We start from the raw sequence: 72,089 nt of genomic DNA, 5'->3' as shown, positions 1-72,089 counted from the left end.
GCTCACAGCTGAGGGAAGGTAAGGTTTGTTTAATGCACCATATTAACCAGTGACACTCCTGATTTGCATGTCATGCAGAAAAAACAGTTAATGTAATCCCCACATGTTTTCTGACATAAGTTAGGTTGCATGCCAGATATTGGTTAAATTGACTGACTGAATGCACACAGGAAGTGAACACATTTCACCACACCCTCAGTGATTCGTAAAGAGTGTGAAACACACCTTAAATAAACACTGAACAAACTGAAAAGAAGAACAGGGTTCTTTGCAGATGACATCACTCAGCAGTAGAGAACTTGGATGGGGGTGGTGGAAGTGAATTATCCATAGAAAACACCACCAAAAAAGCCATGTTTTGAGCTGTTAATGACCATGCCAAGAATTCGAGTGCGAAAATCAAAACATTGTAATTCTTAAGCTACTTCGGTGTCCACAAAGAAGTGGAATATTCAGGCAAAAAAAAAAAAAAAAAAAAGGTAAAAAAGAAACTTAGAATAAATCCTCAAATAGAGACCGGGATTCAATCTGCAGCTGGACCCCTTTAATGACTGGGGTTGTGCGCATCATGGACATATAAAGACCAGTATTTGTAGCCACATGCTAAAATATTTAGCACAATCACATTAGCGTCTGTGTGACTACTATGTAGTAAATAATAGACCTTCTCACTTGTGGTGCAAAAATTGTTTGAGTATATACCGTATTTTGATCTGATACATATGAAAAAAGAAAATTAAAGTTAAGTGTACAGAAATTATTGCTGTATTTGATGTAAAAACAGCCTTTTAAACTGTAAACTGCTGCTCCCCTAAGCATGCTGGGAATGGTCCGCCCACCTAGCATCAACATGACTAGGGGGATTTAAGCTTCTGGAAAAGATTGGCTTATTTGAATCAATTTGTCAGACTTTTAACTTAACATACTGTTTAAAGGAAAATTTTATTGTTAACTAGACTTAAAAACTTTAATTTCTAATTTTGCATGAGTCTTAGACTCATTTTAAAGGGAATGTTCTGCCTTTTTTTTATCTCTTAACTGTTGTCTAGACAGATAAATAAGTTAAGAATTAAACATTTCTAGAGAAAACATGCAAAAAATGCCAGAACTTAAATAATCTTATACAGGGGCCCTAATACTTATTAATAAAGTGGAAACAAAAGTGGTTTGATTTGTAAGAACAACATATTGGTTACCAACATATAAAATCTTTAACAGGCCAAAGAGTAATGGTTAAAATACACAGCCTGGCCAAAAAAAAAAGTCGCCACCTGGATTTAACTAGGGGGTTGCTGCAGTTGGTCAGGTCTAGGTTCAGCAACATTATGTGCCCAAAGAATGAGGTCAGTTGACTACCTGAATATACTGAATGACCAGGTTATTCCATCAATGGATTTTTTTCTTCCCTAATGGCACGTGCATATTCCAAGATGACAATGCCAGGATTTATTGGTCTCAAATTGTGAAAGATTGGTTCAGGGAGCATGAGACATCATTTTCACACCACAGAGTCCAGACCTTAACCCCATTGACAATCTTTGGGATGTGCTGGAGAAGGCTTTGTGCAGTGGTCAGACTCTCCCATCATCAATACAAGATCTTGGTGAAAAATTAATGCAACACTGGATGGAAATAAATCTTGTGACATTGCAGAGGCTTATCGAAACAATGCCACAGCAAATGCGTGCTGTAATCAAAGCTAAAGGTGGTCCAACGAAATATTAGAGTGTGTGACCTTTTTCTGGTGGTGACTTTTTTTGGTCAGGTAGTGTATATTTATTTGTCCAGCTGCTGAAGTTTCATTATCAGTGTTATGCTATTTGCTGTGGATGAAAATATGAGCTGTTAACACGGTTCAGATAGATAGTTTTAAAAATAAAGGGCCTGGCTCTAAATAAAGAGCCTCCTTCTTACACTGTAAAGGCCTGGTGCCCTCATCAATTTTGTAAATAAAGGCCTCAGTCTTTATTTTAGGATTTACGGTATGAAGAAAGGGCAGCAGGCAGGAATTACAAGAGGCTCCATTCAAAGCCTGAACAAGCAATGTCACACAACACATGGATGGATCCAAATCTCTAACAGGTGGTCCAGTTTGGTTAAGTACATTTTGTCACAATTAAGCACAACAAATCCTGATCCTGCTCGTGTTTCCTTAGCTAATATCTTGCCTGTTTTAACATCAAACCTGTCTCTTTTAAGAGATCCAGATCATTTGGCTCAGCTCAGAATTGCTGAATATTCATTTGGTACCAGTTTGGCTTTTTATATGTGGATTCATGGCTTGACGTCTGCACCCGTCAACTCACCAAATGTGGGTAGATTTCAGCCATGGCAGGTAACAGAGTGATCTCAACTAGTCACTATGGCCGGTGGGCTTTATCAGCACCTTATGTTTCTCTCTAACCATGCTTATCTGTGAACGCCAGGGTTTATGATTTAGATTCTTAGTAGCTCTGAACATACACGGGTCAGAGTTTCCCCAAAATAATTGAAAAATGGCTCAGTATTTTGGACTGTTCACAGCAGCAATGGCTTTAGAGCTGCATAACATTGACACACAAACATGACCCTCACACTCACTGTGCATACAACTACACACCCAAAAGCTCGCTGGCGAACTGACAGTGAAGACTGGAGGCTTCTGTCTGTTGAGCAGCAGTTTCAGAATACTGGATGATAAACACAGACCTGGACTTTCTCCTGCATTAAAGTTCCTCTCTGTCCATGGAGGATCAGCACATCAGCGCTGTTTGTGTGTGTGTGTGTGTACGCGTGCTCCAGCTGTGTCTCTGTTGCCCACACAAGCAAAGAGTGTGTGCCAATGTTAAAATTTAATTTATATGTTTAAGGAGGGACAAATAAATGTTAAAACCTTTGCATATGTGCACATTAATAAAGTGTTATTGAAATGTCTGACATGCATATATTTTCAGGAAATATTATAGATTTCCAGCACACATGCGCATCCTTTGACCTCTTCCAGCACAATCAGGAAGTGCTTTTTTCCAAGTATTTCTCCTTCAAGAGAAATTTATTAATGAAAAGAAAACGTTTCTGTTAAGTTTGCTGTTAAGTAAACATGCCTTATGTAAAGCTGTTTTTATTGAGTCCTCATTTCAGAACAAGAAGTAAACAGTGGAGCTGGGCAGTGCTGGTCTGTACTCAACATATGGTTATTGTATTGGTTGAGAGCCCCCTGGTGGTGAAATTTTACATACTGTGCGTTGAAGGACGCTACATCTTAGATGTGCTTGGGCCTGGAGAAGTCAGTGGTATCTTCAGATGTTGATGTATGGCTTTTGCTTTTTATGGTAGAGCCTTAACTTAAACCTGTAGGTGCAGTGGCATACTGTGTTAAATTACAGCTGTTTTTCTGAATTGTTCCCAAGCCCATGTTTAGCATCTATCACAGAATGATGTTGGATTTTAATGCTGTGCCTCCTACTGGATCAAAAGTCCCATTCATTTAATGTTTGTTTTTGGCCTTGCCCCACTACAGAGATTTCTCTAGACTCTGAATATTTTAATATCATGGACTGTAGATGGTAAAAACTCTGAATTCCTTGCAATAGCAAATGAAAGTATTTTATTCATTAACTGTTTGATTATTGCCCAATATATTTTGGACATTAAATATCTTGTCATTGCACTGTACTGAAAAATGCTCAACAAGGGATTATGTTCTTAGTCATATTTTACGCAACGTCCCAACTTTTGTGGAGTTGGGGTTTGTGTGGTTTGGGTTTTTTTCCCAGGCAGCCAAAACAATACAAGCAAAGCATTACACCTGCAGTCACAGAAGACCGACATTAAAAGATTCCAAGAGGGTCTGGCTGCAGCCCTTGAGCAAACCTCTACGCTGGGGCGTTTGGCTGGAGACCTCTACCTTGGGGCGAAACCTCTTCGCTGGGGTGTCATTGCCCAAGCCTATGCTTGGGCGTGCAGTGTGTTGGCTGTTGTTAGCATGACCTAGCTGTTGTTAGCATGACTACAACACTGTGCTTATGACACATTAGCATAGCCCCAGTGTGCAGCAACACACCCCGACCCCTACGCTGGACCGTGCAGTAGCAATCGCTGACCCATATGCTGGGGCTACGCTATTAAACCCTGACTGGTTCGGTTTAGGCGTTTAAATCCGACTGGTTAGGTTTAGGCTTTAAAATCTGACTGGTTAGGTTTAGGCATTAAAATCCGACTGGTTAGATTTAGGGTCAGCCTGTCGGCAAGCGGATAGAGCTGAAATTTCGTCGTGGGTAGTATAACGTCACGCCCCAGCGGAGAGGTCCGCCGGCTAGGGCAATATACGTCATGCCCCAGCGTAGAGGTTTCGCCCCAGCGTAGAGGTCTCCAACTGAACGCCCCAGCATAGAGGTTTGCCCGAGGGCTGCAGCCAGATGCCTCTCAAAGATTCGGTAATAAGCACAAACCTGAAGGGGTCAGTGTCAAGTGTTGGCAGAGTAGCTGATGATTGCAGGACTCTGTGTTTGGTCAAAGCAACAGTATGGAAAAAAATAGTTTGGTGCCCTTTAGTGCCCATCAAAGTTCCTTGTGTGCAACAACACTGTCATAAAACACAATAGTTGATGCCTGTCCATCACTGACCATGTGTAGTTAATAAAAAGGAGGCAGCAAAGCAGGCAAAGCATGTTGCGACAAGCGAAAGAACCAGATTTTGTGCAAATATGACTCTGCTAGCATCTGCAGCCTATAGTTCAAGCTTGCCATGGCTCTATGGCTACGCTGGAGATCAGTTTGTATGGTTCCAAACTCATTAACTTTTTCTTCAATAATGAAAGATTTAGCAACTTCAGTGACAGACACATTCTAAAGTTACTGATAACAGGGTCATTGTCAGCTTTTTTGAGGGTTGGTGTCACTTGTTGTGATGACTCTTTTCTTCAGCTGGATGTGTCAAAAACACATGATTAAGGCATTAAAGACATTATTACTGATTTAAGAAAGTCTCCCCCAGGATTAACCTTGCGAAGCTCGTTTCTGTGTTTCTCACTGGCGAATCCATCTTGCAAAGCCCCATCTAAACAGATTGGGCCCTGTAAGAGAGTGACAGGACCAATCAGCATCGTTTGAGAAGTAAGAGGCAGTACTTTCAGCAGAGTCGTGGCTTAGAAGAACTTGATGACATTTCTTCATTAAAAGAAGAACAAAGAACAGCATTGAGTTATTTTCTTTGCAAAGACGACTACAGTGGTGTCCTGACATGTCTGCAGTCGCCATGGTTCGCGTTATGCAGTTCTCCATGGAGGTTACTTTTTTATTTGAAACAACTCAATTGCAAATAATCAGACGTCGTTGCCCATAATCAGAGCAATGATGTCACATCAAATGACAGACAGAACGGTCATCCTGTCACCAACTGAGTTTTTCTCAATGGGTCTGCCCTTTCCCAAACGCCGTCTATGGAAGGTTTACCAGATGGATGTGAAACAAATCCGTCTGGCGTGTCAGGTTGGGGTACAAACAGTTGAAATAAGATTCCTCATGAAGGTGCCTGTGCTCAGCCTTAGAGATAGGGGGTGAGCTTGGACATCTAGAGGGATCTCAAAGTAGAGCCACTGCTCCCTCACATTGGAAGGAGCCAGGTAAGGTGGTTTGGTGATCTGATCAGGATGCCTCCTGGTTGCCTCCCTGTGAAGGTCTTCCAGGCACGCCCAAATGGGAGAAGACTCGGTGTGGCATTCCTGGTATCTGAACATGTGGACAAAAGTCTGAGTGTTTCGGTCCTTGGTCCTTACGGTCTTACTATACCCTTGTGAGGCCTGGAGGTTGATGATGGCCAGAGGCCCCAACTTAACTCCTCTGTGACAACTTCTCTTCGGCACTTTATTGGGTATCGTTTGCAAGCCCATGTAACTACCGCTGCTGATGTGCTCAGGAGAGCAGGGATGGGATGATTCAACTGCCTGATATGGGACCGGCAGATGTGCTTTTACAGGCACCTGGCCCACTTTCCCGGGACTGATCCAACTCACTGCATACTGTGTGCCCAGGACCTGATGGGCTGGTCCAGATGCAAGGGGCGACAGTATGAGTCGCGGAGGGTGCAACTGGGAGGATACCTGGAGGGATGGGGCATGGGCCTGGATTGGGCCTAGAGGATGGTGATCCATCAGGAGGCCAGAACATACAGGACCAAGGTTGATATGGGTTAATGCACAACCAATGTTTTCATACCTGACCTGAACAGACTCAACAATATCGTATTGCACTGGGTGTTGGAAAACAGTCTAAACGTTAACAGTATTACGCACAGCTGATGGCCTGTGATCTAAAGACTGTGTAAAGGGAAAATAAATCTGTATTTAGGTTTGGTATATGATAGGCCACGGTGTTATGAACCCCCAGGTCAAATTTAAGTCAAATAAAACAGCTCTAAGTTTATAAAATTAAGCTTCAAAATCATCAAACGTGAGGCAGTAAAATCTGCTCTAGGATGGTGTGTGTGTGTCTGTTAAATAAGCTGAAGCCACGCCCACTCAGGAGAAATACAATCCTCTCAAATACAAAAAAAATTCTACAGACTGAATGGAGAAAGCATTCATGCCATTAGTCTGTCCCTTGTCCTTATATTGACGTTATGATCAGAGAAGAGACAAGTCAGTTTTCTGGCTCAGAAATCTGTTATAATACTTTCAATGATCCATAGACCACTGTTGCTGATAGATTTACCTCATAATGAACAAAAACAGCATCTAACTGACTGTTGACTTTCAATAAAGGCAGTGACATCAGCTAACAACTGACATGACTTAGATGAACTGTTCTGTGATTTTATATTTCAGTGTTAGAGGGGTGGGGTCATTCTCCACTGTGGGCTGGTGACATCACAAGCCTCCATATTGGCCCCACCCAAATTAAACCAAGCCAGGAAAGAGGTGAAAAACTTCCCAGAATTCAGTCAAATGAACAGTAAATCTTGGAGTTTTCTCGTGTTTACATCAACCATATTCCAACATATCTAGTGTATAAGACAAAAATTTTGGATTTCACTTTACAGGGTCTTTAAGGAAAAGGTCTTAGTGCTGTACCATCATTAGAAATGATGAAAAAATAGTAAATTGTGTGCTATCACAGCACCATGTGCTGTGAAAAGTGGAAGTATTTGATGCAGCTTGGGACAGACCTATACCCTAGACTTTGACTTGCATTTTTTTCAACTGCTGGTGTTTTTGAAAGCCCAAGTTCAAAACAAGAGCAAAAGTCATATTAATTTCTGCACACATGTAGAAGTGTTTCTATCAGAATGTGAAAATAAAAATTGCAGCACTTTGCACATTTTAGCAGCACAGAACTATGAGCACAGTCTTTTGGTTGCTGGAAGGAGTAAACCTCTTGGGGCCGTTTATAAGAGGTAGATTTTTTTTAATCAGAATGGTGCTTCATTTTTAACCCTCCAAATTTCTGAATATGTGTTTTTAATGAATGGACAAAACATGAAAGGATTTGGCAATGACAGTAATGTTATGTAAGATTTATTATTGTTAAACTTGACATGAATAGGGTGCTGTTCTGGCATAGATGATGGAGTACAAAGCTACAGTCCTTGCCACAATGGTCACAGTTTCGACTCCTGATCTTGACGCTATTTAGTCCAAGTCATGCCTGACTCTGATCCCCCATCTTTTCTGTCCCTCTTTGGCTTTTTCTGCTTACAAAAAGGTTAAAAAGTCATCCCACCTGATAAGGAACAGCACCCATCAAGAGGTCATGATATTCTCTGACAAAAAAGCTCTCTGGGTTCGTGCAGGGAGTACCAAGAAAGAAGGTAAGAAGGTAAGCCTAAGAGAGATGGAGATGGGAAACAAGTAAAAAGTAAACTAAAGTTTTCTGAGTCATGCAGCTGGCTCCCTTTTAACCTGGCTAGATCCCAACCCCAAAATCATAACCAGGTGGGGATCAGGTTAGGCTCAGAGTTTTGGCTTAATATTGGGTTTAAAAGTCATCATTTTAAACATTACATGACATGTTCTCTGAGGGTATACCAGCCGAAGGAATCTGTTTATGGAAACCTCTGGAAATGTATGTTGTGTTTGTAATGTAACAAAACAAGCTGTGCAAGAACACACTGTACAGGTGTGGGGTTCTCAGAGGGCCTGGGCCCACCTACTTGTCCTTTTGGCCAACCCTTAAAGTTTTGGAGATGATAGATTTTCATTGCTTACACTTTTGTATTTTATAACAATTTGAATGCTCTTTAAAAGCTAGAGCACAGTTTTGCTTTGAAAACATGCAAACCCATAATTATGCAGCAATCAGGTGTGAAGTCAAAGCCAATCATATCAGGTCATCAGGTCATGCTGATGCTTGTGTGTGCACACATCACTCAGATGAGCAGCAGGTGATCCACCAGTTACAGAGAGCGAGATACATACGGGGGGTGGGGGTGGGGGACTCAAGTCTCAACATGTAAAAGTCAGAAAACTTCTCAGGGTTTATTAACAACTTTCCCTTATTGACCTCAGCCAGAGTGACTAATACTACAGCGGATGAGAGTCACATGTGACTTCACTGTTGGGTTAGGGCTTCTGTACGACATGTTAAAAACTGACGAAACAATAAAGGGAAGACACTAGACACTTGTCTTTAAATTGTATTAAGAGCAAAAAAACAACTTCTGACAAAATCTCAAACTAACAGCATCCTGTGCCATTTGTTTCCCATCTCTATCTCTCTTTATCTCTCCTCTCTTGCCCTCTCTTTCTGCAAACAATAAACAAAAATAGTTCATCTAAATATTCAAAGAGAGAGAGAACTTTACTATGTAAGTTAAAGAACAGTCTTCATTGATTTATTGGTCTTTAGCATAGTAGAAAATGACCGCAATTATAATTTTACATTTGGCAATAAGAACTTTATGTTTTACTAGTGCCAATTAATAAATTCCAATGACTTGTTAGTTGTAATGTAAACAAAAGACTGCCTCAATCCTTAGCTGAATGTTTAAAACATCTCCAGCATGTCATTTTAAAAAAGTATAGTTGTTCCCAACAATTTTTCCTTGGACCCCCCCTTTCTTATAGACACAGAGTGGTATATTTAAGTATCAACATAACAATTCAAATTATTTTAAATTGATAAAACCCTGTGAAAAAAACTGCAGGTCCACACTTGTTTAATTATCAAAAGACTTTGTTTGAAGTATTCAACAAGTGTTTTTATGATTGGTGTTAATATATTCCAATTTTGATAACCTCAGAGCAGACAAAGTCTTGCACCCCCTGAGATCTTGTGGGGGCCCAGTCTCCAGGTTGGGAACAAATGGATGCGAAGAAGGGTAACAGTTTAAACTTTTGATATTTATAGGCCCAGCCTAAATTACATGGACCTATCCAAAGTTGTAATCCTGGTGCCATGCCTGCTGTTCACGTCAACATAACAAGGTCAGATCCAAGCAGCAACCTCCGATCCGGAAAAATGAAGCCAATACGGAATTGCAAAAAGTTGCAATACAGCGAGTGTCCACTTGAGGCTGGCTGTCGGAACACCGGAAGTCCCATCTGAACACCTGTTAAAGATGTTTTTTAAACCAGAAATAACCTGTTTTACAGCCTGGTTAAAAAAACCAAACGTGTCTCATTAGCTAATGTCCTCATGTGCTCTCACTGTGGGGGGGGGGGGTTTGTACCATGATCGTTTCAATTATATTGAGGAAAAACCTCACTGCTGACCTTCAGGTCCTGGGCACCCAGTATGCGATGAGCTGGATCAGGCCTGGGAAAGCAGGCCAGGTGCCTGTAAAAGCACAGCTGCCAGTCCAACATCAGACAGTTGACCCTTCCTATCCCTGCTCACATCAACAGTGATGCACAGAGAGAGAGTAATTCCTCTCTCTGTGCAGCATTAGTGGTGTTTTTAATCATGTGTAGGCTTATTTTTCATCACCTCTCAAAACCTCAATCTGACTGAAGTGGATAGCCAGTGACAGCCAGTTCCTGTTCATGCAGAGGAAGAGCTAAATGATGCCATAAGCACCCCGTTTCATCTTCATGAGCAAACAGCTTGAAGCGGAAAGCCTGAGTTAACAGATAAAGTTTATAACTAGTGTGGCAAACATAATCTCTAAGTACAGCTTAAAAATTATCTCATCCAGCCTTCTCAAAGGAGGACTGGGTATGTTTAACTTACTTGTTGTAAGCCTCCCTGGTCTCGTTAGCCAACAAAAGCTAATGTTTGCAAATCCATCTTTGCAATGCTTGTTTAGAAAACAGACAGAAACCTGTGTTTAAAATGAAGTAGAGCCTTGTAACTAAATCTAACAGAAACAGGTTTCAAGTAGAGGGCAGGTTGTGGGTGGAGTACATGAGTGTATGCAGGCATACCTGTTTTGAGTGTGTTTTCAATGGTTTGTGTATGGCTTTTTATGTTATGGATACTATAGAATCCACAGCAGCCCTGATGTAATGAGGCATGTCCAGCTTGACAAGCGGAGAGTAGCCTAGGTGGGAGCAGAAAATGGCTTCCAGATTTCCACCAGAGAAAATGCGGTATATATGGTCCCCCAAACTTTCAAGCTAATAGTCATCACATAGGAGGAAGTCTGTCTTTGATGAATGGTTTGCAGAGCTGCCCTTTTAGATCACTGCAGAGTAGAGCAAAGAGCAAATGCAAATATTCTTCTGCTTTTTGACAACAATGATACTTCAGCCTTGCTAAAGGTCACTGCTATTTTCACCACTGATCATGTGTTAGCATCTTGGACAGACACACACTGCTGGGAAAGAGCTAGACAGGATGAGTGGTGTTACTGGAGTTTGTCGGTGTGTACAGAGTGTGCCATCAGATGTACTGGTGCTTCATCTATGTTTTGATTCCAGATAGGACGCTCTCTGCTCCAGTTAGAACACGTCTGTTATGACCAGCATCTATAGAGTAGGACCGATGCTTGTGAGGACAGGAACTAGGTTTTTCAGTAGATGCAAATAGTATGAGGTATGTACCATCTCTGCATCAAATGTCAAACTACACTGCCCTTAAGGTGGAACACCAAAGAGACAAAATGTTGACAAGATTTATGACATAACTGCTTAAATGAAGTGGTGAAATGTTCCAGTTTTGATCTCACAATGCCTGTCAGGTTATTTCTTTATGTCAGGCAGAAGCAGCCGTATCTCTGTCAATCGTGAATGCACAAAACCAGCTGGCTGACTATGCCATGCCACGAGAGAGAGAGAGAGAGAGAGAGATGGAGAGAGAGCTTTTTAGTATTTTTCCATGACGTCTCTGCTGAGTGTAGTATATTTCCTCTGTTACATCAGAGGACTTAAGTTCTTAAAAGGCTTTTCAATAAGAATGAAAAAGGAACTTGCATTTTTACTTTCAGTTAGAGGATTAAAAACCATTTAAAAAACACTTGTACAAAAATAGTTTCGAGTAGTTGTTTTGTACTTTCAATTTTAGTAATGCTTTTAAAGAAGTTTAATGCAAGAAAGACAGAAACAGGGAAACTTTAAAAGCACTGAAAAATCCAGTGCATACGACACACTTCTATGACCTATTTTTGCCATCTCAAACATTAGCTGCGACCTACAAGGCATGGCTAATAAATAGTGAGATTGCTCTTATGAGAATAAACCATGTGGTTCACAGTCACACCGAGTCTTATATATTAAAGGGATAGTTCAACATTTTGGCAAATTCACCCATTGCCATAATTCCTATAGTCTTAGTAATAGGTCCGTTTCCTATAGTTGTCCGTGCAAGCTGTTTCTAGATCTGGGGGGACCGTTACACCAGCTGCACCGCGAACGCTATTTTAGCAGACGGAATTTTTGCTTTCCCTCATCAAACTCATCAAATACACAATCCAGCAACTCCAAAACACTCTCGTGGACAAGTTGTGACCTGCACATTCACTACACTATGAAATAATCATGGAACATTACAAGCCGGAGATGTTTTAAAGTTAATGCAAAGGCTGCTGCACTGTGTCACTCTGCCAGTGGTTCACTCAAGAAATAGTTCAGAGTATTTGCTTCATGTGTCGTAATGTTACATAATTATAGGTTATTATTTCATAGCGTAGTGAATGTGCAAGTCACAACTTGTCCACGAGAGCGTTTTGGAGTTGTTGGATTGTGTATTTGATGAGTTTGATGAGGGAAAGCAAGAATTCCGTCTGCTAAAATAGCGTTCGCAGTGCAGCTGGTTGAACGGTCCCCCCAGCTTTAGAAACAGCTTGCACAGACAACTAAAGAAAACTGACCTATTACTAAGACTATAGGAATTATGGCAATGGGCGAATTTGCCAAAATGTTGAAGTATCCCTTTAAAGGTTGGATATTCATGCACAACTGCTGTAAGTTTTCAATAATAATAATTTTTGCTTTTTGGCATCTGGAAATGATTAGTTTAAAAGTTAAGCAAAGCAATAACTTTAAATTTTGGTGAAATGAAACAAAACAGCAGCTTCTTTTTATACATTAACTGAAATGTGTGGCATGTAAGATGGAGGTCTGTTTGAATGGGAACAAAAGATTTTATGAAGGCAGAAAGGATGTCCAAGACAATGAACATTCTGGACACTCATGCACATCAAAAACTTCTGAAAACATTCAACAAATTGAACAAATTGTTCGAAATTGTGATTCACTGTGAGAATGGCAAAGATCTGGGGGAAGGCCACAATTTTTTTTCTGCAGCTCTGAAGGTTCCCAAAAGCACAGTGGCCTCCGTGATTCTCAAATGGAAGAAATTTGGCATGACCAGGATTCTTCCAGGACCTGGTCGCCGAGAACTGAGCAATTGGGGGAGAAGGGCCCAAGTAATAACCTTGCAAAGCAGATGGATTCGCCCATTTTCTTGTTTCTTACTGGTGAATCCATCTTGCAAAGCTCCTGTCTGAACCATTTGGGCTCGGTTAGAAAGGGACAGGACCAATCAGTGTCGAGTGGCAGTACTTTCAGGCGCGGCAGAGTCATGATGTAAGCAAGCAATGACCAGAGGCTGGTTTGAATGATGGCTTGGATACTGCTAAAGCCCCAGCTTTATCAAAACTTGACGACATTTCTTCGTTAAAAGAGGAACAAAGAACAGCATGGAGTTGTTTTCTTTTCAAAAATGACAAAAGTCGTGTACTGACATGTCCACAGTCGCCATGACTGAAAATGAAAGAGTCCGTATTAAAGCACTTCATGATGCTGGATGGTCTCTGAGACAAATATGACAGGTGGTCTGTACACACACACACACACACACACATATATATATATATATATATATATATATACAGTGCTTGACGAATTTATTATACCATCTGTCATATTTGTCTCAGAGATCATCTGGCATCATGAAGTGCTTTAATGGGGACTCTTTCATTTTCAGTGAGCTCCTGACATTTTACCATTTTGAAGAAATAATAATGTGCGTTACTATTTTTTTAGTTCTTTTGTAAATCAGTAAATTTGAAAATTCATGGATAACAATAATAATTATATTTTAGCATTAAAAGTGTCATTTGGGTTAAAGAGCTTCTACATATTAGTGTATTAACCATTGCAGAAACATAAAAAATGATTTTGTTAATTACCAGTGCTGTTAATTTAGGGCAGCTGTGGCATAAACCTTACTTTGGGTGGTGGTCTAATAAATTTGTTAAGCACTGTATATATATATATATATATATGTGTGTGTGTGTATATATATATATATATATATATATATATATATATATATATATATATATATATATATACACATACATACATACATACAGTGGCGTGCATAGACTTTTCAAGGGCAGGGGCGAAAAGAAAAAAAAAGGGCACATACAGCGCATTCTCGCCACTGAAGAGGGCACTAAGTTTTGCGTGTGTTTTCGAGGGCACTTTAGAAATATGTTATACAAATGGCACATTATATATCCTTAAAACAGACTAACTAGACAGACTATTCAAGTAAGTTTGTAGTTAGGAGTAGCATCCACAAGAACTGTGTAGATTCAACGTTGGACTGTGAAGAACACAGAAACGAATCAATAAATCCCTAGGGGGTATGGGGGTCTTACCCCAGAACATTTTCAATTAAGTAGATGCCATTTCCTGTACTCTAGTGCATTTTAACACCACATTAGCACCAGATAATCCAAACTGGTTCTGTGAGATATAGTTCTGGCACAATATAGATCAAGAAAGGGCCCAACATAAAAGTCACTGCAACAATAATATTTCATAGTTTTTCTTGGTCCTAATGGTCTTCTGGAGTTTAGAGTGTTTGCCAACCAGGAGGGCACTTTAGCACACGTTTTGGCCCCAAAGGGAGCACTTTAGTGTGTATTTTGGCTCTAAAGAGGGCACTTTAGCACACGTTTTGACTCTCAAGGGCACTTTAGCACACGTTTTGGCTCTAGAGGGCACTTTAGCACATGTTTTGCCTCCCGAGAGGGCACTTTAGCGTGTGTTTTTCAACAATTGGGCCACGAAGGGGCACAACCGCCCCCCCCGCCCCCCCTTGTGCACACCACTTTATATATATATATATATATATATATATATATACATGGCTGTCATCACAAAAAAATTGAATGGACTATATTTTTGCTGATGTTTTTGGGCTTCTCCTGGGCCCCACACAGCTTTCCCTTTTTCCATGACAGTCTGGTAGATCTTGGTAGACAATTACTGTGAGATGCTGCATTTGTCTGAATGGAAACACACACTAACACTTTCAAAATAAAATTGGATTAAACATTTGGTTAGGGTTAAAGTAAGGGTTAGATACCAAAAGTTGAAACTCAAAAACCTGACATGCAAAACCGAATTACAAAATGTTTAATAAAGCTGACTAAAAAGTCTGCTGACAGGAATAAAGCTTTTTCTCTATGAAAACATTAACCCAGCTAACATAGCTTAGGCTAAAGCTACATTAGAAATAGAGCTACATTAGCTATTTTACCAATGTAGCTATGTTAGCTTTAGCTATGTTTGCTAAAGCTCATGTTGCTAAAGCTAGGTAATCTTGAGACTGTAGGCAGGCCTGTTGAACTTTACAGTTAGGACAGTGTCAGTCAAATGTTAGCTAGGTCTCTAGCGCTGATGCTACTGATCCAGTGAACATTCACTGATATTACTGAATGATGTTCAGGAAGGACATATTTGTCCTTTCAGGGTCCCAGCTACTTGAGAGGGCCGGCCTGGTTGGCCTTTCATAAGGGCAGAAGAGTCTTGTGTTATTCAAATTTTAATATGAGTAATCTAAAAATAAAAGTAACTTTAGCATGCCACATTAGTTTGTGCAATATAAGAAATTACAAAATGTTCTTTATTGCATAGAAATCAACAGCAGACCTTAAGACAAAAGTACGTGTGATGCAAGTCTGTCTGCTGTGACAGTGTGGTGTTGAGGTTTACCAAAAACTTCCTCTAATGCATATTCTTGTGAAAATAGCGGTTCAAAAGAGGAAAGAGTTTTATCAAATGGCATGCAAAGCATCTGTTCAAATGCACAATGTGGCAAAACCTTTCGCAAGTGATGCCAAGTCACTATGTTATGCAAAGGATTTCAGTTTTTTGTAAAAGCCAAAATAAAGCTGAATCAACTTAGAAAAAACAAACTGAAGATCTTTCAAATCTGCTGCAGAAATGCCTCATTACAAGAACAAATTCAGTGTACATCTCAGGTGCATTTAGTCATGGCATGCCCTTTTCAGTGCCTCCATTCAAATTAATTAGTAAGAAGAAGAGCTGTCATCCAACTGAAATGTGGTTTTACATAGCGAAAGCCACTCTCTTACACAACTTGTGTGATTCATTTTTTACACTGTCACTCCTCCTGAAACAAAACTCCACATCGAGTACAGGAACACCATGTACACTTCACTTTCAGACCTGTTTAACAAGAATGACTGTGGGAAGTGATGAATTTGGCGACCTCTTTGAACACAGATGTGCATCTTCAGCCTTGCTTGTGCTGTCATGTGCTTAACTGCCCATTCCTCAAAGAGGCTAGTATTCTGTATTTCCCCACTGGAGGTGAGAATGCTAACATTGGGTCTTTGCCTTAGTACAACCTGACAACAGCAGTGTTAGCTTTTATGAATAGGTGATAGGTAATGGCATCTTTGAACCATTTCGCCTCAATCACCAACATTTTCTCAAGTTTTTTTCTTAACTTTTATAAACTGTCAAAATGGACTTTTGACAGCAGTAAAAACACTCCAAATGTCATTGTTTTACTCTCAATTCGATGCACCTTTCCTAAAGTGACCCAAAACATACAGAATATTTCTGAAAATGGTATCCTCTCAGACAGATGCCACAATTTTTTGTACATTGAGACTTTGTGATCAAATTTCACAATTGTCAAATCAGGGAAAAGTGCCCTGCAAAATAAAAAATAAAAAAAATTCAAGCAGCTTCATGCATCAAATTTCTTATTAAAAAAAGTTTGTCTTATCATGAGCTTTATTCATGTGAAACCTCTTATTTTCTTATTCAAGATTTAAAAAAAAAGCCCAAAACGTAATGGAAAAAAAAAAAAAAAACCTGCCAGCTGAGACACAAATTTACTTAATTTCATGTGATATTAACTAGAAATTTACTTTTTAATTCATTGCAGTAAGAACCTTTAAAATAATCTGTGTATATTTTTCATGGAAGTGTTTTTTCAATGACATAAAGAGGCAACAGTATCAGTATTAGGGGTTATGTGTTTCAAAGTTATCAGTTTTTCTTTTTTCATAATCTGTTACCGGAAAAAAATACTGCTCTATTTTCTCTTTTTTAGGGGCAAAAAAAAAAAAAAAACTAAAAGAAGATCCCAGAGGCAGCTGCACCTAATCTGTTTCTCTCCTTCCTGTTAGCCCCACCTGGTGATCTGTCAACGAAATCTCTGCAACAATCTGTGTAGTTGGAGTTTGCCAAAAGGCATGTGGGAGACTCCATGGTCAAGTGGAAGAAAGTTCTTTGGTCTGATGAGACCAACATGGTGCTTATTGGCCATCAGAAAGGCACTTTGTTTTGCAGGCACCAAACACTGCACATTACCACAATCACACCATCCTTGAAGCACAGTGGTGGCAGCATCATACTGTGGGGATGCTTCTTGGCAGCTGGCTCTGGAAGGCTTGTAAAGGTAGAGGGGTAAAATAAATGTGGAAAAGTATAGAAAAATACAGGAGGAAAATCTTATTGTGTCTGCGAGTGAACTTCAACTTAGGAGGTTTATTTCTTCCAGCAAGACAATGAACCAGAAATGGTTTAAAAACAACAAAGGGAATGTTCTGGAGTGGCAGAGTCAAAACCCAAAGAATTGGACTTGACAAGGGCTGTTCATGACCCATCCCACGCAAACTGACAGCGCTTGAACAGTTCTGCAAAGAAGAATGAAATAAAATTGCAGTATCCAGCTGTGCAAGCCTGACTGAGACCCATCCACACAGACTCAGTACTGTGATTGCAGCAAAAGGGGCATCTACTAAATACAGAACTGAAGGGGTGAATGTTTATGCAGTCACTCATTTAACATTAATTTAATTAAAACATAGCATAATTTTGTTTGACATCCCTTTGTAAAAAACTATTTTCACTTTGTCATGAATTTTCTAATTGTTATTTTCTTGGGTCAGTAATGCCAAATTATACTGACCATAACAGATTTTTTTAAATCAATGAAAGGGAAAAAAATACAAAGAGGTGAATACATTTTATAGGCACCATATCAGTGCCAAATGTCCACTGTGTCTTTAAGAAAAATGATTCTGTGTTGAGTCCAAATATCTCTAATTTAAGCAGCTATTAGTTGTTTTTTTCCTCTTATTCTTGTCCGTTCCTCATTGAGCAAATAGCAGTATTTCAGAAAGTTTTGTCACTCAGCCTGGCAGAGCCATCATCAGTGAATACTAACTATATTCAGCAACAGAGCTTAATATTAACTTTTTTTTTGCTCACCAGACACTGTGGCTAGTAGTTTTCCAAAGTTACTAGCCACTCTGGATTTTCACTAACAATTTTCATTTTGGAAATATCTTTATATATGATTTAGATTGTCTATGGCATGCTAAAATTTATTTGAATGCGATCAGAAATTCTTTAAAATGTAAATGAACAACATAGTTTAACCCTTTAAAGCCGATTTTACCATATTTGACACACAGTTTATGAGACCTCTGTCTAATCAACATGATCCATAATTTACTTAAAAACCTTTTGCATACAATCTGATAAATAAAAACAGATGCCCTCCAGTAGAATATTAAAGAGAAAATAGAATAGAAAATTGCCAGTGAAGTTTTATGGCAAGTTTTCCTTTTTTTTCAGTGCTCTTTATTTTAGCCTGTCCTGTTCATTGACTTGTATGACAAAGATTAGTAATATGAACATCCTATACAGCAAGTTCATCACATTAACAATGTGTGTTCCTAGAAAAAGAATCAACTGATGGAGGAACAAAACTGAAATGAGACACTACCAATTAAATAATTCAAGGTGAAGGGTGGGCTGTGGTCCAGCATGGGATAGAGATTAAGAGAACTCATTAAACTTGTCATGAACTGGGCAGCTTAGATATGACAGTTGGGAGTAAAATGCGGACACCGGTACAGGGGAGATAGTTAAAAGGCAGTTTACGAGGACAAGGTCTTTCAGCAGCTGTCAACAGGCACGATGGTTTGAACAGGCCAATGCACACAGAGCCTAGGACAGGCAGAATGTTGGCATCGTCTGTTATGGAGCCAGAGTTCGGGACGAGAATAAAGACGCACTGACTGGAGCAGAGTGAGGGGTGGGGTGATGATTGGTGCCGGGCCCTCGGCTAGGTAAAGACTGAAGATCAGATACAGAAGATCAAGAACACGAACATGTTCAAACAGTAATCAGATTCTACTGTTACAGAGAGGCAGGTATGGCCTTTGGCTAATCCAGAATGACTTTAAATTTTTTAGGAATACTTCAGGAACAGGAAAACAAAGTTAACTTTTGGCATGTAAGAGAGAGTAAGAACTGGGCCAGACAAAGATATGGCCAAACATGTTTACATTCAGAGGAAGAAGAAAAAAGGGTCTGACAGATGACAGGAAAGATCTGCTGGATATCTGAGGAATGTTGAAGTTAAACAATTCACTGCAAGATAGTATCAAAGCTAAGAAGAGGGCTTGGCAGACAAGAGAGGAAATGAGCTGGTATAGAAAATAAAACTGGTCAACAAGTCAGTTCGCAAGTCAGAGGTTTTGAGTGAGGTTAGTGTGTACCTTTTTCAAGAGTGTGAGGACATACTCCAATCAAAGACAAGTAAGAGAACATGAAGCATGTAGGTAAGATAATAACGCTCAAGAAGACAACAGGGGTCGCAGTCAGTGGAGTAGTGCAGTGTATATGCAAGTATACAGAGTATACCCACTTATTTTTCAGTCTTCATAGAGCAGTGGTGGGCAACTGCCAGCCCTGGAGCCACATGTGGCCCTTCTCCTCACTCAGAGTGGCCCCCAAATCAATTTCAGATATCAAGAAGTTGTCAGCATAGAAAACATGATGGAATCTGCCATGACAGCACTGAAAATAACAGTTCTATAACCATCTTTGATTACTCCCACATGTTCGATTCTATGCAAGAAATTAAAGATACCATCGGCTGTCATTGTTGCTGAAATTTTTTTATAGCCTTTCATACCTTTAAATGCATTTGTATAAAAAACAAGATTTTTTTTTTACTGGATACTTTGCACTTTTTCCAGTCTTAAGTTAAACATAATGTTACACCCTGGCATGACCAGCTAGTGCACAGGTGTAGGGTGTTGTGAGTAACAAGTCACTGCAGTAGTCATTCACCCCCAAATTCCACATACTCCACTTGCAGCACTTTGCACCAACTAACGATGCACACCATTGCTCATTGGAAGAGCTCTTGGAGTGCAGAGCAAATGGCACAGTTCTGGGCAGCCGGAGACTAGAGATCACAACATTCACGTGTTTCTGGCTGTTTGGATCGATCTGCTGTACATGGACTGACCCATTTTGGCAGCACCTTGCGCTGAAAATAGACTTGGCGAGATCTTGAGTGGAGCAGAGTGACACTTCTGTGATGCACCAGACACAGACTGGGGGATGTGTTGTGAAACTGGGAAGACTGACCACAAAGAGAGCAATTTGCTAGTTTTGGTGAATTAGATGCTTTCTGTGATGGGAGTTGTTTATGTAGAAAGGGGCCATTTTTTCAAATGACTGCGTTGTAGCTGCATGCATTTAATGGATGAATTCAGCAATGATGCACAGAAATACTGATACAAGCTATTTGGTCTGAAGCTCTGTAAGCTGTATATTTGACCATTTGAATGTTTTGTGAATTAGATGATGCCTTTTTTTGCTCAGTTAAGCCATGCTGATTTTGTGAATCAGACCATGAGAGTGCAAAATTTTAATGATTTGAATGCACTGGTGTAAATTAATTTCTGATTAAGAATTTTGTGACCTGACATGCCAGATGGATTTGTTTCACATATCCATCTGGGAAAGCTTCAATAGGAAACGTTTGAGAAAAGGCAGAGGATTTGAAAAAAACTTGGATTATGATTGGTTAAACGTTCCATCTGTCACATCTCTACAGGCCAATCAGAGCAAAAAAAACTCGTGAAGTAGCAGCCTATCAAGCTGCGCGTGCGCACGACTCTGCTGTGCCTTAAAGTACTGCCCCTCATTGCTGATTGTTTCCTGTCACTTTCTAACCGGGCCAAAACGGTTCAGATGGGAGCTTTGCAAGATAGATTCGCCAGTGAGAAACAAGGAAACTGGCGTATCCATATTTGCAAGGTTAGAATTTTGAAGATTGCTTGTTCTCTAAAATCAACAGTGTTTCTTTGACCATAAGATGTACAAAAGGTCGTATGAAGATTCTCATATTAAACCTTGTGTGAGGAATATTTGGTTTATGGCCTGTGGACAAAGATGTTTATTCCATTTACTGGACAGACAAGTCTTTTACATGTCATAGCTATGTTTTCTGACAAAAATCTCAGCAAGCTTCCTTCGAACTGTCAACCAGGAGAATCTTTGACATAATAAATGTAAACAAAGGCTGTGTTGTAAATCAGCTTCTCTGAGAGCTAGCCAGGGGCAGTGCTAATAGGCTTTAAAAATAACGACTTAGCCATAAACAATCCTGTCCCTGGTGGTCTTATTCCCTTTGGTAGGTTATATAGAGGCATTAATATTAATTTCAGTCTGTTACATAACAAGCTAAAAACTCCTCACAGGAGTGTTAACTTGATACTACATTCAAGAGTGTCATACTTTTATATTATTACTGACATGTACTTTTTCAATTTGCAGGTCAACACATGCTTGCAGTCCTTCAGTGCATTGATAAGTGGAACATTTTTACTTTGTTATTTTTTTTGGATATTTTATCTTTTTAGGGCTAACTATACAGACCAATGTTAAGGACTGTTTAGATTACAAACTCTGGTAACACATTAAAATAACATTTTTAGCATTAAAAACGGTAAATATTTCAAGGTACAATTTGTACAAGTTTTTTCAATTTTTGGCTCAGTTGTCCATGATTATTACCAAATGAATATTCCTACATTATATACATTTTTGGTTTAGTTATTACTTCCCCTCTAATATTCCAACAGTTTCCAAAGTCAGAGAAATTCTTGCTTTATAAAGTTGTACTGGAACATGTCTATTTACTGCTGTCATGAGGGAATCACTGTGACATACACCATTGGTTCCCAACCTGGGGTCTGGGACCTCCTTGGGAATGGGGGTTGGGGGTGGGGGGCAGAGATTTCAGTAGGGGTGGTGCGAGGCTCTGTCTGCTTTGAGGTTGCCAAAATCAGATTCACTTGTACTAACTAAAATCATGATACAACTCTTATGAATAGTTCATGCACAGGTCCCTTGATAAGAAAGCCTTTGTATTGGGCTGTTTTATAAAGACTTGAACGATGTAAACTTTTAAATCTGATGTTAGTTTTAGACATCCATGTATCCTCAGCTCCTCTACGATACAAGGGGGACTCATAGGAAAAAAGGCTGGGAACCAATGACATACATGGCTTGTTTATTATTGACATGGAAATGCTGGATGGTAAATGGAAGCGTGCTAGAAATCATGAATTGCTACTCGATGGTGCTGTTCTGGTGCATCTCATTCATGTTTCTTGCTGCTTACTTAGGATGGACCATGGTTGTTCTCTACCATTGGTTGAGAGTTAATTTGTCCAAGCTCACTCCAGTAACTTAAAACTCATCTCTGCAGCTTATCTGTTAATTGAAAACTGCACTACATAAGATGTACATCAGGAAATTAAATTTGCTTTTTTCTCGATTTTTGTTTGATGCAGCTTGATACTGCAATAGTTTAAATTCACTTTTCTCTCATTAATCTACACTCAGTGCCCCATCATGAAACAGCAAAAACAGAATTTTAGACATTTTTGCAAGTTTATTAAAAACATAAAACTGAAATATCACATTATTACAAGTACAAGTTTTGCAAGTATTTAGACCCTTAGTAATACAGCCTTGACTGGGGGAGTCAATAGTTCTGGATTTTTCATCAGTTTTTATTTTTATTTCTTGTTCAATTTCTGTGTTCAATATCAGTTTAGTTTTAATTGTTTTTACTGCTGGTTTGTTAGTTAAGTTTTTATTAGATTAAGTGTTAGTTTTAGTTTTTTCTGATACATGTCGGGGCTGAGTGAGCGTCATACATTTTTAAAAACATATTGCAACAGGCCACTCTTCACTTATTATTTTATTTACTTAAAGGTAATGTTTTAATACAATTCCAGACATAAAACTACCACCGTGTGAAGTCTTAACCAATCAATTCAGGCAATTTTACATGCCTCAGACTTGGGTGTAGGTGCCCGTCAGTATGGTTGTGTCAAAGACTAAAACTAACGATATTTTGTCTCTATTTTTATTTTAGTTAGTTTTTTAAGTGCATAATACAGTTTTAGTTAGTTTTTGTTTTTTTGGTAAAGCTTAGTTTATATTTAGTTTCAGTTAACTTAAAAAATTTTGAGTTTTAGTATTAGTTAATCAGTTATTTTTAGTTAACTATAATAACCTTGACTTTGACCCATCCCTCATAGTTAGGCCAGTCTGTCAGCCATAGTCTGACATGGTGCTGTCGTGAATGACCAAAAAATTGTGTAGCCTGAGTTGCTTTTTATTCATCTCTTACCCAGAAAGTGGCAGATCACATGTTGAAGTGTCTTTGGGCAAGACACTGAAACCCACAGGCTTCCACCGCTGCGCCAGTGGTGTGCAAAATGCTGCAGTGTAAGATTGTGCATGATTGTGATTAGCTTAAACTGACCGACACTTTGCATCACAGTCTTCTCCGTCTGACTGGGTAAGAGTGACCAGCAGCATAGAAGTGCCTTAAGGAGTCAGATTATGCAATACCCTTACATATCCATTCCCTCACAAATACCAGGCAAGCAATTGTTTGGCACATGGACAGGCACTGGAGGTTAAACTGCCATAACCCAAATGTATTTTAGGCTTGTTTTGTTTAATGCAGACTTGACTGACAGACTATGGGATAAACTGCCTTTTTAACTTTGTCTATGACATAACTCTAACTAGGTCTAAGGTTGTTTATGAGCAAGGCAACACTGGATCCTGTTTTAACCTTTTCCTGAAATTTGAAACAGCTGTCTTATTGGCTTAAAATACAGCACCCCCCTCTGTGAAAGGTAAGATACCAAACACTTGAGAAGTATTTCTGTTTTTGAACCGAGGGGTTCAGCTCAAGTAACTGGGTATGTGTCGGGATCTTCGCGACAGCAGTCACGTCACGAAGAAACATGTAGGTCAGGAAGTCTTGTCTAAATTTATGACGCAAGTCTGCAAAGTCTCCCTGTTGACCCACATCTTAACTATGTCGGCCTTTAAGGCCCCATGCAACACTATTCCTCAGTGATTGAAGTGCATGGTGAAAACCCCATGCTAACAAAAAGTCATCTCCAAATGTCACTAAGGAACAAGCTCTTTTCAGTTTAAAAGCAATCAGCTTATTCAGATACGTCAGCAATGCATTTCTGAAGCTGTAAGCCCTGCTGTTCAAAATCATGATCTACAAACAGGGTTGTTTTTGCTGATAGACTCCACCATGTTTAAACTCTGTGAGCTAACAGTGCCTCAAGGCCAGCTGCTTAAAATGATCTGCCCTTCAAAGCTTCTGTTACACTTATGTGGGTAGGGGGGCAAATTTAGCTCACTGGCATTACTTGATAGGAAAATACAAATTATTACATAACTACTAGAAGAGTGTTGGCATATATACTGGAGTATAAAGTTTATAATTTAAATGAAACAGTGAAACAGCTTCTCAGTTTATGTATTGTATGAGATGTTTTTACAGTGCAAATCATGACAACACGCAGTGTATTAGAAAGACAGAGGTCAGAACACTGAGCTTACGAGGGGGATTTGGGGGTATGCTACCCCTGAGATCGTTTTACTCTCTGGACTTTTTGCCTTTTTAATCCAAACACATCAAATGTATTCCAAATGCAGAAAACATGATGTGTACTTACTGGTTAAAGACATGTTTGTAGGTTTTACTTCAGCATCGTGTGTGCTATGTGTGTGTGCTGGGGTGGGGGGCGGGGGGTTCTCCCCCAGTAAATCTGAGCCTCAGAAGTTTCTCCATCTTTAGTTTTATTTCCAACATTCAAGTCTATTTCTGTGGCTGTTTCCACTGCAAACAAAGTTAACTGGGCATTTTTGGGGCAAATTTCCAGGTAACAGTTTGTCCATTATTAGAGTGAATAAAGTCAAATTTAGTAACCCTAGTAACGTGTTATTTTTCTGAAAAAGTTCTCAGATGAAATAAAAAAATCCAGTGAGACTTCTATTATAAGCTTTACAAGTAAAGAATTTAAGCAGGAAGTGTTTAATAATTCATTGGCATTATAAGCAACTCCAGCCTATAGTCTGCCAGTCTACTCATACTTCAGCATAACTATATGGGAATGAGTCTACCAGGCTAAAACATACATACTGTATATGTCCAAGGTCCTGTTTTCAGATGAAAGTATATTTTGAATTTCATTTGGAATTAGGGTCCCGGAGTCTGGAGGAGGAGGGGAGAGAAAAAGAACCCAAGGTGCTTGAAGTTTTCAGTTTCCACAGGCAGTGATGGTTTGAGGTGTCATGTCATCTGCTGCTGTTGGTCCACTGTGCTTTGTCAAGTCCAGAGTCAACACTGTCAGTCATCTAACAGGAGATTTTAGTGACCTTCATGCTGCTATCTGCTGAGAAACTTTATAGATTCCTTTTGCTGCAGGACTTGTCACCTGCCCCCAGTGAAGCCAAAACTACCAGAGACTAGTCTGCTGACCACGGTATTATTGTGTTTGATTTTGATTTGACTGGCCTGACCTGAACACCAATACTCTTAAATTCAGCAACTTTATAAATCCCTCAAGGGGAAACTGGTTCAGAGCAGCTTGTGCATAAAACACAGTGACAAACACAGCAACTAAAGCTACTCTCACACTGCACACCTTAATGCTCCACTCTGATCTTTTCTAAGATCTGATTTTTTTTTGTTTGCCTGTTCACACCTGCAGTCAACTTTCAAAAGATCGGATACATATCTGATTTAGAACCACATATGAAAGTGGCCTGAATCTGATTCGAAATGGTCAGATTCAATGTGACTTGTGCTGTTCACACTGTCAGAAAAAAAATCTGATACGAGTCACATGTGAGCAAAAAATCTGATTCAGGTCACTTTTAACTGCAGTGTGAACGTTGCCAATACATGTAAGCTAAAATACACAAGACCCCAAAAATGAATGCTGGTATAAATTAGGCTGACAAAACAGTAAATATGAGATGAAGATGGCCTGGCAACTCTCTCCTATGCTGTTAGGCTGTCAGGGGCCAAATGAGTCTGTTGGGGGGGGGGGGGCCTCTGTGATCGAGAAAGAAAGAGTAAGAAAAAGGCAGAGAGAGAGAGGGAGGCTGAGTCAAGCCTGGAAGAGAGAGATGCAGGGAAATGGAAGATCTGGTAACATTTTGGGGCTTCATTCCAAATGTTTCTTTCTCGTGCCAGTGCCTCTGGATGGTGTGGCGCCCCTTTCATTTGCCTACACTGCCGATGCCTAGGGCTCTGAAAACAGTTATGACTCCGTCTCTAACATTGGTTGTAAAGGGACTCCATTTACGTTCTCGTCACACTCAGCGTCACTTCCAGCATCTTCTTTAGGGCTCTGTGTTAAAGTATCTGCTGGTGTTACGGCATCATAACATTTTACTTTAAAAATGTCCCAGCGCTCAGGTAACAGGCTGCGGTTGAACATGAAAGAAACCAACCATGAAAAAAACAAGATGCTTACAAATGTGCAGAGCATAGCAACTGTCCTGACTGGGGATTTTTGGACGTAAACACCATCTTCCAGAGTGCATCCAGGAAGACAAAGAACAACAGGAAGTCCTACTGTGTTCTCTCCCAACAAAATCCTTATCATAAGTCCTATGATGTAACCTGCCATGGCCCCGTACCCGTTTGTCACCTCAAAGAAGAGAACAGAGACAAGATGAGGGAACATCTGGGTGTAGGATACGTCTGCTCCCAGAATCCAGAGAAGCAACGTGCTGTTTGTGTAGAAGGTAATGGAAGTCCCAACAAGGCCCACCACCACCACTGTGACCCGAATCACCCACTTTATTTCCAAGTCTGATGCCTAGAGACATGAAAAAGGAGATCATTCATCAGTTAACCTTAGCCGAATTGGACTTGTGTTTATTGTGTGTTTAGGCAACTACTGTAAGAGAGCAGGGCATCCTAACTGTTAAGAATGTTATTGCCATTGAGCTGACACCATCTCCGTTTGTTTCCCCTTACCTGTTTGCGCAGGATGTTCTTGTAGATGTTTGAGGAGAAAACAGAAGTTGCAGACAACAGGCCAGAGTCTGTAGATGACATGACAGCAGCAGCCACTGCTCCAATTCCAATGATTGAGATGTAAGATGGAGTGAGGTACTGCAGGGTGAGAGGCAGGACCAAAGTGTGTTCCCCCCTTACATATGGAGGTGGAAGGCCATATAGTGTTTGGTTCCAATCTGGATGAGAGAAAAAAAACACATATTTGATCAATACTCAGACCATACATTAATCGTGTGGTATTTTCACATATGCCCTAAACCTTGATAGTTCTCTGGTAAAATTCCCATGTTGACTGGGTCAAGTGTCTATGTGCCTACCAGTATGTTCATTTTTACTCATTTGTTGATGCCGTTGATTCTTCTTATTACATGTAGCACTGACAAGAAAACCTCATGTTGTGATGAACATGTGCAAATAATCAACTCAGGGGAAAAACTCAAGGGCATGTTGCCTTGAAATGTTTTGGAATTTTAGGAGTTCATGTGAGTAAACAACTATATAGTAGGGATACAGTAGTCATACCGTATACCACGGTATCACTGGAACTACTGTCATGAAGACGGTGTTGAGTGATGAGTGCATGTTTAAAATGAAAAACTGGTGCCAGTGCCGAACGAGTGATGACAGGACTCCTGTAAAAAGTCTTAATTTGTCAAAATGACTATTAAGAAGTATGCACACTCACCATGGGTAGCCTACCCACAAATAATGTGACAGCCTCTTCTCAGTAGGGATGATTGGAAAGAAAAGATGGGCAGTATATTGGATTTATTACAAGGGAGAACCTCGACAAGGCTGTTTGTAAGATTTGAACGAAAAAGGTGCAAGAGATGGAAATACTTCAAATACCACCCACTAGCCGTAGCAAAGATGAACTTGTTGAGTTCACAGGCCGCTAGTGCTGCCCTAAGTGCAGCCCAATCAGCCAGACCCATGGCCTTTATTGCACATGCATTTGGGGGAGCAACTACATACAAAAGGGACAGTGTGAACTGGAAAAGCTGCACCGATGTTGTGATTACATACAGTCCCCTTGAAGCATGAAAAAATCTGTGTTTGGCACAAAAAATTAATATGAGACAAGAGATCAACATTTCAGCTTTTATTTCCAGGTATTTACATCTGGATCTGAACAACAACTTAGAAGACACCTTTATTTGTAACGGAACACCAAGTATTTGGTGATCAAAAGTATTGGAACAGATAGAATTAAAGTAGATTAAAGTGAATAAGACTTAATATTTACTTGACAATCCTTTTCTTGCAGTAACTGCATCAAGCCTGTGACCCACTGACATCATCAAACTTTTGCATTCTTCTTTTGTGATGCTTTTCAAGACTTTCACTGCAGCCTCTTTCAGTTGTTGTTTGTTTTGGGGGGTTACTTCCTTCAGTCTCCTCTTTAGCAGCTAAAATGCTCTATAGGGTTCAAGTCTGGATATTGACTTTGCCAGTCTAAAACCTTCCACTTATTGCCCCTGATGAACTCCTTTGTTGTTTTGTCAGTGTGTTTCGGGCCATTATCTTGCTGCATAATGAAGGATCTCCCAATCAGTTTGGTTGCATCTTTCCTTAAATTGGCAGACAAAATGTTTCTGTAGACTTCTGAGATCATTTTGCTGCTGCCATCATCAAAGATTAATGAGCCTGTCCCAGAAGAAGCCATGCCGCATAGCCATGACATTGCCCCCACTGTGTTTCATAGATGAGCTTGTTTGTTTGAAATCATGAGCAGATCCATTCTTTCTCCAAACTTTAGCCTTTACATCATTTCGGCAATTTGTCTCTGTACTTTTATGGCAAATTCCTACCTGGCCTTCCTGTTCTTCTTGCCAATGAGTGGTTTGCATCTTCTGGTGTAGCCTCTGTTCTTTTGTACATGATGTCCTCTATGAACAGTAGATGGTGATACCTTCACTCCTGCCCTCTGGAGGTTGTTGCTGTTGTCACTAACAGTTGTTTTAGGCTCTTTCTTTACAGCTCTCACTATGTTTCAGTCATCAACTGCTGCTGTTTTCCTTGGCCTACCTGTTCCACATCTGTTACTGAGTACACCAGTGGATTCTTCCTTCATCTTGACATTCCAAATGGTTGTCCTGGCTATGTCCAATGTTTGTGCTGGGGCTCGGATTGATTTTTCATCTCCTCTCAGCTTCACAGTTGCTTGTTTTTCCACACATAGACAGCTCTCTGGTTTTCATGTTGGTTACACCTCCAAGTATAAATGCAGTCTGCACAGGCAAAACCCAAATCTGAAACTGAGCGTAGACATTCAGCACTATTTATTGTGTGAATAATCAATGTAATAGGACACACCTGGGCAACAAAACACACCTGTCAGTCACATGTTCCAGAACTTTTGGATGAGTGTTTCTCCTGTAAGTAGACTGTTGGCTTAGCTTTATTAAATGTTTTGTAATCAGGTTTTTGCAGGTCAGATTTTTACATTTTAACCTTAGGTGCTCCGACGTTACCTTAATCCTCACCCTGGACCCTAAACGGAAGTTTAATCCAATTTTATTTTGAAAGTTTTAGTGTGCATTTCTGTTGAGATATGTGGCGTCTCAGTTGAATGGTTGCAGGAGACAAATGGTCTGCAGCCAGACCCCTCTCAACAAACTCAGATGTACATGCCAGTCCATCTGTTACATTATCAAAATTAGTCAAACAACCACCAATAGTAATTTACTTGAAATGCACAACCCTACACAGAAGTCTACCCAGAACATCCACACCACAAGTGTTTTGTTTTACTTAATATATAGAACATTTAAGGGTTTGGTCTGATGTAAATAAAACTCTATGTAACGTTGACTTTTCAGTCGCAGGTGGGGGTGGCCGGGCACAAAATTATCACTTCACTGATATGTACAACAACAGCATTTTGTCATGATGTGATATTAAGAAAAACCGCTCAAAAAAGTTGTCAGACTGATAAGTTTATAGGAGAAAATGTTTAATTTTCTGCTCTAAGGAACTAAGGTCAAACTAAAAAAGGTCCAAGATCACTGAATTTTCCTAATGTCATTAATTAAATGTTTTAGGTCAATCAAATAAAATATTCTTCTGAACTAAAAACATTTGAGCCTAATGCGAAAGAAATGAATCCTTCAAACGTGACTATTAAAGAAGCAAACAAGACTGAATGTGTTTGGAAAAAAGATTTTAACTTAGAGCGGTCATATTGTAGTAAAAGTTGCTGTCTGGAGCAGCTTTGTTTATCACAGAGCAGACTCTCTGCAGCTGTTAGGAGGTGAGCAATGGGTATTTCAAACAAAACCCACAAACAAAGATCTCACAGTTAACTAAAAAAATGTCTGGTATCTGAAGGGTTTGTTACTTTAGTCTGGTTGGGTTTCCAGTAGTACTGCATATCTACGCTCTGTGATGTCTATTTGTACTGTGTAAGAGCCCCATGAAGGAAAATATGCCACCTCCTATACATTACTGTAAGATATACTTCCTCACATTAACCCTTTGTAACATGCAACAGCCTCATGTAGGCTTGGGAAGGCATCTGGGAGGCACCATTTTTGTTTGTTATATTACACAATAACTAGTAATCAATACAAAGATCAGGCAAAAACTTGCCACATTCTCAGTGTATGGATTATGGGTCCAAAATTCTGACCGACTGCCCACCTGTAGAAGCAGCAACAGCTCCTACCAAGACTGGGGGGATTCCCAGTATGGCAATAACAAGCGCCGCAGCATAACATGTCATCTGGGCTGTGAGTGATGAGGAGGCAGACAGCGTCCTCTGGTGGAAGCTCTGGAACGAGACACTGCCAAGGCCCTCAATAAAAGAACAGAGGGGAGAACAAGACAAATGGCTGACAATAAGGCAGACAGCAGAAGAAAGAAATGTTATTCTGTACTCAGATGAATAGAAATATATTAACTAACAGACATCTCAGTACACGGTGGACCTAAAGTTCAGTAGGATCATGGCATCTGCAGCTTTTTGTTTGACATGACTTTGGAAAGTTTAAGTTTCTTCACTGCACTTTTGAAATCAGAATTATAATACCGAGAAATATTCTGCTTACAAGCATCAAGAAGTCATCAATCCACTTCCAGATGGTGTCCCGCTCCAGCTTTCCAACCCAGGGCTCTTGGAACGTGTTGTTAAATGCAGTGTGTGCAATGTTTGTAGATATGGGATTTACCAACAGGAAGGGGACACACAACCACTGCAAAGAAATAATGAGATCATCAGGAGATCCATACATTAATAGTCAGTTATTCTAGTGCAAAAGGCAATTCACAGTGTACAGGTTGTCAAATAATCTCAATTCAACCTTAAAGCTTGGTCCAAAAGGGCAGCTGGACCTTTGTGAGGTTCAGTCCAGCTGCCCTTTTGGATCAAGCTTTAGGACATCCATTACTTAATAAAAATAATCTAGGCAAGGCAAGTTTATTTGTATAGCACATTTCAGCAACAAGGCAATTCAAAGTGCTTCACATTAAAATACGACAAAGGGAAAAAGACACACGATGAAACATTTTAAACGAAACATGTATAAGGTGATAAAAACAGCAAATAAAACCCACAAAAGATAAAAACAAAGATATCAAAGTAAAAGTGACAGTGCAGAGTTGGAGTGAAAATAGAAAATTTGAAAAGTGAAAGTTTTTTAGTCAAAGGCAGCAGTGAACAGGTATGTCTTCAACCTTGATTTAAAGAGCTCAGACTTTCTGCAGACCTGATGTTTTCTGGGAGTTTGTTCCAGATATACAGAGCACAGAAACTGAACGCTGATTCCCCATGTTTATTTCTGACTCAGGGGTGATGTGGTCCACTCTCTTGGTCTTAGTGAGGACTCGAGCAGCAGCATTCTGGATCAGCTGCAGCTGTTTGATTGACTGTTTAGGCAGACCAGTAAAGATAGTGTTACAGTTGTCAACTCGACTACAGATAAATGCATGGACAAGTTTTTCAAGGTCCTGCTGCAAAATTAGTCCTTTAATCTTAGAAATATTCTTGAGGTGATAATAAGCTGACTTTTTAATTGCTTTTATGTGTTTTATGGTTTTTAAAACTCAGGTCTGAATCCATGACAACAGCCAGCTTTCTGGCCTGGTCTGGGGTTTTTAACTTAAGTGACTGGAGGTGCATGCTGATTTTTAGAGATTCCTTCTTGGGTCCAAAATCAACTACCTCAGTTGTGTCTCTTTTTAACTGAAGAAAATTATGGCATATCCATTTGGTAATTTGTTCCATGCATTTACCCAGTCCTTGTATGGGGCCATAGTCAGCTGGGGACATTGAAATGTAGAACTGTCAAATCTACTTGCAATTTTTTTCTCCAATATTGCGATTCTGATTTGAAATGCAATTATTCCTTAACCGTCTTTTATTCCTACAAAAGGACTGAAGAAATATTTAAAAATATCTATTTTTGATGATTTTTGACTCGTAGTGCAAACTGTGTATGAATTATTGCATTGAAGGGTTTTTGTCATTCTCATATTTAAGAAGAAAAAAGTGTGAAAATGAAGGTAGTTTTTTTTACACTATTCTAAAAAAAATGGCACTTGAATGATTGCATGATTTGTCATGCATAGCATCTCTTCAGCAAAAAAATGTAAAACTGCTATTTTGACTAAAATTTCAGGTCAAAAAAATATTGCAGCTTCTGGATTTGAAAATTGCAGCAGGCTATATTGCGATTTAATCTAATTTTTGATTTATTGCCCACCCCTACTTAATAAGTATCAAAATCTACAGATAGCTGGCAGAACTGGACAGGATCTTTGTTGTTGTTCTTTGTGCTCAACATCAAATGCCATCAAGAAACTGGTCCAAACAGTAGGACCAAACAGGTCCAAACAGTACCCCCTCCCCTTGCCCCTCGAAACAGAGTGGTAAGGGGTAGGGGTGAAAACTGTTATGTTCTTGAAAGAGGCGACCAACCTGCCAGAGGTTTTCAAGAATTACTGCAGTTTTGTCAAATCTTAACCCTTTCAAAAGTGTAGTTTATGTAGTGTGGACCAATATATAAACAGATTCAAAGTATTAAACTTAACCCTATATGGGTTTAATTGGTACTGTCAATTTTGCTGTGTATTTTACTTAATTATAAAGGACCTGGTTGGAGATCTGTATTCTCATGTTGTTACAGCCAAAATGGAAAATAATATTTTACTGTACAATTCCTCATGAGTTACTCACTACTCAGGACTTAAAATAAAATTTAAGTTACTACTTAAAGTTGCTACTTCTTACTTTTACTTGAGTAGATTTATAGACCAGTACTTAACTTTTATTTAAGTAAATTTTACAAGAGTGACTGTGCTTTTACTTGAGTACAAACGTCATGTTCTTTTTCCACCCCTGTTAGCATCTAAGCTAATTTTCACATTGTATTCAAATGGCAAATGCAAACTGCAGTTAGCATCTTTTACAATTCTACTCAAAAGAATACAAAACTGTAAATAGCCTTTTAAAGATCTACACTGCAGTGTTAAGTTACATGATACACACAAAATACAGACTTCGGTCGAGAAAAGGTTGAAAAGTAGTGGCCAACTGCTGCATGTGCTCTCAACAGAAAGTGAAACCTAACTGCCTATGGCAAGGCATGTGTGCTTAGGTGCAGTTTATATTTTACATCACTAGATGTCTCCAAATGGCACACAAAGAATGGGGCAGAACAACTTTAAAATCTAACTCACCAAGCTGAGGAAAGCCAGGGAGAGCTGGATGACATCAGTGTAAGCCACTGAATAAAGACCTCCTAACAAAGTGTAGATGATGGCTACAGCCGATGAGATCCAAATAGAATAGCCATAGGGCAGGTCCAGTATCACGCTCATAGTGGCTCCTGCCAAACACAGAGATTTAAATGCATAAAATTATGTCCATTTGTGTTAAATTGTGTGCTGTGTGGTTGGTGTGTTTGTTTACCTAAGCCAAGCAGAGTGCAGGACACCCAAAGCACATCCACCAGCAGGGAGGGCAGCACTAGAGCCCCGCTCAGTACTTTTCCATACTTGATCTGGAACGGGTCCATCATGGTGATGTACTTCTTGTCTCTCATTGGCTTTGCAAAGAAAAGCCCGCCTTTTGCACGATAAAAGTTTTATTAATGACCTTGTGAAAAGCTTAATTCTGTATTGCACACTTTTTACTCTCTCTGATCGTCATCATTGTTCACTGTTCAAGTTCACTGAAATATTTGACTGTAGCTGTTTTATAAAAGGTATAAAGAGCAGATCAAAGGATCAGCAGCCAGCCGCCTCGATGACTTACCTATAACGAAGGACACGGAGTACTGTATAGGCATGAGGGCCCATATTAAGCCCATTTTAGGAGAGTACACCGCCTCAGCCACACCCAATATAAAGCCGCCTCCAACCCATGTAGCTGCAGGATAATGACACACAAAATATTTGCCTTGTTCGATGTGTGATTATTGAAGACCAAATATTGATTTAAATCAAAACCTTTCTGCACCTTACAGTAAAAGCCATGCTGAAATTTTATGCATGCAAAAAAAAACAAAAAAAAAACTATTTCACTGTTCTAAATGACATTCCAAGACAAGATGTGTATCCTTAATCAGCTTTTCAAAAACTACCATTAGAGTGATAAGTGAGCCACCCTTAGCAGTATCAAATGCTTTTGTACCATAATACAAACAGCAAAATAACATAAAACTGACTAAAGTAACAAAGTTTCTGAGTGCCACAAAACATCTCACCTGTCATGGTGAAAATCCCAACCAGCAAGCTGATATTCCTGTCTCCTAGGAGTACCACCTCTGTCCTGTTTCCACTGCTCTTCCTCTCGACCCTCCTTGACTTCTGAGCTGCCCACATTCCCGTACCCAGAATCAGGATGTAAAAGACAACCACCGCCACTACACCAGGGATGTTTACAGCCATGGTCATCCACTATTACAGAGAACACTGACAGACAGATGGAACAGATGGCTGTTAAATAGAGATACTCCACTTGGATCAAAGTGTGGAGGGACAAAGGTCAGAAACAGAAATCCTACAGTGGGAGAACAACTGAGTTCACCTTGGGTGCCAGTATTTCTACTGTAGTTCTACACTTAAAGTTTAAACTGACGACAAGAGAAAAGGTAAATTGTTCTGGTAACTTCCATATAATTAGTTAAACTAACATTAAACATGCTTTAAATGTGTATAGTCTAATGAGTCCCAGGCTTTGGAAATACCAGTTACAAAACTCCTTGAAACAATCTTTTTATCTCAGAATATCCAAGATCAGACTTTCTTGATTACACAGTAAATGCAGGAGATTCACCCATTTCCTTTCTGATCTCACATGGTTATTTTTAAGGCTGAGAACAGTTGCATTTGGATTATACAGGAGAGAAACTAATTTTTGAGGTAAGAGGATGAAACTGTAGTTTCTTGAGCATCATGTGATGCCTTTTTCTGTTACTAATTTCAAACCACCTGATACAGCTAGCTGAACAATGGCTGACAGTGGTGGGGTGGTTGTAATGCATGTCTTGAAAGTGTTTCAACCATACCTTAACATGAGTTTTTGGAGTCCTTAGCCTGTGGAATGAAACACTGACAGAAATCATAGAGGGAATAAAACACAGTCCTTTGTACAATAAATAAATACATTTTAGACTCGACAATTTTTACGTTAATAACACTGAAAGCAGTAAGGGTTCATGTGTGCATTCTTCTGTGACTGAAAACTTTTGTCCTATCTGCCATTTGAGAACCTGAAGCCAAAGGAAATGGGCAGTCAATAGGACCACCAAGTCTCCAGGGTTATACAGTCCCCTCCAAAAGTGTTGGAACAGTGAGGCTAGTTTATTTATTTTTGCTGTAGACTGAAAACATTTAAGTTTGATATCAAAAGATGAATAAGTGACAAGAGATCAAAATTTCAGCTTTTATTTCCAGGTATTTGCATCTGGATCTGATACACAGAAGATAGCACTCTTTGTTTGAACCCACCCATTTTTCATGTGAGCTAAAGTACTAGAACATGTGACTGACAGGTGTGTTTTGTTGCCCAGGTGTGTCCTATTACATTGATTATTCACACAATAAATAGTGCTGAATGTCTACGCTTAGTTTCAGATTTGGGTTTTGCCTGTGAGGACTGCTTTTACAGTTAGAGGTGTGACCAACATGAAACCAGAGAGCTGTCTATGTGTGGAAAAACAAGCAACTGTGAAGCTGAGAGAAGATTGAAAACCAATCCGAGCCATTGCACAAACACTGGACATAGCCAGGACAACCATCTGGACCATCCTGAAGAAGAAAGAAACCACTGAGTACACCTCAATAACAGTCGAGAAATGGGTAGACCAAAGAAAACAGCAGCAGGTGATGACAGAAACATAGTGAGAGCTGTAAAGACAGACCCTAAAACAACTGTTAGTGACATCAGCAACAACCTCCAGAGGGCAGGAGTGAAGATATCACCATCTACAGTACTGTTCACAGAAAACTTCATGAACAAAAGTACAGAGGCTACACCAGAATATGAAAACCACTCATTAGCAAGAAGAACAGGAAGGCCAGGAAGGAATTTGCCATAAAAGTACAGAGACAAATCACCAAAGTGATGTAAAGGCCGAAGTTTGGAGAAAGAATGGATCTGCTCATGATTTCAAACATACAAGCTCATCTGTGAAACACAGTGGGGGCAATGTCATGGCTATGCTGCATGGCTTCTTCTGGGACAGGCTCATTAATCTTTATTGATGATGTTATACATGATGGTAGCAGCAAAATGATCTCAGAAGTCTATAGAAACATTTTGTCTGCCAATTTAAGGAAAGATGCAACCAAACTGACTGGAAGGTCCTTCATTATGCAGGAAGATAATGAGCAAAAACAACAAAGGAGTTCATCAGAGGCAATAAGTGGAAGGTTTTAGACTGGCAAAGTCAATCTCCAGACTTAAACCCTATAGAGCATTTTAGCTGCTAAAGAGGAGACTGAATGGAGTAACCTCCCAAAACAAACAACAACTGAAAGAGGCTGCAGTGAAAACCTGGAAAAGCATCACAAAAGAAGAATGCAAAAGTTTGGTGATGTCAGTGGGTCACAGGCTTGATGCAGTTACTGCAAGAAAAGGATTGTCAAGTAAATATTAAGTCTTATTCACTTTAATCTACTTTAATTCTATCTGTTCCAATACTTTTGATCACCTAAAAAAATCGGGTGTTCCGTTACAAATAATGAGAACTTCAATGTTGTGTTGTTGTTCAGATCCAGATGTAAATACCTGGAAATAAAAGCTGAAATGTTGATCTCTTGGCTTATGTTCATCTTTTGATGCCAAACCCAAATTTTTTCAGTCTGCAGCAAAAATAAAGGAATTGGCCTCACCGTTCCAATGCTTTTAGAGGGGAGTGTAGGTGTACATGTTACTATTTGTAGTCACTCTGATTTAGCATACAGGCTCTACAAGGCTTTCTATCCGACCTGCATGTTCTACTCAGGTTCATCATATTAGTGTTCATTAGGCATAAAAACAGTTGTTGATACAGTTTGCTCACCCACCTGCCCGCACATCTACAGCATGTGCATGCACATGTACACTTGAGTTAAAGATACGTGAAGAAATGAATATGGTCACTCAGAGTGGACATTTTTCCAGATGTGTGTGTTTGACCTATACCCTGGAAGTGCAGTAGGTTGTAACAGAGGAACACCTTGTAATTGGCATTGATTCACGATGCCTGTGATAGTCTTGCAGAAATCTGAATCAGTTCTATTTGTAGTTAACAGATGTGGGTACATTGTATAAACGTTTTAGAGTTCTAGCTCAAATATTTAGGAAGTAACAGGTGCTGAAGCAAAAAGTTTTACAGCCAGACACGGTCACCCCTATTACAGCACTACAAACTCAAAGTTCAAAGGGCGTCCAGACAAAATAGACTTAAACATAACACTATTGATTAAATCAGGTCATGGCATGCGCTAACACAGACACTCAAAGTGGAATTCTTACATGGTTGCAGTGCACCATCTTGTGCTTGCTTTTTCTAGTATTGCAGGTGCAAAGCTGTTCCTGATGTGTTTTTTTGTCTTTCCTTACAAGTAAGAGACAGAGAGAGGAAGTTAAAACGCACTGATTTAACAATGAGAACATGGAGAATTGAACTTATCTTACACTGTAAGGAGATCTGAGAGTCTGGGGTGAGACTCACCTACAAGCATCCTCACTCATTTGACATTTTGATTAAGAACATTTTTGTTTTTAACTAACAGATTTCCTAACCATGAAACAGGATAAAAATACAGGATAGAGTCAATACAAGCTCAATCAAATAAGATTGAGATTTTATTTGTCCTTCCTAGTTTTCTATGACAAAACAAACAATGATGTGCCCTTTTGATCCTCTCCTGGCTCTCTGATTGGTCTGCTGACTGACCAATCAGAGACCTTCTTCTCATAGCAGCTGTGGCTGGCCTCCTCCCTGTTAGACAAACTTTTGCCAGGGTTGAGTCTTTTCAGTGTGTCCCAGTGAAATTATGACCTTAATTTCCATACAAAAGGCGTGCTTGGGGTGTCAGCAAGAGCAACTGAAGATATCCACATTGTAATCCAGAGGAATTCTTCATCCTTCTCCCTAAACCCAAGCCTAAACCCTTAGTGTGGTTGCTCTGTGGGCAACTGAATAGATCCCTGGTGGATATACCACAGTTAACTGTGGTATATCCATCAGGGATGGAATTGATAGTATTGGAAAGTGGAAGCGTTTAGGAACACCAACTCAGCCATGAAGCGGAGAGCTGGGTCAATGACTGCTAGGGCGCATGGGTCACAAACATCGCTAATGCTCCGCTGATTCAATAGCTGAAGAATTCTGAACTTGTAGGCACATAAACTGTGCAGCGGGAGCTTCATGGAATGGGTTTCCATGGCTGAGCAGCTGCATGCAAGCCTCACATCACCAAGTCCAAAGCTGAGCATCAGATGCAGTTGTCCCAGGAGAATGTTACCTGCCTGACTGCATTGTGCCAACTGTGAAGATTGATGGAGGAGGGATAATAGTGTGGGGCTGTTTTTCAGGTTTGTGGCTAGTCCCCTCATCTCCAGTGAAAGTCAATCTTAATGTTTCAGCATACCAAGACATTGTGGACAATGCTATGCTTCCAACTTTGTGGCAACAGTTTGGGGAAGGCCATTTTCTGTTACATCATGACTGTACCCCAGTGCAAAGCAAGGACTATAAAGACATGGTTTGATGAGTTAGGGGTGTAAGAACTTTACTGGCCCACACGGAGCCTTGACCTGAACCTCATGGAGCACCTTTGGGATGAACTGGAATGAAGATTGCAAATAGGCCTTTTCTTCCAACATCATTGCCTGACCTCATAAATGCTCCGCAGAATAAATGGGAACAAATTGCAAATTTGGAACAAAATTGTTCCTGGAGGTGTGGAAGCTGTAAGAGCTGCAAAAGGGGGAGCCAACTCTATGTTAAACTATAGAATGTCATTACAGTCCTTGTTGGTGTAATGGTCAGGCGACCATTTTCTAACTCCTTGGAAAAAAACAAGCACCACTGAGGCGTCTTGACTCAGCACTGGTAACATTACAGATCCTATTCAGAAAGTTTAGTTATCCTCATGCACCCTGTTGACTCTTTTTCATTCTTTTATTGAAGCCCAGTTTATACAATAATTCAATTAAAAATGAGTAATCCAATTAGAAAGTTATTTTTATAGTTTTAAATGTGTGTGTCTTTTGACTTTACAAAGATTATTTTTGCTAGTTTCCACAAGATTCACCTCTGATTATATCCTGTAACTTCTAGACTAGTGCTGACTCAGTGGTACTGGGTTTCCTCTTTTTTGTTAGTATTTTGCGTAATTCCACAAAACTTTACCTGATTATGTATAAAAGATAAGGAAAACATTTGTGTGGACTAATAGATCAAAGTCGATGTAGCACACAGATCCTGCCTACAGAGGAAATGTTGAATCTTATGTAACACCTGAATGAGGGCAGTAGGTGAACAGCAAAACAACACCACACTTAACCCTTTGTTGTGAAATTAACCTGCATCTGCTGGATCTGGATAAATAAAGATATTTATACCAATTTAAGTGAGTTGCATTAAGTTTTAATGCTAATGCAGGTCTAATAAAGTTTATTCTCTGTCATTTTAATATAGTAGGTCCCAAAATAACAAACACAGTTAAACAGTTACTGAGATTCATTTCAAATGGAATAAATGAAAATTTGTCAACAAAAATAAAATTGAAAATCCTTCTGATCATGTTTTGAAAGTTGTCTCTGAATATAGGATTTGAAAAAAAAAAAAAAAAAATCTAATTTCTTTATAGGGTAAATAAAATGTCCACTAACAGGGAAATTATGTCAATAAAACTAATGACATTGCATATTTACATGCTAGGTTAAGCCAGAAAACAACAAGTAAAACCATCCTTATACACCAACAGCACCAAAAAAGCATGAATTTTTGCCCTATTCATATGGACTAGAATTTCCTCAGGACCTTTGGTAATTTGTAGTAATCATGCAAGATAGACCTGTGTTTGTAATCCCGTGTGAATTGACCATGTCCTTAATTTGCAGAATAAAAAAATAAGGTGCAGTTTACCAAACATATTCCAGAACACACAGAGGTGCACAGGTAATCCTTATCCTGTAGTAATCAGCATCTCTCTGATTTATGCTGGTAATTATGTTTTTGTTTTTTGTTTTTGTTTTTGTTACATCCATGCAGCTTTATATCACTGTTATTTAACCATACGTCTCATGCATAACACAACATACAGTTTTAAATATGTTCCTCACATCAAAGATATGCAGACTTGCACGGGATAAGTATTACTTGCAGATCTCTGTATGCTGAAATATGTTAGGTAATTTGCCCTGGAAGTTTTACTCTGCAAATTATCAACATGGTCGAATTTCACAGGATTAAAAACACAGATGTCCTATTGCAAATTTCCAGATGTCCCTAGGTAGGTCTAGTCCTGTGTGAATGGGGGAATAGCCATGATTTCAAATGAGAAAATACAACCATAATTCCCAAGAAAAGTTGGGTCAGTGTGTAAAAGTCACTACAAACAAGAATGGGACAACATTAAAAAAAAAGAGGGGTTGCTACACAGTGGTAAACATGGCCCTGTCACTACTTTTTTGAGATGTGTTGGTGCCAACAAATTCAAAATGAGCTAGTATTATAAATGAGATGGTAAAATGTCTCAGTTTGAACATCTGCTGTGTTGTTTGTGCTCTACTGATAATAAAAAATGGGTTTATGAGATTTGCAAATCATTGCATTATGCTTTATTTACATTTTGTAAAGTGCCCCAACATTTTTGGAACTGGGGTTGTACTTGAGTTATTACAAAGCAAACCATGTAGTTGTGTGGAGGACACTTGAGCCTAAAATTCTTGTTTTTTATATTCATTTGTTTTAATACACAGTAAATATTGGGAATGTGGACTCCAGATTTACATTACACTGAATCTGAATTAAAAAACAAACAAACAAACAAACAAAGAACTTATTTTTGAATATTTCATTGGATTTGGATTCATATTACTCATGTTGTTGTGCAGTGTTGCCTGCAGAAATTAACACATCAAAATTTTAAGCAAACATATCCAGCAAAAGAGAAACTGCCTTCTCCTGCATATTTGGGACAGCATTGGCCTCATGCATTTGCACACTGCAGCTCAACTCGACTGTATGATCATTATGTAAATATGATGGGAGCAAGTGGTTGGAAAGTAGCACCCCCAGCTAGGCCCCATGTCACCGATATCCTGGAGAACCACAAAGTATGACTACTCTGTCTCTGATTGGCTTATCCCAATGTTCTTACTGAACCAAAAAACAAGGCACAGTCCTTGGAAACAAACACTGCATACTCTGAATTATGTGCATCTGAAGGGACTGTGAAAAACGTATACCATATGGAGACTAAAAAACAAGTGGGTGTTGATAACAACCATCTGTCCAGTACTGTGCAAAACAATGCCGGCACTCCTTCTGTGTGAAAGCATTTTGGACATTTGTATAGACGTCTGACACAGATTAACAATAATTTTACCTAGAAAATCAAACTTATTTCAACGTGTTTTAGTAAAGCATGCAACTTACCTCAAAGACAGCAAACTGCACACTTGCAATAAGACACAGGGTTCGACACCCAAGTCTGCAAGGGTTCGGCAAAGACACCAGAGGGCGCCCTTGTTACACATTCTACCAGCCCAGTAACAACAGTCAAGAACACATTCTAAACATCAAAGTAGTAAATAAGTGCAAATGATGGCAAGTGGATTCATTCACATTGCTCCAGGACAGGAAACATTTCATAGATCCTTTTGCACAGTACAATGTTTTGTTAGACTGACTGATTTCAAACACGGGGATCCAAATACAAGGAACAAAGAAAACATAAAAGTCATAGAAGCATGTGTGTGGGTGTAGTAAACATCTACAAATGGTTTTTATGAAAACATACAGTCTTCATTTTTCAGGAAATGGAGGAACAGCATGTGATTGGTGGAGAGCTGAACCGGAAGACAAGGACAATGTCTGGAGGGATGAGAATTTGTTTTGAATTTTTGAAACAATACAAGAAAAAAACAGAAGCTCTTATGTATCAACAGTGATGACAGACTAGGTCTATTCTTTGTACTTTGTTTCTTATTTGATTTAATGAGAAAGTAACCACATTGCTACAGGTTAGGCTAATGTGATTTAATCAGAGCTTAGATGATGCTATAATACAGCACTTTTAAATTCTTGAGAAGTCATAACAAGAAAACAGCAGGACATCTTTCCTCATGGTTCTTTCTTCAGCTGTCAGATTCAGGATGTGTGCAAAAACACACTCACTCCTCTCCCTGTTGCCTATATCACAAGCTGCCTATAGTGGACAATACACTTAATGGCACAAAAATAAATAACTATTTTTGATTTTTTTTTGGAAAGCCTTCCAGCAAAAAACAAGGATGTCTTCTGTTGCACAAAACCTGCAGCAACCATTGCTGGGGATCAACAATAGCAGAATCTCCTGTTACATAATACAATACTCAATGTATGGCACATAAAAAGTATTGACCCACTTAGATGTTGTATCCTTGTATTGATCAATCATGGTCAATATAATTTGGCATTTTTGAGTGAAAAAAAAAACATTTTAAATTCAAAGGGGAAACAGATTTCTACAAATAAATGTTAATTTAATAAAAATATGTGCAGTAAAATAAGTAATGGCATAAATATTCACCCCCTTTAAAGTGACTGACCTACAATGTGAAAAGTGGGATGATCTAAGTGCCGTAAATGTGTCTCAATTGACTTTAATATAACGTCACCAGTGTCTAGAAGGTCCATTTACTGGTTAATCAGTATTCTTGCTACCATTACACTATGGAGGCAAAAGCACACTCAAAAACAACAACTCAGAGAAATGGTTAAAAGTCAGGAGATGGATACAAAAACATTTCCAAGGTTACCTCACAAACTGAGTGAGCGTGCAAGAAGGAGACTAGTGAGAGAGGCTACCAAGACACCTGTGACTACTCTGAAGGAGTTACAAACTTCAGCAGCTGATATGGGAGAGCCTGCAACTGTGGCCTGAGTTCCTCACCAGTCAAAGCTTTGTGGAAGAGTGACAATAAAAATCAAAGTTGAAGAAAACTCATATTAATTCTTGACTAGTGTTCACCAAAAGGCATGTGGGAGATTTAATGGTCATGTGGAAGAAAGTTCTTTGGTCTGATGAGACCAAAATGGTGCTTTTTGGCCATTAGATAAGATAAAATGTTTGCCATCAGCAAACACTGCACATCACCACAAACACACCATCCCCACTGTTAAGCATGGTGGTGGCAGCATCATGCTGTGGGTATGCTTCTACAGAATTTATTCTGGACTTGAAAAGCGCAGTTCACTACTGATCCCTGTCCAACCTGACAGAGCTTGTGCAGTTTTGTAAAGAAGAATGAAGTAAAATTGCAGAATCCAGATGTGCAACCCTACAGTCTATCCACACAGACTCAGTGCTGTGTTTACAGCCAAAGGAGCATCTACTAAATACTGACTGGAAGGGGTGTGTATATTTATGCAGTCACTTATTTAACCTACATATTTTTGTTTAATTGAAGTTACTTTACAGAAATCTGTTTTCACTGTGACATTAATGATGCTCTTTGTATATTTTCCCAAAAAAAGCCAAATTATATTGACCATGATAGATTTATAAAATCAATAAAAGCATAAAACATCAAAGGAGATTAATTCTTTTTATAGGCAATGTAATTCCAACAAAATATTTTTTTTTTGTTCTGCATTAAGATGGTGGTCAGAGGAACAAAGCATTACTTCATCAAAATCATTGCACTTTATTAAAACGTATTGCCGATTTCAGTAAATATATAATAAATATTCTGTATTCAGACTGGTCTTGCCTCTATCATATCTGAGAGGAATGAAACATGACTTTCAGCTTGTTAAAGCTTTGAGCCATGATATTGGATAGTTTAAAGGGCAAAAATGGTGACCATTAACTGTTCATTACTATACTTTTCAATGAGTGCTCATAAAGCATTACATAACGGTATATCCATCATATAGTGCACCATAAAGTGTGGCATGGTTTTGGACACAGCCATGGTCAGTTGTGGTCTTCATGCGACAGCAGCTTTGCAGACATTTCTTTCCAAATGCAACCTGTCACTCTATCTCTAGACTCCTTTCTTTAACATGTACATACATGGCGGTTACAGCTAAACATTAATGGTTTAACTAAGCTGAAGAGTTAATTTCTAATGAACAACGTTAGAAAAGGACCTCTGGACTCAAGACTTTGTATTTTTAGCCTTAACCTTCATAGTGCTTGTTTTTTTTTTCAAATTACATAATATTCAGCTCTCAATATCATGTCATTTCAAACTCACAACTCGCGACACAAGCCCTCATAAAAAATATATAACTGCAACTCTCTACATATCGGAGTGCCATCCAGCTTTCTCTCATGGATCGTGGTATTAAAGACATAATAAAGGCAGCTTGCAACTTACATGCATCATTAGGCTATTTATTTGCAGTAAGATGTGACAATGACAAAGTTACTGCTAATTTAAAAAACAAACAATATATTGCTTGCATGATTCTTTGGTATTAGTGTTTTTTTGATAAGTCTCTTTGGTATTTAGCAGAAAAATACTGCTCACTCATGTCATGAATGTTAACACAGGTATAAAAAAAAGTGGTGCAAGTGTTGCTAACAAGTCTTTGTTGAAAAAAATCATATAATTACACAAAGACTCTAAGACCCACTGCAAGGAATGAAGTGTCACTATTTATCTACCTTAAACCTAAAAAAATACAATCAATCATATTGAGGTTTTCAAACCTTGCATCCTTTACCCAAGCCGCGCCATGTAAACGTCAGAATTTAACTCAAAAATTGACACATCTGTGATTATATTTATTCTAAATGAGCAAATGAATACAGTGTGAACATAGAAAGAGACATGCCTGAACACATTCTTGATAAAAGTTGTATAAATTAATGCCAGCATCCTTTGGATTAACAGTTAACTATGAGAAGATAATGCTGAATAGAACTACATAAGCTTTAAATGTGTTACTGCTAACAATACAGCAAGCATAAGCCTGATGTAACATTCTAAATTTGAACAGAGAAAAACATGGTCATGGTCAAAAACATGGTCATGGTCACTGTTGACTAAAAGCAGTTCCAACAAGCCAAAATGTCTCCATATGGTGCCTAGTTTATTCCTCTTCTTTTCTGGAAAACATCCAGATTTCTTTGGCCTTCTAGCTCTTTCATCCTCATCACCTTGTTTAAGTCAGCCCTCAGCTACAAAGGTTGGTTCAGAAAATGCATATGAGAGATTAACGACGGGGCATTTGGATGCCAACTGATATCAGCTTAGCATGTAGCTCCATACTAAACATTAACTCTGCTTCTTTAGTACAGACCTGTTATGAGAACTCACTTCCCCACATTGTATGCAAAGACCAGCCCATGTATCCTTTCAATGGCTCTGTACTGAGGCTTCGTATTCCTGCATGTTGTTTGTAGTGATGTGCTGCCTCCCTCGATTTGTTATAAACACGCTTTTAAAATGACATGAAGATATACTGTCTAGCAAATAAATCTTCTGAAGGTTGAATTATATTCACAACAAAATTATGAATTATGAGAAAATCATGATGTGCAATTGGCAGAAAAGCTAGTTCCAAGAGCTGGATTCTTTTAAGAATTATAGAAACAAACTCCTGCTTGAGAGAAAGTTTGCTGTTTTGGGTCCATTTGTTGTTGTTGTTTTAAAAGATGCTGAGCGTATACAAAGTACTCACCCTTTGGATTTTTTACCTTTTTATTGATTTTATAACTCACTAGTAGTCAATATAATTTGGATTTTTGACAAAAAAAAGAAACCAAACCAAACCAAAAACAAAAACACTCCTCTAAAGACAAAGTGAAAATAGATTTCTACAAAGGAATGTCAGTTAAATAAAAATATTTCAGGTAAAACACGTGCATAAATATTTAACCCCTTCAAGTCAGTATTTAGTAGATGTACCTTTGACTGCAATCACAGCTCTGAGTCTGTGTGGATAGGTCTAAATCTGCAATTTAACCTTTTATTGCAAAACTGCTCACGCTCTGTCAGGTTGTCTTTAAATCTTTTCTGTGGCTGTCGCTGCTTGCCCCGGTCATTGTCTACCTGGAAAATAAATCCCCTCCTGCGCTGTAGTTCTCATGCAGACTGAATAAGATTGTCTTCAGAATTTTCCTATATTCTGCCACATTCATTTCATCCGCAACCTTTACAAGCCCTCCAGAGCTGGTTACTGAGAAGCATCCCCACAGCATGATGCTGCCACCACCTTGCTTAACAGTGGGGATGGTGTTTTTGGTGATGTGCAGTGTTTGGTGTCCGTCAAACAAAGTGTCTTGTTTGATGACCAAGAAGCACCATTTTGGTCTCATCAGACCAAAGAACCATGGAGTCTCCCACATGCCTTTTGATGAAGTCTAGTTGAGGCTTAACGTGAGTTTTCTTCAACAGTGGCTTTCTCTTTGCCACTCTCCCATAAAGCATCGACTGGTGAAGAATCTGGACAACAGTCGTGTGCAGAGTCTCTTCCATCTCAGCTGCTGAAGCTTGTAACTCCTTCAGAGTAGTCTTAGGCATCTTGGTGGTCTCTCTCACTAGTCTCCTTCTTGCATGGTAACCCAGTTTGTGAGGATGGCCTGATCTGGGCAGATTTATGCATGTGCCATGTTCCTTCCATTTCTTGATGATGAATTTAACTGAACCCCAGGGGACACAGGTTTCTTTATACTACAACCACTTGAAACACATTTACTGCTCTCAGGTGATCCCTGTTTCACTAATTGTGAGATTACTAGCACCAGTTGGCTGGACCTCTGCTGAAATAGATCAATCATTTGAAGGGGTTGTATATTTATGCAGTCACTTATTTTACATTACATATTTATCTAATTAACATTATTTTGAAGAAATCATTTTTTGCTTGGACACTAAAAGTTTTTTTTCATTATTTTTGTTAAATTTAACATAATTAATTTATAAAATCAATAAAAAATGGTAAAACATCCGAGAGGTGAATACTTTTCATAGGCACTGTAAAAAAAAAAAGGCAAAATGGTCCCAAATTAAAAGTGGTTTGGGAGAGACAAAAGACTGTCTCTTCTTACTGAGTTGAAAAAAATAATCCCGATCTCTTAGAAAAACCACAATTCTCATCACTTTGAGCAAGGCTATAGACGCAAAGCCGTATTTTCACTCCCTGACTACAGCAGATCATGACAGTTAACAGGGGGGTCTCTAATGTGTAGTACCTCTCCTTACACAACCAATCCAGTCCAGATAAAAGCATCCCACACCACTCCTGAATTAATCTCTGTGCTATCGTATATCAAACTGTTTCCAGTATGCACTCAGGTGTGTCAGCATGAAGCAAACAATTACCACTTGGTATCAGAATGCCCAAAATGGATAAAAATCCCTGTTAATGTATTGTGTAAATGGGGTAAGAGAGGCTATAAAGTTATTTACAATCAGTATGTCTGGATCTTTGGCTGGATGAGGCACTGAGCTGCAGACTCAGGGCTGATCCTTTATAGGATCAACAGTTCTTGGGGATTCATCAACATAAAATTGTTCTCAAGTTGAAGCTCGCCAAACAAACAACCAACCATTGTGCCAGTTTTTGACATTTAGACTCATTTCAGGAGCTTGATGAGGAATTCACTGGCAAACACTCCAACAACCAGGAGAACAATCATAAAGAATAATGTGAAGCCACGGCGTAAAACCAGCTGAGTTACGGATAGAACATTTCCCACTGTAGTGGTAGTAGACTTATTCTGGTCTGGAATATGCCCCTCTGGGTCCTTGTCGCCCTCTGCATTCTCATACGTAGATTCAGTAGCACTGCCCTCAGCCTGGTTGTGATTCGAATCTGGGAGTTTGATGGAGAGTCTTTAGTCAAAACACAAAGCTTTAACACAAAGATATTTCAGTTAGTGTCAGAAATTACCTATATTTTCCACCCTGGTCATCTCTTTTCCTTCTTTGACCTGCACACCTGCTCTCACAAGAGCCTGTCACACACATTAAAGAACTGTTATTTTCTAAAAACATATTGAGGCAACGTTAAAAGCATCATTTTGATTAGCTGAGATCTGTTGGTATGCACCTCATCAACTGCCTTCTTCCAGTCGAGTTTGCAGACTAATATGACGAAGAAAAGGGACTGCATGAACACACAGATGACAAGTCCTGTCCATAGGCCTACACAAAAATAGGAGAAGAGCGTTCATTTGAAACTGTAAAGCAGGAAAAATAAAAACATAGCAGAGAATGAAAGGCAGTAGTTAGTTACTCCCACCTATGATGCCCATTTTTGCCGCAAACATGAGGGACACACCGATAGGAAACCCAATGAAGTAATATCCCACCAGGTTACACAGAGCACCAATCAGCTGCTTCCCTACTCCTCTGAGAACGCCTCCAGTCACACCCTGGTGATATCAGAGGATAGATCAGTTCATACTCTCCACATCTTAGTAAAACATCTGATGCCATAAGGACTGGGAAAAAAAGGATTCTCACCGCAACTGCATCAAACACATGCATGAAACAAAATATGATCATGACGTCGGCAACTCTCTGCAAAATTTCTCTGAAAAACATACAGACAGAGATTATTCATGTACAAAGTTTAAAGTTTTTAGTGAAGTACAAGAGGGACATTTATTTTCTTTCACATGATCACCAGTAAACTTTGGTTATCGCTGGAAAAATAAAACAATATCATTTCATAAATGAAATGTACATATTATAATGGAAAAACAGATTGGAAAGATAGCTTTAAGTCACAATTTGTGGGTTCTAGCCCTTTCCAAACAGCAACAAGCAGGTTTCCAATTCAAAATATAAAAAACATAAAAGTTTGTTCAAAGGCAGTTTGCACTATAAGCCAACATGTGACAGGCCACGCCCACTAAAGATGGCACAACAGAATTTAAATTATTCTTGCTCCCAGAGCATGTGCACCAATTTTGATGAAATTCTGTCCTCCCAGTTGAAGAGCTACACATTGTTTGGTATTTTTGGTGCCCCCTGTTGGTAAGGATCAAATTATATTGGTAGGCTTATTCTCTGACTCACTCCATAGATATTTCCCTAGATTTATGATAACTGGAAAATGGCCATTTTCCTACTAAACCATGCGTCACTCGAAGGCTGGTCAATAACTTCAAAACAAAATATAAAGATTAGAATCAGGTTTATTGTCAGGCATCTTTTCACATACAAGGAATTTGACTTGGTGTCTTGGCTAAAAAACAAAAACAAAAACAAAACAAAAAAAAACAGAAGAACTAAAATAAAAAAGAGGATATAAAAACAGCAGAGCTTCTGCTGGCATGGGACTCAAATAGATTAATATATAAAAATGTATTGACACTATATAAAGACAAAATATAGAGACAAAAAGTATGTACAAGATGCAACTGTATGATATTTAGAAGGTGCAAAAGAGGAGCTATACAAGGCGACAAAGTGCAGGTCTGTTAGTGATTAAGTTATAGTGCAATTGACTAAAGGAGGAAAACACGCAAACAAAAGATAGAGCCTGGATGTGTTAATGTAATGTATAAAGTCCCTTTAACCAAGCATCATTTCTATTGCTGGCTTATTATTATAATGTTATTGTGGCATATTAAATGTCTTTTTAAATGTTATCTTTCACTGAATACTAAAATCTGTGTATTCTTTTTGGCAGTCTTACAATACATAAAAAATGAGATAAATAAATGCTTCAATATCATTGACTATTAATTGAGACACTGACTATTATTAAGACAGAAATGATACAAGACTGATTTCAAAAAAGACAGAAGAAATAAACAAACAAGATTATTAATTTTTCATAAAAATGAAATATTAAGAAGTATGTTCAATGTTTGATTCTGTCATCGTGCTGTACAAGAAATAAGAACATTTTTCCCATTAAAGGCTAATTCTGTATAGGGGTCCTTGGCACGGCAAAGTCCGGGAACTTCTGTTGCAGTCTATGAGCTGAACTTATTTGTCAATTTCAAGTCAATCCAACTTAGGGTGTGACGGGCATGACCTTTCATCAATAGCTTTTTCCCCTTAATGACAGCCCCACCATCTGACTGATTGGGTTTACATTTCTCAGAAAGTTAATCTACAGGATTTCCAATTATACTGGCAATTTTAGGTCTTCTTGCACATTCTATTTCATGGTTATTTGAGAATTTTCAGCTAAGAAACAAAATAATAATAATAAACTAACACAAAAACACTCAGAATCTGCCCCTACACCTATGGAGGCCTGAACCCTAATAAAGTCTATTGATAAATTTCTGCTTAGGGATTCTGTAGTTTCTTTAAATGGGGTTAATTAATAATTTCTGTAGAGAAATATTTGTATACAAAAAGTCTGTACATGATAAATAAGTAAAATAAATTGCAAAAACTGCAAGTTGACATGACCTTGCACTGATAAATGATCAAATTATTTGGACACAAGTAGAGGATCACGTTTGCACAACATTTGGTGATTCTTTTTTTCTAACTGAGATTTAACTTCCAGATTTAGATTTAAAAGTTAACTTGTGACTAGATAGCGTAAAGCAGACCTTAACTGGCCACAATAAAAAGCAGCTCTGATTCTTTGTGCGAGCATGAAGCCGATGAGCTCAGTTTATGTATCAAAGTCTGATCAGTGTTGTGAGAGCAAGCCTGCTCTGTCACGTGGACTGAACTCTGCTCTGGTCAAACAACTGAATGAATCTGTTCATGAGAGAAACCAGAATATCTCATTTAAAAGAGTTACTTACTCTTCTGATGTAAAAATGTATCCAATAACATTTCTGGAGATGCTGAGACCAGCTCCAATGAAACATGCAAATATAACTGCAATATAAACAAAAACAAAATAAAGAAATACAGTTATTCATCCACTTACAGTCTACACAAATATTATGAGCAATGTATAAAAACTACAGTGCCTATAAAAAGTTCTGACCCCCTTAGATGTTTTACCCTTTTATTGATTTTATTAATCAATCATGGTCAAAATAATTTGGCATTTTTTGACCCAAAAACTTACAAAAAAATCTTTAATGTCAAAGTAAAAACAAATTGCTACAAAGTAATATTAATGAAATACAAACATGTAAAATAAGCGACTGCATAAATATAAAGAATTCTGTGTCCGGAAGGTCCAGTCACTGGTTAATCAGTATTCATGGCTACCATTACACCACGAAGACAAAAGAACACTCCCAGCAAAAGAAAAGGCTATTGAAAAGCATATGCCAGGGGATGGATACAAAAAATTTCAAATGTATTGAACTTCCCCTGGAGTTCAGTTAAATCTTTCATCGAGAAATGGAAGGAATATGGCACATGTGTAAATCTGCATACACAAACTGAGTGACTGTGCAAGAAGGAGACTAGTAAGAGAGGCCACCAAGACACCTACGACTGCTCTGAAGGAGTTACAAGCTTCAGCAGCTGAGATGGGAGGGACTCTGCAGACAACAACTGTTGTTTTGGTTCTTCACAAGCTAAAGCTTTTTGAGAGAGTGGCACAAGTTCACCAAAAGTTATGGTGGAGACATTATGGCCAAGTGGAAGAAAGTTCTTTGGTCTGATGAGACCAACATGGTGACTTTTGGCTATCAGACAGCACACCATCCCCAATGTGAAGCACGGTGGTGGCAGCATCATGCTGTGGGGATACTTCTCGACTGCCAGCCCTAGTAGGCTTGCAAAGCTAGGGGGTAAAATGAATGCGGCAAAATATAGGAAAATCCTGGAGGAAAATCATATTCAGTCTGCAAGAAAACCACAGCTTCAGGGGGTTTTTTTCAACAAAGCCAAATTATATTGACCATGACTGATTTCTGAGATCAATAAAAGGGGAATAAAGTGGAAAATACTTCTTGTTTAACTGTGGACTAAGCGGTAGGAAGAGCCAATCTGTTAAAATACAGAACATCAGAATCTCCTTATTACATTAGACAAATAGACTAACTTTTGCTCATTTAAAGCCACCACATAACTACAGCTCCTTGTATTAGCTTACTAATTGCATTGAACAAATCTTCTACTGCCAGGATTCTGATCACTGAATGCAACTGTTGACTGTCAAAGATACAAATGTTCAAAGCCCCTTCATAGAAAGATGAAAAAGTCAGGGCTTGAGACTTGAATAAAGAATTCAGGCTCAAAATCTTGGCAAAATCAACTCTAAGATATGTTTCTGACAGTTACATAAAGATAACCAAAGCCATAAAAACTAGGGTGGGTTTCTGTCTAATCAAGAGAGAGAAAACCAGGAGAGGCAGGACTATAGTGATGTTATCTTCAAAGCTCTGAGTATAAAAGAAAAACAATCAGACTGCTGCAGCTCATCTAGAGCAGCATACAGTCCTTATAAACATCAGGAGAGTGAAGACCAATATACTGCTATAGAAATCCCCGTATCGGATACATGTTTGTGGAAGTGCATACAGTATGCTTTGAAGCTTTTTGGCCTTACAGGTCATCTGGGAGAAGTTTACTCAGTGTTCCCAGGATCAAAACCAAGGAAAAGGAAGAACCCTTCAGTTTCTTTGCCCCCCGCCAGAGGAACAAACTTGCTACATTCCTGAGGTCTGCTTAAACTACAACTTATTGACTTCAGTCCCTTCATGTTTTGCTAATGTTGTTCAGTAAAGTGGGCACACTCCTCCTTTTAAAGTCACTATTATAATATTTTTAAGGCTGTGCATATCATGACAGTGTTAGTCTTAGATATAAAATTAGTTTAAGGCATTAAGGATGGTGTGCAATATCTGCAATACTTCTTACAGGTACAGATGATGGGGACTTTGGAGGAAAGCTTAGCCTGCTCTACATCTCCTGCACCAAGGGCATTCCCAACCCGAACACTGGCGGCACCAGCAAACCCCAACGGTAACTGTGGGAAAAAAATAGAAACATCATTACCTACAGTAAATCAAGGTGAAGTCTATTCATAAAATGTGAACATACAATAAATATGAAGTTTAAGCATTTATAATAAAACATATGAATAAAACACAAACAGGGTTTACCATGTAAGCTACAACAGCCAGCTCATACACTATAGACTGAGCTCCAAGCTCAGCCTCACTGATCACTCCAGCAAGAAACCCTCCCATTTCAAACAACCACCACTCCAGACACAGCATCAGCATACTGGGGATAGCAAGCTGGACAAAAGGTCCCCATTCCTGCAGACAGTCCAGGGACCAACCTGTGAGTCAGAGTCGGACAGGTTATGTCTATTTATGTGGAAACAGTTATTCTCACAAAGTCAAATCACAAAATTGAAACAGAATTAACATAGCATCAGTTTGCTTGATAAATTCTACCAATAAGATTTGATTTATTCAATATCACACAAGATAAGGTGTTGTACTGAATATCAGCTCTGCCATGAGCATGCCAAGGCTGCAGTCTGAGTGCAAAAGATAACTATAGACCATATATAGACCATATAACCATTTTTTGATTATCCTTTTATAGTGTCCAGGCTTATTTTTTTTGTTGAGCTTAATCTCAGATTTTAGAGTTAGTTTTGGTAAAGACAGTGGTGAGCAGCTTGTGTTTTTTTACAGACTGTACATGCACTTCAAAGTATGATACCAGCAGCTAACAGCACAGCTAATGACACTGAAGCTAAAAGCCAGGTGTGTTGAGGAGAGACATTAAGACTCTGACTGGCCTGAATAAATACTTTATTCTCTGCTGAGCAAATTTAAGTTTCCCCTTGTAAAAAAAATATGACATGACAACCACTCTTATGTAATGATGGAGAAACAGAAGTGTAGTGTCCTGTATTGACAAGGTTTTGCTAAATAGTTTCGCTCCCATGTTACCACTCGTCAGTGCACAACATTTCATGTGTCAAATGGTTGAAGCAGAAGTGATGGGCTGTCCTTCATCGAGAGCACAGCCAGGCTGAGAGTTTGTTACTTTACTGCATTTGTGACCCAGAATACTCCTCTGTGCCATGAGTATTCAACATGAGGTGTGATTCTAAGCAAAGTAAAAAACTATAGTAATGTGTACAGAATTATTGATGTAGACATTTTAATTTACCCCCAAAGAGAAAGAAAATGCACTGTTTTTAAAAGATACACTTCAATGTGTGATAAAATCACACTGAGAGAGTTAAAAAGTAACACGACTAGAGAGTTAAAATATTAACACTTTCCTTCGTGTAAATTTAACTCTGAACCTATGAGAATTACATAAATGTGGGCGACGTGTTAAATTTTCACACTGTGGGGGTTGAAGCAACACTGCTGATTTTTCTGTGTAAAGGAACACTGCTAAGTGTAAACAAGAGTCAATTTTTTACACTGTTAAGCGTCAATAATGACACTAAATTAGTGTTAAGGTACCAATTTTCTAAAAACTGTCCAATCAACACTATAAATTGGATCCATATAGACAATGTAATTGTGTCAGCATCAACTCCAACAGCTTTAATCTGATGACACAAATTTTTTTCTGTGTACAATTTGAAAAAAGAAGCTTATAAAAGGTCACTTTTCTGGTAATTTAAAACTGGAAAATTTTAAATTTTAAATTGCATTGGGCAAAGTGGGTGCAATATCTTAAACCTTTGATGCCTCATTTTGTGACATTACACAGTGAGGGAGCGCTGGTTTAGTTAATTTTTCAGTGATCATGTCCCTTTTTTCTTCTTCACGTAAGAATACACAAACACATGATCATTTGCAAATTGGAAGATGAAACTGCCACTTTTTCTTATATCATTATTATTATTTATTCTTTTTTCTTTTCATTATTATTTTTTTTTTTCTTTTCTTTTCCTGTATCACTTTCTCTCTGGATGCATATAGTTACCTTTTCCTGGCTATTCTAAATAGCCAAAAAAGTGTCCAAAAATGCATGTCAACAGATATGACAAAGACCTAGACTTTGGATTAACATATGCAGAGGTTTGTTGGAATGTTTAATTATGCATAATCTTGTGGTACTGTACCATTTCATTTTCTTATCTGTAAATGTAAAAGACTGTATCACTGGACAATAAAAAATAAATGAAAAAATAAATAAAAAAGAATCTTATAAGCTTTGTGAGTGAGAAAAGTGGGAGAAAAATCAAGAAAATCTTCCTGTAGGACTCTCCTAATAATTTATGAATATCCCTTATGCCCCATTTCTTACCATGTCATGAGAGTGACAAAAAGGAAAACAGAAACAGGGTGATGGGGTAAAGTGGTGCGTCACCTCATGGTAGTTGTGGACTGTTAGGACACTGAAGTAGGGACCCTTGATATCATGCTGATTTTCTCCCTGACACTCGCTGACATTGCATGTTGTTATGACATGCTTTTGTACTCTAAATCAGAACTCATAGAAATCCTCTTAGAAGATATACTCAGAACTGTTATATAAAATGAGACATTTTCAAATCCTTCAGGTGTGTTTTAGCTTTCATGAAGCAGGCTTGAATTAAAAAGATTCATCTGAATTAATGATGACAGCACAAACTGTTAGCTGCGATGATTTGAAGTCAGATTGTTGAACTGGTTGCACATTGTTGCCAAACTTATAAAACAGCCTTTGGACATTTAAAGGGTTCCTCGTCTACCTGCGTCATAATTCTAACTTCTCACCTACACAGTTATAGAGAGCGACTATTTAGTCAAACATTACACACAGGAATGTTCAGTGTCATGCTCACTAAATGTTGTTTAGCAACTAAGACTTGAATGATGAGAGAGGCTGAAATTACAAGACAAGAATGAGCTCTGACGTATTGTGAGGAAATAATAGATTTACATCAACTTTAAGTTCAGATATCTGAATAAAAGTTTGAGAATGGCTGACCTCCCCATGTGGCCTTGTGCAGACCCCTCCAGCAGATGTAAACATACAAAACCACAGCCAGCAAATACTGAGAGATGGCGTTGGCTGCTGCAGATCCACTGTTTAAAAAAAACGATGAACAAAAAGAAAATATTTTAAGGAAGAGCAAAGCTGAAACAGGGAAAAAGGCCAGTACAATTCACTTGTTGGCAACAAGTTCTTAAATCCATTTTCCATTTAGTCCTAATGACTATATGATACTATAAGATAAAATATTGCATTACTCTGCACAGCGATATCAAGACCTCAATCACATTAAAACAGCACCTTTACACCTTTCATCTAATCAACCAATCACATTGCAGAAATCAGTACATTTAGGCATGTAGACATGATCAACAAGTTCTGCTGAAATCCAAACTGAGCATCAGAATGAGGAGAAAAGGGATTTAAGTGACTTTAAACTCATCACAGCAGGCATAGCCTAAAGACAGTCCATTGTCCAGTTTAGTGAGCTCAGGTTTCTCCATTCTCCACTGAGTAAAGCTTTGAGAAGATTGTGCATAATAATCCTAGTGAATCAGCAGTTTGTGAGATACTCAGACCAGACCAGCATCTGGTTCCAATAACCAAGGCACATCCAGAGTCACTTAAGTTACCTTTCATCTAACTGTTCTGATGCTTGGTGTGAACTTTAGCATATTGTCTAGACCATGTCTGCATGCCTAAATGCTTAGGTTGCTGCCATGTGATTGGCCGATCAGATATTTACCAGCATCTGAACAGGTATACCTAATGAAGTAATCGGTAGTGAGAACAAAAAAAAAAAAAAACTTCTCTTGATAAAATACAGTGCCATGATAAAGTATTTGCCCCTTTCTGATTCCTTTGTTTTTTGCATTTTTATCACACTTAAATGTTTCAGATCACCAAATCTATTTTCATATTTTACAAAGACAACCCAAGTAAATATAAAATGCAGTGTTTGGATGATTATTTAATTTTTTAAGGGGAGGAGCATACCTATCTGGCCCTGTGTGAAAAAGTAATTGCCCCCCTAGACGTAATAACTGGTTGTGCCACCCTTGGCAGCAATAACGGAAATCAAGCGTTTGTGATAACTGGTGATGGGTCTTTCTCATTGCTGTGGAGGAATGTTGGCCCACTCTTCTTCACAGAATTGTTTTAACTCAGCCATACTGGAGGGTTTTCCAGCATGAACTGCCCATTTAAGGCCACACCACAGCATCTCAAATGGATTTAAGTCCAGACTTTGACTTTGACCACTTCAAAACCTTAATTTTGTTTATTTTGAGCCACTCAGAGGTGGACTTTCTGGTATGTTTTGTATTGTTGTCCTGCTGCATAACCCAAGAGCACTTGAGCTTGAGGGCAGAAACTGATGGCTGGACAGTTACCTTAAGGATTTTCTGGTAGGCAGCAGAATTCATTGTTCCATCAATCACAGCAAGTGGTCCAGGTCCTGAAGCAGCAAAGCAGCCCCAGACATCACACTGCCACCACCATATTTGACTGTTGGCATGATGTTTTTTTTTTTTTAAAATCAGATACTGTGTTATTTTTACTCCAGATGTAATGGACCACTCACCTTCCTAAAAGTTCAACTTTTTGTCTCGTCAGTTCACAGAATATTTCTCCAAAAGTCTTGAGGGATCATTGAGATGTTTTGCGGCAAATGTGAGACGAGCCTTTGTGTTCTTTTTTGTCAGCAGTGGTTTTGGTCTTGGAACTCTTCCATGATGCCATTTTTGCCCCATGTGTTCCTGAAGTCATGAACTCTAACCTTAACTAAGGCCAGTAAGGCCTGCAGTTCTTTGGATGTGGTTCTGGGTTCTTTGTGACCTCCTGGATGAGTCCTCATTGCATTCTTGGAGTCATTTTGTTTGGTCGACCACTCCTGGGAAGGTTCACCACTGTTAAAAGTTTTCTCCAATGGTGGATAATGGCTCTGACTGTGGTTCGCTGGAGTCCCAAAACCTTGGAAATGGCTTTGTAACCTTTTCTAGACTACTAGTTTTCAATCACTTTGTTTTTCATTTGTTCTTGAATTTCTTTGGATCATGGCATGATGTGTTTCATTTTGAGATCTTGTAGCCTACTTCACTTTGTCTGACAGCTTCTATTTAAGTGATTTCTTGATTCAACAAATCCGTTGGTAATCAGGCCTGGGTGTGGCCTGGGAAATTAAACACAGCTTTCCAAAAACTGTGCTTAATCACAGTTAAATCATGATTTAACAAGGGGGGTAATTACTTTAATACATAGGGCCAGATAGGTTTGGAATTTTTTGCCCCCTTAAAAAATTAAATAATCATTCAGAAACTGCATTTTGTATTTACTTGGGTTGTCTTTGTGAAATACAAAAATTAGTTTGATGATCTGAAACATTTAAGTGTGATAAATGTGCAAAACATCTGGAATCAGAGAGGGGGCAAATAATTTTTCCGGCACTGTACATGTATAATCAAGCAGAAAATTTCCCGTAGTTTCTAAATGGTGACGTCATTTCAAGCATCACTTGCAACAAGTGTGACAAAGCATCACTGCTAAGCACGAGTTCATGCTCTATACAATTGGAAAGCCACAAATAAGAACACAAAGTAAAAAAATGCCTTCTGTGTACCTTTGCAATAAAATTCTCTATATAAACATCAGTGGTATATTAAACTTTTCCCTCTACAATTAATTAAGAACCATAAAACTTAATTTGATAGCAAAGGCTGTATTTACTCTGGTCTATGAAATTACCCTGCCTTCATTTGGGACAGCCATTAGTACTAGATGGGCTTTTAATTATTTCAAATAAAACTTGTGCATTTTTGTCTTTCTTGGACAGATGTTGAAGTTTACCTCTGTGTCTTATTGTGTTTTCTCCTTATTACTGATCCAAAAACCACTTCAACATTTAGTGCATAGAGCCTCTAATTGAAACCTGCCTTTGTTTGTCAAAACATGTTGTAACACCAGGCTAGTAAAAGGGACTAGGTTGTACATTAGGCTGGGATTTATATTTTAGGTAGTCTTAGTCGCTGTAATGATTTCATGCCATATCTAAATTAAAAAAAGACAGTCAATAACAAGACAGAGGTCATGTACAACTTACGCAACACCCAAATCCAGAATGTGGAGCAAGATGTAGTTGACTATTGCATTGAATACATTCCCGATTGCTCCAGTTATAACCTGAGGCCATATTATTCCCTGTAACCAGAAAACAAGCAGAAATCACTAGAATTATCAATAACTTAAGTCTCATCATTCATTTTAAAAGATGTGCTTATTATACCTGATTTTGCAGATACCTTCCTTGCAGCTGGTACATAAAGGCTGCCTAGGGAAGAAAGCAGGTCTTTTTATCATATATACTTGCAGAAACTTTTTTTAGGTGCATGTCTAAAATTCTTTTGATTGCTGAACAGAGGGGTTTAAATGCATCAAACTCACTGGCAGTGCAGGCATGAAGATCTTCACATACAGCTGGGAGAGGCTTCATGGAGAGAGACAGTAAAAACAAAGATCTTTGTTTGATTGTGAGGTTGAAACATTTAACTGTTCTTTATATTGCAAATATAACGCACAATGCACAATGAACACAATGATCACTGCTTTGGTCTACATCTAAATCAGTGAATGAAACTTCATTTGTCAAAGACAAAAATGACAAACTCAACTTTTTCAGCTTCATAAATAATACATTTAACAAACTGTGGATGCCTTTTACTGATAACATCTACCACTTAGGTTGTCATACTTTCACTGTTATCACAGGATGCTGGGTTAAGTGTAATACAAACTAAATTTAATTGTGCAAACCTGCAAAGGTTCTACCCACCCAGCAGAAGTTAGCTGAAAAGACGTTAAAAAATGTCTCCACTTACGCCTTAACAATGTCTAGATTTAATTAAAAAGTGAAAGGTGAATAGCTGCAATTTTAAAGTTGTTGAAAAGACGTCTCTATAAAGACGTCGCCGTAATATGGTCAAAATGCTTGAAACCATGTACTAAATACTACACACCACTACTACATATTCAAACATACTGAAGACTGCACTCTAAGATATAGGTTAGTGACCATTGGCAAGTAAATATAATTTAACAAAAATAAACATTAAGGATGTAGAGTATTATCAGAATATATAGGGATGTACAGGAGTGGAACTTTGATCTGATACGCCGATATTTACAAAATAATTTTAGCTGATACCTATGTTTATACTAATATTTATATATATATCTAAATGTAGTTCAGACCTAAAAATTCAGTCCTTGAAATACACAATTTAAAGTTTGAAGATAAACAAATTAACAAATTTAAGTCCTTAAAACGTTCTTTAAAGTGTAAGGAATGATTATGAAAAAAGAAAAACGACTTCTGCTAATGTACACTATATGGACAAAAGTATTTGGCTGCCTGACCGTTACACCAGCAGGGACAGTAAAAACGCTGTATTCAAATACATGGATTTTAATAAGGAGTTGCCTACCCTTTTGCAATTCTAACAGTCTCCACTCTTCTTGAAAGGGTTCCTACTCGATTTTGAAGAGTTTCTGTGGGAATTTGTGCCCATTCATTCCCTAGAGCATTAATGAGGTCAGGCAATAATGTTGAACAACAAGGCCTGGCTCGCAATTTCCATCCCAGTTCATCCCAAAGATGCTGAGTGAGGTAGATGTTAGGGCTCTGGGCAGGCCAGTCAAGTTCTTCAGCACTGAATTCATCAAACCATGTCTTTATAGGGGCACAGTCATGTTGGAAAATAAAGTGGCCTTCCCCAAACTGTAGTCACAAAGCTGGAAGCATAGCATTGTCCAAAATGTCTTGGTAAGCTGAAGGATTAAGATTGCCCTTCACTGGTGGTTCACTGGTAGTCGAGTGGTTAAGGCGCGCGCCATGTACGCAGGTGACCTGGGTTGGTATCTGGCCCATGGCACTATTTCCTGCATGTCTCTCCCCACTCTCTTCTCTGTTTCCGACTCTATCCACTGTCCTATCTAATAAAGGCCAGAAATAAATCTTAAAAAAAAAAAAAAAAAAGATTGCCCTTCGCTGATAGGAGATAAGGGGCCTAGCCCAAACCCTGAAAAACAGCCCCATACCATTATCTCTCCTCCACCAAACTTCGCAGTTGGCACAGCGCAGTCCACCAGGCATCCACCAAACCCAGACTCACCCATCTGACTGCCATTCAGAGGTTTGCCACTCCGCAGAACACTTTCCCACTGCTACATAATCCAAAGTTGGCGTGCTTTACACCCCTCCATCCAGTGATTCACACTGGACTTAGTGATGTGAGACTTGCATGCAGCTGCTTACTCATGGAAATCCATTCCATGATGCTCCTGCCACACAGTGCTTACACCAAAGCCTGTGGAAGTTCAGAACTTCTCAGCTATGGAATCAGCAGAGTGTTGGCGACTTTTACACACCTTTTAACGTGGTCTTCGGCTTCGTGGCTGAGTTACTGTTGTTCCTAAATACTTCCACTTTCCTATTATAACACTTACGGTTGACTGTGGAATATCCAGCAGGGATAAAATTTCACAAACTGTTTTTTGCAAGGGTGACATCCACCACAGTACCTCACTTGAAGAGCTCTTCAGAGCGACCCATTTAGTATCGGTGTAGAGATACTATATTTAGTATAGGTGTGGCCAAATCACTTTTTCCAAACAGCAGGTCTGAGATTTTTAAAGCCAAAATATGGGTTGTAAATATCAGCATTGTTCTGATTCCTATACCAGGATCATAAATCTGTCCGATACTGCTGAAAATGCAGGTATTGGTATCAGCAAGTACACGTTATTAATTATTTTCTTCAGTCATCCTCATTCTTTCAAATTATTAAGTGTGTTTAAAGGACTGAAGTTTCTTTTGTCATCCTGAAACATTAAAGTGTGTTTCAAGGACTGAGGTATCAATATCAGTGTGGGCTAAAATGGATTTTGGAATATTATTAATTCATGTATGGGTAAAAATCCAACATTGTGCATCGCTTAAGTAACTTATATTAATTATTGATACAAGTGTGAAGCTAATTGAGAGTTATTTCATCACATTAAAAACACTTAGTTGCAGTACAGTGGCTTTTATTTCTATGCAGATTGTTGGCTGGCCGGGGAACTCCACTATTGGATTATCTGAAAGCTGAAATGCATTGTGGGGCAGTTTAGTATGATATTAAGACCAGAGTGCTCCCATTGTATGCATCAAAATCTGGCCAATGTAGTATAGATCCAGGGAATTCTCAAATACGAAATTGCATATGAATTTGTAATGTAATACATACTCAATATCACATTGATAGTATGAATAGTGTGAAAGTACAGCATGTGTTTCTGGACACAGTAGCAGAGATGCTGAATTATTACCCTTATTTCAGTCCTAAAATCTTAAATGCCAACGGTTTGTACTTCTAGATAAAGCCTGATATACAGCATTTGCAGTAAATGAGTCACAAAACATGTCTGTAGTTTTGGGGATTAATGATTACAGACCTGGCAACCTCTGGGCTCTGCTTGACAGCAAGTAGAATGGGTTCAGTGTTGATGAGGATGGCCCAGCAGGGGAAACAGGCCAATAACAGAATCAGAATCCCCCTCTGGAGAATTACACCAACACGCTTCAGGTTACCGCTCCCATATGTCTGCATGAAACATGTGGACAGATCCTTCAATAAGCACAGCTGGATAGCGCTAATCTTACCAATAACCAAGGGTATGACTGCTCGAGAAAACTAACTTGATACAAAAGCTCATGACAGAGTTGTTTTACAGCAAACCCCAGGACAACCTGGGAACTTGGCTGTAACTGTTTTTGTGCATGTAAGATGAACACAGTGAAAGAACATCCTCTGGTAAGGAATACCTGGGATATGAGGGTGTCACAAGTTAATGACAAACCGGTGCCAATGGAAATACCCGTAACATTCACTACCTGCAATTAGAAAGTACAACTTAGGGAAAAAAATACTGACATTTGAAAGACAGATGATTTGACTCTAAGTGTAGGCAGTTAGAAATCAGAAGAACAGAAGACTTACCGCTATTGATAATGATACTCCTGCTAGTTCTGTTTTTCCCAAGTGACCACAGAACACAGTGCTCACGAAACTGATCATAAAAACCATCAGCTGGGAAATGACCTGCAGTACAAAAACAAACAAAGTCTCTTCTACAGATTCAGAAATCATAAAGGTCAGACTAGGGCTGGGCAATAAAACAATCTTGAAAGTAAATCATATTAAAAAATGAGAGTGAATATATTGGTACAGATCTAATAGCCAATAGTAAACCAACAGTAAGACAGCAGCAACAGTGTGTTTATTTGCTAAAGTAGGAGTTCATGTTTAATGTGCAACTCCAGAAAGTGGACATTAACTGTTCATGAGAAAATACATTAAAATTATTGTCACAAATGATGGAAGACTGAACCCCCTCGGTACTGAAATCATGGAAAGAAGGCACTGCTGACCAAAAACGGTAGAAAGACTTCAATGTTCAAGAGCAACAGCTTCGTTGTAGGACATCCTGTGAGATGCCTCCATTATTGCCTTAAACTGCATTATTTGATGTTTTAACAGCTTTAATTGCCAGGTCCACTGGTTCTAAAGACGCCATGACCTCTGCAAATAATTTGGCCCCTTGTGAAAGGATAACTGGGATGAAATTATAAGACACCTCGTGGATGGTGAAAAGCGAAGTAATCATTTCCCAGAATAAGCTGAGATCCAAGGAACAAGTTAAACTGTGTTGGCAGCTGCTTGGCTTTCAGCGCCTGGTGATGAGATGTGTCTGATTTAAAGCTTCTCAAAGACACTGATTTTTCTAATGAGAAACTCCTGCAGATTCAATTAAACACTCACAGTACAGAAGAAAAATATTCTAAAGCTTGGCCATTATCAGGACACCTCTCAATATGACAGCTTTATCACACTGTGATAAACATTGGTATTAATTATCATGAGAAGTATATTGTTTTCCTCAAGAGCGACTGCATTTGTCTAGCTGTATAATTTCAGCTGTATTTATGTTTATGCAAAGCTTAAATCGTTAGTGTTAGTTGACAGAGTGTTCTAGCAATTGTGAACAACTGTTAATACCGAAGGCAAAATAAACCAACTGAATTAAAAAGTGGTGCAAAATGTCTGCAACTGTCTGTTCCAGTTAGTATGGATTCCCTTTGTGTGTATTCTACAGATCATACGATGTATTTTTAAGTCATACGCTAGCGATAAAATTAATTAGTTCAGTTTTGCAGTTTTCTCGGATTATTCTTTGAATATTCCACTGGACTCTGATTTGAGGGCTGCATTGAGAGTGTAAAGCAAATCTTGCTGGCAGAAGCAGTCAGAAAATCCCTTAAGGGCTCAGGTGGTCCCTGCTAGTGCTCACAATGATGGAACTAACAAATGATGAAAGAGAAAGATTAACGTTGGTTTTTGCATCACAAAACAAGGCAACTCTGACATTTGGACAATCTTATCAATTACAAATAAGAAAGTGATTGCTGATAGACAAGAAATAGACTTGCTTTGTTGCAGCAAAAAAATCTGAAATACAAAGGGCATCTGAAATCTGAAACATGAGTTTTGCTCCAGACAACAGGGTTTTTCTGCCTTCTGATTTTGGAGGTTACCACTCTGGCCTGTACAACTAGCAGATGTCTTTTCTCAACTACTCAATTACAAGATATCTTAAAATTGTCATGAAAAGTGTGTGATCCATAACCTGCCTTGGAAAAGCTGTGAGCCTGATTTACATAAGGACTGTACAGCTTCAGTGCCAGCTAAAACTGTGCAAATGACTCAAAAATACATTGTATGAGTTGTAGAATTCACACAAAGGGAATCCATAGCTGAGTGGAACAAACAGTTGCAGACATGTTGCACCACTTTTTTAATTTAGATGGTTTATTTTGCCTTCGGTATTAACAATTTTTCACAATTACTAAGACACTCTCCAATTCTCTGAACCAAACGGTCATTTTCTTAAACTAAACTTAGTAGCTTTGAAGGCACTACGCCTATAACGGACTTCAAACAAGCGCAAGGGAGAAACTTAGACCTACGTATATTTTAGATGATTCCTACTTGTTAACTATTCTACTTTAGTTTGTAATCGCTATTGGCCTTTATTCAATGACAATTTTGTGCTTCGTGAAGTTCTAACAAAATAATAATACTAATTACAGCATGAACTAACTACATACACAGTGCGGGGAAGCTTTAACACCCCCTGCAGTGTCAATTTAAAGTCAGTTTACATCACATTACGTAGGCTAAACTTCTGCAGGTTTATCATACATAGTACACAAAGTACAGCCGATGTCAGTGATGTGCGTTTCAATTCACTCTTACCACTGGTCCCGCTAGTTTGAAAAGCTGCACGAGCTCATTCCGGTATACTGGCGGGATGAGTCCTCTCGTGCTCTTCAGACAGGAGCAGCAGCCAGGGGAGCTCTGAGAAGAAGTGTCCGCTTCAGCCGCTTTCATATCCTCTCTTATTTCCTCGGTATGTTTCATTTGTGTTTTATAGGAGCCGTCCATGATAGAAAAACTGAAATGCTCTCAGCAGACTGCCAGCACTGGTTACAGGTTTCCCCCTGACAACGACAGTGACAGAGGAGTTAGTAGGCAACAACCACGAAGAGAGCCAGAGGAGGGCTTACGCACGTGCAGCAGGAGTGTCCAGCCAAACCAACCACCGAGTGCAGTTTTGGGGCGTCACGGCCATCTGGTAAATATATAATGTTGCGTTCAAATGTCCGTTAAGAGGTTCGGTTTACCTATTCCTTCTAGCTTATTTAACCTCCTGAGACCCTGCAAGTACAGATGATGACATTGTTAGATTTTTGACTTTCCTACAACCAAAAAAAAAATCCATTTTGCTGTTAGTGTTTTTTTTTTTTTTTTTTTAGATAATTGTCAAGAATTTGCACAAACTTTTTTTGTAATTTGCTCGGGATGTCTTACTTGAAATGTGAGTGGGAAATTTCCTGATAAATTTCCTCAATTTTTATTGATTTTTAAGGGCTTTAATTTGTATCTTTAAGGGATTTTTTGAGTTGTCCATAATTTCAATTGGCTTTTGGGGGGATTTATCAGTAAATTTGGGAAATTTTGTCAGAATTTTTGAGTGGAATTTGCTTTTGAATTTGGAGGAATTTGCCAGAATGTTTTTCCGAAATTTTCATGGAATTTTTGGTGAAAATATAATGCATCAGGCTTTTCAGGAAAGTTTCAGAAATATTTGGGGGTTATCTAAGGATATTTTGGGGTATTTTTAAAGGGATTTTTGGAATGTAACAGAACTTTTTGGTAATTTCTTGAAACTTTTTGGTTATGTCTTGGAAATTTTGGAGAATTTATGGGGCAAAATTTTATGTTTTGGAAATGTTTAATCAATTTAAAGGGAATTCTCCAAGCCCTCCAGAAGTTTTAGTGGAAATTTTACTCCATACCTGGCCTTACTGACTGAACGCTCCCCTACCAACTGGTTGAAACACACTCAAAATGGTTTAAACTACTTCCTACAGTGTGATAGTAACTTGACTTGACACATGGCATGACAATGACAAACATAATCATTTACCCAAAGTGCTTTACAAAATGTTGAAAAAAATGATTGGATATCTCAAAAAAGGTAAAACAGTATGTGGAGATGTATTTTTAATTAAAAAAAAGATCCTTAAGTACAGGTTTCAGCTTATTAGCACCAGGGTAGAGTTTAAGAAGTACAGTGATGAGGCTGCTGTAGTTTTAGTTTTGGTCAAACATGCTGCAGATAGATTTTAAATGAGATGCCCATGCCTGATATCATTTTTTCTAAGTTCTGCAGAAGCCTGTTTAATCATATTTATCCTCCATGACTGAGTGCCCGGAGCGAGTTAAAAATAGATTTTACATTGAGGAGGAACATGTCATAAAACAATGAAATACCACACATAAAAGTGAAAGACGTAACAAGACATGGACGTTTTCCTCCAGTTGCTACAATATAACAAGGAAAGACAATAAATGAAAAGGTAGATAGACGTTTGTGTTTTCCTTACATATGCAACAAAGCAAAAGGAAAACAGGAAGCCAAAAATGGAACAGGATGAGAAAATGAGGTCAATAAAGTCTGAAAGATGAATTATTGAAAGAGTGGACAAGGGCCTGAGAGAAGAGAAGAAAACACTGAAATCAACTATGATCAGTTATAGGTCATAATATAATTAAAACAGATTTATAGCAGGAAAAAAATGTAAGTAGGTAAGTAAACGTCCTAATATTATGAATCAGGCAGGGGTCTGAGGCATCCTCCCGTGCTACAGAGGGGCATCCAGGCCGAGGTGTCTTTTGTAAAGTCTTTTGAGCACAAACTGTTGATCTGATCAGCCCTCTAAGGGTGACACCCTGACCCGGGGGAGGGGGGGTCCACAATAGGTTTAATTGTCTTAAGAATCAAAGCAATCCAGCATTCACATCTGCCTGTGAAAAAGAAGAATGATTTCTTCTAAGTCCTTTCCAAGTAAAATGTGTCTTCCATGGGATCTATTTTAACTGAACTTTTGTGTGATTGGTCTGATTTATCACATAATAAAACCTGCATTGGATTTTGAATATAGCTATAACAATTTATAAAGTTTTATTTTCAGTTCCAGCTTTGACTTCTATGATCATGGAGACAAGTTAACTGAGATTTAACAGTTTCTGTCTCTGTGTCGTGCCTGTTCTTTCCGTAGATTTTATATGTGGTAAATGGAGCGAGCCCTTCCTTCCTTTAGCACAGGGCATGTTCTGCCCCTCCTACAGAAATAGCTCTCACTTTTATTGAAGTGACCAGCAGAGGGAGCCGTGACACATACCTCTGTTACTTTCAAAAGCCAGAGAGAAAAAGATGACAGAAAGGCAGCCTTTGGTTTAAAGAAACAAGGTAGAGTGATCTCTTTTACATGGCTGTGGCTGCACCTCAAGGCACCACGATGATTATGTAATTATTTGAAATCCATGCACAAAGAGGGTTTTATAATTATCATTCAAAGCAACTGTGATTAGGATTTTTTACAATTGTTGAGCAACCCTACTGTTACTATATGCATGATGTTTTAATCATATCCCTTAGTAAAGTGGTTGGGAACCACCTGGGGTCCAGGACCCCCTAAGGGGGCAAAAAAGATCTCTGGGGGCAAGATTTGCAAATATTAAGTAAAATCATGATCAAGCACCTAATAAAGAGTTTATACAATGGTCTTTTAGTAAGAAAAACCTGTTTAGAGCCACTTCCTTAGGGTTTTATCAATGAAACAATTAAATGAATGTTGACTTTTGACAATAATATTTTTAGATTGGGTCTTTGGATGTCTCAGCCTGTTTGGAAAATTAATAGGTGGCGATTTCAGGAAGAATGGATGGGAACCACTGCCTTAGCAGTTAGAAATTGCTTTTTTAAAATTGATTTTGAAAAGTTTTGTTGCACCCGCCAAAGAGTTAGCAGCCCTTACACAGATCTGCAACTTTCAATGTAATAATCCCATAAAAATGATACATTTTCCACAAACATCAATATGGATTTATTTTTAAACACAAGATTTGGATTTTGTGCACCTGTCTCATATGGCAAGGGTTTTACTGAAAAATCAAAATGAAATGAATGCATGATTCAGTCATTTGTAAACAGGTTTTCTGCACTTTAACTTGAGTAGGATATGTATTATTCTAGAACAGAGCTCTTTATCAGGACTTGGTTTTAATCATCACTTTCAGTTTTTAACATGCTAATATAAGTCTAAATGTGTTTTGTATGATTGTGTGCTGAGTTGTGGATGAGTGTTTTTATTTGTTGTTTCTTGTCTTGGAAAGCTGAAACTCCTCTATGCACAACAAAATTACTAGCTACTGATTAATACATAAAATCCCCACATGACCACATAGATCATGTTTCATTTCATATTATATTTGGAGGAAGATATCGGGTCTATGATATTGAAATGTGAAGATTTTCACTTTCATACTAGAGCAAAACAAAAAACCTGAAATGTTCTTTTACATTTGCAGGAAATTAAACGTTCCATTTGTAGTAAGCCAACATTGTTATCTTGTTGGAATTATGTTAAAGTGGTGTGTGGCGTTTCTGGTGTGTTATGTTTGTGGGCTGTTACCTTGGTGGGTCAAGACACCATGACTGCTCCAGTAGCAATATCATTCTGCACAGGCAGCATACCAAACAAACATTAAAAGAAGCCTGGCCTAACAGAAAACTTGTTTTCTTTCAACCACCTGACACTCAAACTATGAATCTATTTAATATCATATAAATAGAATAATATATAATATTTCATCTATTTAAAGTAAGTCTTCTTTCTTATTAATTATTAAATACATTGTTATTATAATATTATCATATTAATTATAGTATGAATTATTTAATATGATTCAATTTAAATGTATTTAATGTTTAATATGTATTAATATAATAATATTTTATATAATGTAAATAACATCAGTTTGGTCTGCATGCAATTGGCTCATAATACAACTGCAACACCACTATCTTCACTATTATGGAATATTCAGGCAAGCAACCTGGTAAACATTTTTCAGTTGGCTCCAAAAGCCTTCTTCATGAAAACATTTTCATCCCTGCACCTCTCACTGCCAGTCAGTCCACAATTCTCATTATATACATTTGTGATGACTGTCTCATTCATACTGTGGAGCCCCATGTTGATGTTTTCTTTACATTTATACAGTTAATATCCTCATCATCTCTTCAGCTAATTCAGAGCTTGGATTTGAAGTGTCAATGGGCGGAGTAGGATAAAAAAAACACCATAGTGGGCTACCTGCACCCTTGGGTGTGATGTTTTTTTTAAACTGTGATAATGATCTGTGAGTACTGAGAATAAGTCAACTCTAGTAATAACTTAGTTCACATTCAGAACTGCAGCTTTAGGTGCCACCACACCAGTGTTAATTTTGTTGACTAAAACTATGACTAAAAATGTTCAATGACAGCCATTTATTACATGAGAAAGACTAGACTAAGACTAACAAAAATAGATCTTTAATGACTAAAACTAGAGTAAAATGTTATTTAGTTTTTGTCTGAAGTTCAAAATCATCATATCTATCAAAATACAGTTCATCCGTAGCTATTCTTCCTCTCAACTAAAGAAAGCAAGGACCCCAGGGTGCATAGAACACACTATTATGATTTGGTACCAGATTTAGGCAAGAGAATAAATGCTTGGACTAAAAGTAAAGACTAAAATGTGAGGATTTTTTTATGGACTTAAACTAGACTGAAATGTTTGGGAGTTTTCGTCAACTAAATCTAGACTAAAAGTAGAAAGGATAGGCATGACTAAAATGTGACTGTAAACCAAAACACATGGAATCTAAAGACTAAGACTGAGACTAATAATAAAAATAGCTGTCAAAATTCACACTGCACCACATGACAAGGCCTTTGTCTCCAAGAGAGACGTGTACCGGAGATGCATGACATGAAGATTCAAGTTTACAAATGTATAAAAAATAAAGAATTAACTGAATGAAAAGGCAGCACATTGTGTGGTCAAAGAATGCTGAAGTACATTGAAATAGCATAAGAGATTTTTTTTTTAAATGAAAGCTTTCATTTATTTTACAGTTTCGGCCACAGCTACAGAGAGGCACTGCAGGTCCAGCAGAGCTGCATACGGCTCCAGAGCCACAGGTTCCTTACTCCTGATCTAGACCATAGCTTTATCTGTGCAAGTAAAAATGCAGGCTGTATGTCTCTTTTCCATTGTCCTCATAGATCCCTGCTTTCATGATGGATGTGTGCTGCTGTCTCTCACTTTTCTTGACTGATGCAGTTTGGTGCCTTTAGTGGTCCACACAGACCAGCCTTAGTGCAGCAGCAGCACCAGTCTAGTTGTGCAGGGCCTTAGAGATGCTTTGTACTCCAGGTGTAATTCACCTAACTGGAATGCATCTGTAGGCAACGACTTGTTTGTTTTCCTGAGGACTTTAAGGATCATGATCTCACTGATTTCATAGATTTAACTAAAACTTTGACAAAATATGTAATTGTTAGGGTTTGAATAAGCAAGCAACACTGGTACCTCACTGCTGTTTGCTTTTACACTCACTCCTGCTCCCACTCTTCAGATTTATTTATGTGCCAAGAGTGTGGAGATTTATGCTCCAACTGCAGTCTTACAAAGGCTGGAGCAATGTGATGTGATAGACGTATTAATGATTTACCATAGCCTGCATATGCATCATCTTTGGTGGGGATTTCTCTGTACAGGAGGGCTTTGTTCTGCTCATTAGCAGCACACAGACTTCTTTAAGTCCAGTAAAAAAAACTCCAGGGAGGAGACTTATTAAAATTGGAGTGTGTCTACAAGATTGAGCTGACTAGCAGACACTGATGTTGGACGGTAATGCCTGGCTTGCAACTGATTTTACATTCCTTTGGAATGTGCAGGGGTCTCAGTTCTGTATTTTCACCTTACCCATCTGATCATGTAATCTATAATGCTGAACCAGCAGTGGTCTGGCCCAGGGACATCACTAGGACTGAAAGACAGGGGGGCTTAGCCCCAGGGGTTGCAGGATTTTATTTTTTTTTTAATCACACCTTAAAAAGCTTTATTAATGAATGTATCACACGTTCTTTATGTATGCAAGATCCACCAGGCACAGCCAGCCTCATATACTGAGGTAGTCCTGTATCCATGCAGCCAGGTGATAGACTCCCACCCTCTCCAGCTTCCTGCTGCATGGTGTTAAAGAACATGACCCTC

The 72,089-nt window shown here is 38.6% G+C and overlaps 2 protein-coding genes across 2 annotated transcripts; both read right to left on the bottom strand.

Annotated features, from left to right (window-relative positions):
* Positions 1 to 22,917: 22,917 nt before the first annotated feature.
* Positions 22,918 to 34,755, bottom strand: LOC121508080 (high-affinity choline transporter 1-like). The gene is made up of 8 exons (XM_041784584.1): positions 34,572 to 34,755; positions 34,121 to 34,234; positions 33,776 to 33,931; positions 33,544 to 33,692; positions 30,915 to 31,058; positions 30,508 to 30,661; positions 26,824 to 27,041; positions 22,918 to 26,662 (listed from the first exon to the last, which is right to left on the bottom strand). The coding sequence occupies exons 1-8, from the start codon at positions 34,753 to 34,755 to the stop codon at positions 26,099 to 26,101; spliced, it is 1,683 nt and encodes a 560-aa protein (XP_041640518.1). The 3' UTR covers positions 22,918 to 26,098.
* A 12,428-nt stretch (positions 34,756 to 47,183) lies between these two features.
* LOC121508621 (multidrug and toxin extrusion protein 1-like) lies at positions 47,184 to 65,939 on the bottom strand. The gene is made up of 16 exons (XM_041785599.1): positions 65,668 to 65,939; positions 63,352 to 63,453; positions 63,177 to 63,245; positions 62,807 to 62,955; positions 59,756 to 59,798; positions 59,598 to 59,642; positions 59,415 to 59,512; positions 56,312 to 56,409; positions 53,518 to 53,699; positions 53,273 to 53,381; positions 51,253 to 51,328; positions 48,995 to 49,064; positions 48,771 to 48,903; positions 48,579 to 48,673; positions 48,420 to 48,483; positions 47,184 to 48,341 (listed from the first exon to the last, which is right to left on the bottom strand). The coding sequence occupies exons 1-16, from the start codon at positions 65,854 to 65,856 to the stop codon at positions 48,103 to 48,105; spliced, it is 1,761 nt and encodes a 586-aa protein (XP_041641533.1). The 5' UTR covers positions 65,857 to 65,939; the 3' UTR covers positions 47,184 to 48,102.
* Positions 65,940 to 72,089: the final 6,150 nt, after the last annotated feature.

This window comes from Cheilinus undulatus, linkage group 4 (genome assembly GCF_018320785.1).
Source record: "Cheilinus undulatus linkage group 4, ASM1832078v1, whole genome shotgun sequence".
NCBI lineage: Eukaryota > Metazoa > Chordata > Actinopteri > Labriformes > Labridae > Cheilinus > Cheilinus undulatus.
This window is presented reverse-complemented; position numbering and strand designations above follow the sequence as displayed.

What these genes read in the sequence shown, in the direction of transcription:
- LOC121508621 (XM_041785599.1), bottom strand. Translation starts at nt 65,856, where the DNA reads ATGGACGGCTCCTATAAAACACAAATGAAACATACCGAGGAAATAAGA. An exon ending in TCTTCATGCCTGCACTGCCA is followed by an intron (nt 59,643 to 59,755) that starts GTGAGTTTGATG and finishes TTTCTTCCCTAG; the next exon opens with GCAGCCTTTATGTACCAGCT. An exon ending in ATTCTGGATTTGGGTGTTGC is followed by an intron (nt 56,410 to 59,414) that starts GTAAGTTGTACA and finishes TTTTTTAAACAG; the next exon opens with TGGATCTGCAGCAGCCAACG.
- LOC121508080 (XM_041784584.1), bottom strand. Translation starts at nt 34,755, where the DNA reads ATGGCTGTAAACATCCCTGGTGTAGTGGCGGTGGTTGTCTTTTACATC. An exon ending in TGGGATTTTCACCATGACAG is followed by an intron (nt 34,235 to 34,571) that starts GTGAGATGTTTT and finishes ATTATCCTGCAG; the next exon opens with CTACATGGGTTGGAGGCGGC. An exon ending in AGAACATCCTGCGCAAACAG is followed by an intron (nt 26,663 to 26,823) that starts GTAAGGGGAAAC and finishes TCATGTCTCTAG; the next exon opens with GCATCAGACTTGGAAATAAA.